Source organism: Erpetoichthys calabaricus, chromosome 1 (assembly GCF_900747795.2).
Source record: "Erpetoichthys calabaricus chromosome 1, fErpCal1.3, whole genome shotgun sequence".
In the NCBI taxonomy this organism is placed as follows: domain Eukaryota; kingdom Metazoa; phylum Chordata; class Cladistia; order Polypteriformes; family Polypteridae; genus Erpetoichthys; species Erpetoichthys calabaricus.
Window position 1 is genome coordinate 91,019,363 of NC_041394.2, and position 72,089 is coordinate 91,091,451.

Here is a 72,089-nt window from a genome sequence, read left to right on the forward strand (position 1 = left end):
CTTCTTGTGATTGAATGAAAGGTTATCATTCCGGCGATACCTGTCGGTACATTGTTTACAAGCGTAATGTATATTTTACCATTAGAAAAAATCAATCTAATGTCTCGTAAAACGGAAAGGACCACAACTCCCAAATCCCATGTTCTTCTTTTAATTGTTTTGTGTGCATTAAAACACTCAAAAACGATTTGATAAATGAACTAAATTCAGTAATGGACAGCAGTACCATAAAATTGAGTTTAGTTTTAAAATGAAACATTCGTTTTAAGTTGATACATTCACTTTGTGTTCAGAAAACATAACATAGTTAAGGTAAATTAAATGCATGTGTAGAATTAAAGTATTTCAATCCCTTTCATTAAACATTAAAATTACATGTTTCTTAAAGTCTTAAATCAATCCATCAAAAACATTGTTCACTGCATATGAATGAAAATTGTGGACTGTGGTGTGATTCAATAAACACATAGACATAGGAGGTTGGTTAATGTGTAGTGGTTCACTTATTACTGCAGAAGGTAATCAAATTTTGTTTTAGTTGATTGTAGTTTTCATGTAATCTTAACATTAATTATATTATTTTATTGGAAACTTAGAAAAAGATAACTTTCTGATGTAGGGGGCAAACATGTATTAAAGTAAAGTAACGTAAATCCCCCTCCCCCCCCCCCCCCCCCCCCCTAACAAATCCGTAGCATTTAGAAAAGAAATCACTTTCTTTTCTGAGTGTTTCTTTATATAAAATATCACGTTTTATGCAAATCTAACATAGTCATGTACAAAAAACTGTTATTTTAAGTTAAATTAGCTTAATTTAACTGTAAAGGAGACTGGGAATACTACGTTTCTAGGATTAGAAAAGTATTAATTTAGAATAAGATCAACATAAAATAAGTGAGTAATAACCACAGTCCCCGAGACTGATTGCGTTTCTTTTGAAAGAAAATAATCTGATTGCTTTGTATCAACACAAAATAATTGTGTTAGTGTCACATAATAAGCTTAAGTCAATATAACTAGAAAAAGGTAAGTAACATCAGAAGGCATAGTTATTTTAAGTAACTTAATTTAAATGCACAAATTGAACATCCCTAATAGTTCATCTTTTTAGTGAAGAGATATTTAAAAATGAACACGGAGCAAGGTGATGGCGTGGCGCCCTGTCCAGGATCATTTCTGCCTTGCACCTGGTGTTTGCTGAGTAAGGCTCCAGGATATGAATGGGTAGTTAAGAACATTATACTAAGTAACAGTGTTAACAAAAGAGGACGTGAAAACACATCTGTGTTTTCAAAAGCTGTTACTGCAATAATCATCATTATGAATTATGAACAAGGTGATTATTTTTCTGGTCACTCAAAATTATTGTGGTATGTTGTTATTACACAGTTCATTTAAATTGACTTTATTTAACATTACCATGTTTTAAGACTTTAAGTATGCTTCTCTAGTAGAACTGAATTTTATTTATTGGGTGTGTAAAAAACATAAATGGATTTCATTGCTTTATACACCAGCATCAATTCCACAAATCATTTTGACTGTATATTGCCAAGCAGCTGCCTTATGCCGACTTTACTTAAAATTAGCATGTTTTTAACTTTTAAAAAATGATTTTAGTTATTATATAGTTATATATTATTATAGTTCCATCCTATGTCTCTGTTTCCAATGCAATTGACATCATTTTGTCAGATATCATAGTAACTCAGTTCATTTATGTTCAGACAGAGCAAATTAATTTCATTGCCATATAACTGTAATTTTCAGGTGAGGGCATGGACATAGTGTGATTTATTTTTATATATTTTCCAAATTGTTTGGGATTTTTACTTTTTTGCACAGCGTCAAACAAAGATTAAGACTTTATACATAAAAATAACTTTTTAACTGCCAAAAATCTGTACTATTATGAAAGTGGCTTTAGGCTAGTGTGTCTTCATTAATTTGGCAAACCCATTACACACTGTACATCACAAGACCATGCATGTGTTCTCCATGTGAAAATTATTACTTATCTTGAGCATAATTGGTTATTTACATGTCCGACCTTGTTGGGTTGGCGTTTGTATATTTTAGAGTATTGCAATATGGATGGCGGCTAGTTCAAGCAAAATAAGAAAAAAAATTATTAAGGATTTACTGGATGGTTTCGTGCTTTATGAAAGGCTAGGGCACAAAGAAATATGTATTTTAGATCTAAACATTTGGTTTAAATTAGGATAATTTAATTCAATCAAGTGGAAATAACTAAAAAATGTATTAAGTAAATCCAACAGTTTATTTTTTCAATAAACTTGTTATAATAACTAAAGATAGATCTCCACGTTTGGTGTCATAATCTCCTTAAGTAGATCTAACAAGTGTAGTTTAGGATTAGGAACAAACTACCTGAAGAAGCAGATATTCAGTTGTCTTAAATGATTCACATCAACTAAAAAATCCTGTTGTGCCTTCAATGCCTATCGACACACGTTGGCCCTGCTAAGGGCAGGACTGAACACCTTTGGGGTTGGAGTTTGTGACTGATTACAGCTTCAACTGGAAAAAGGTGAAGCAGCCTTAAGAAATGAGGTTGCCCAAGAGGTTATCTGCTTTTATGAATTTTATGACACAAAATGTAAGGCTGGAAATGAGTAGAATATGAAGTATTTTGGGAAGATGCAAAATCTGGGCAGCACTGAGGCTTCACTTAAGACATTTCATAATGTGAACTCATCTGGACACTGGTGCCTGTGTCTGCCAAATAGATTACACATGCAAGCAATTTTTATGTGAAGAATTAAACACACAATACAGAGGCAGGATCTAAGATTAGGCGCACAGAGAATGACAATAAAAATAATGCAGTATTATAAGAATATGCATAACTGATAACCAATAATAATAGTATATTAACAAGTGCCACAGCGCTTTGTGTCTAGTCATGTGAAATAGGACTGTTTGTACTTGACGTCGGCAGAATGTCTAAGTTTTGTACTCAATGACAACAGCCAACACACCACTTGTGAATAAACATTAACTTTAAAATATGTGATGATGCATAATTACTTTTAGAGTTCTAGAATCAATGTGCTATGCTTAAATAATGACAAGGCCATGTAAAAAGGTATGTTTCCAGCAGTTTTGTGAATGTCCAGTCTTACTAGCTTGACATATTTGAAGTTTAGTTTTTTACAGACCCTCAAGAAATATTATAACAAGCAAAAAAACAGCAAACCCCTCAAACACACACAAGAACTACAGGAAAGAAGAAAAATGTTTGACTTTGCAAAAGATAATTGAGCAGTCCAAGTCACAGTGAGGCATTGTACAGGTTTGCTGCTGTTGGTATAAAGGAGTCCCCAGTAGCGTTTCTTGACACACTTTTGCTGAATGATTCATTAGCTGAAAGTCCTCAGTGCTAGTGTATCAAGAGGAGAATGCACAGCATTGTTCATAATGGCACGCAGTTTTGTTTTCATTTCACTCCTCTGCTGCTACCTCTGTAGGGTCCAGAGTGCATCCCATAACTGAGTCTTCCCTTTTTATTAGCTTGTTGAATCAGTGGGCCTCTCTTGAAGTGATGTTACCAGCCAAGCACACCAAAGCATAGAAAATCGCACTGGCCATCACAGAGTTATAGAGGATGTGAAGGATGTCCCTTCTCACGTTATCCTGGGATATTTAAATTTTTGTACTGGAAATGCATTTTCAAAATGATGATTAAAGTATTACCCAATCTAAAGCCATGGATGAACAGCCATGTGTGAGCTTTTCTGAAAGAACAAGATATGGGTTTCAGGGCAGGTGATACACCAGCAACAACAACAACAACAACATTTATTTCTAGAGCAAATTTTCATACAAATGATGTAGCTCAAAGTGCTTTACATGATGAATAAAGAGAAAAAAAGACAAAAGAATTAAGAAAATAGAATTAGGGAACACTAATTAACATAGAATAAAAGTAAGGTCCAATGTCCAGGGAGGACAGAAAAAACAAAAAAAAAAATCTGCAGAGGTTCCGAGGGCATGAGACCACCCAGCCCCCTCAAGGCATTCTACCTAACATCAATGACCTCACAATCAGTCCTCATGGTATTCAGGGTTCACATGGAAAACCTTGATGATGACGGTCATTTGAACTTCTGGCTTAATCCATCAATGTAGGGACATCATGGTGCTTTGATCAGGTTGGGCAGGTTGGATCAGCTATGTCCGCACTGTGGGGCACTATTTTCCCAGAGAGGGTTGAGGAGGGACAAAAGACTGTGTTGCCAAAATAGAAATGTATTGCTTACACTATGGGAACCACCGCAACATACTGAAAGACATCTTTCTTGTACTTCTTGTACAGTATCAACAGCTCCTTAGATTTTGAGTCCATAGTATCCCCTAACAAATGTATCCTTAAATATCTAGAAGGAACAGATAATCTACCCCGATTTCATAAAATGCATCAAAAACAATGTAATTCTTTTTAATTGTTTTGACACAAAGCCACACATCATAAACGACCTTATGGTGGGTGATGACAAGACGTACTTCAGTAGAGTCAGAATCACTTCTGAAGATGAACAACTTAACTTCCCCATTGAATTCATTCACTCTTTGACACAGTCTGGACTACAACCTCAAATAGTAACTCTATAAAAAAAAGAATGGTCATCATTGTTCTTAGAAATAGTCAACATCACCAGATGTGTCTTCCCAAATCTTCTTCAAAACGTGATTAAGGTAGAGGTCACAGGGTCTTTCATTATGTTTCATTTTTTTTTGTTAGAGAGTGCAGGCAGGGTGGAATGGGTGGAGAAGAGTGTCAGGAGTAATGTGTGACAGACGGTATCAGCAAGAGTGAAAAGGAAGGTCTACAGGACGTTAGTGAAACCAGCTATGTTATATAGGTTGGAGATGGTGGCACTGACCAGAAAGCAGGAGACAGAGCTGGAGGTAGCAGAGTTAAAGATGCTAAGATTTGCATTGGTTGTGACGAGGATGGATAGGATTAGGAATGAGGACATTACAGGGTCAGCTCAAGTTGGACGGTTGGGAGACAAAGTCAGAGAGAAGAGATTGAGTTGGTTTGGACATGTGCAGAGGAGAGATGCTGGGTATATTGGGAGAAGGATGTTAAGGATAGAGCTGCCAGGGAAGAGAAAAAGAGGACGGCCTAAGAGAAGGTTTATGGTTGTGGTGAGAGGGGACATGCAGGCACACAAAGCAGTACAAGTGAGTCTCAATAGAGCCATCAGAGAGGCCTGGTGCAAATATAAACAGTGCATCAAGAAAAACTTTGTGGATAACAACCTCCGAAGCATGTGGAAGGGAATAAAAAAACTGACAAACTATAAGACTAGCAGTTTGACCACTATCGATGACATAGATCTTCTTAATACTTTGAGCCAGTTTTTTGTGCGCTTTGACATTGAACACAGTGGAGCTTCTCTCTGCACTACTAATATCAGTAAGTGAACAGTCATTGGTCTTACAGGACCACCAGGTGAGATCCACCCTTCAAAAGGTCAATGCTAGCAAAGCTGCTAGTGGAGTGCCTGGAAGGGTACTAAAGGCATGTGCAGCTCAACTGGCAGACATATTAACTGAGATATTTAATCTGACTACAAAAAGCTGTTGTTCCAACATGCCTCAAATCTTCTACAATAGTCCCAGTGCCCAAGAAGTCTGCGGTGAAGTGCCTGAACGACAAACAGCCATTTGCTCTAACACCCATAATCATGAAGTGTTTCAAGAGACTGGTGCTTTCCCATATCAATGTCTTTTATTCCTCTGTATCTGGATAAACACCAGTTTGCTTATCGGTCAAACCATTCTATAGATGATGCCATCTTGATTGCACGTCATATACCTCTATCCCACTTAGAGCAACCAAACACCTATGTGATATAATAATCTGATCTTTAATATCAGCAAGGCAAAGGAAATTATTGTAGACATCAGGAAAGAAAGAACACCTCCGCTTTCATATTCATGGTGATGCAGTGGAATGTGTGAAGAGTCTTAAGTTCCTAGGAGTCTACTGTATAAAACAAAGGATCTCACTTGGTCTCATAACATCTTTTATCTGGTGAGAAAAACTCAACAACGACTGTACTTTCTCGGGAAGCTGAGGCAGACTCATCTACCTCAGCTGCTTTTAATCATTTTCTACCATAGTGCAATAGAATGTATGCTCTTCCACAGCATGATTGTGTAGTATGCCAGCTGCACAATTACAGAACAGAAGGAGCTATACCATGCAGAAAATTATTGGGGCAGACCTCCCAAACATAGGCACCATCTATGCTAGCCAACTTCAGACAAAAGCTTGCAGCATTATGAGAGACACGGCACATCCAGGCCACCATGTCTTTACCCTGCTGCCGTATGGAAAGAGGTTTGGGGCAATCAGATCACACACTAACAGACTGAGAAATAGCTTTTTCCATAGAGACCTCTCCAAACCCAATACTCCTCCAGTTTATAGCAACTGTAATATAAACATAAAATATACAACATTGACACCCACATATAGACACATTTTACCTTCACATTAATCACACATACAAGCAACTTATCCTTAAGCAATATGTATTGACACTTTAAATACATTTTTTTAAGTTGTACATAATGTCATTTTTTATATAGCAACTGAATATATGCTGCTATCTTCGTTACTTTTCATCATTACCTGAATAATTTGAATAATTGTCTTAGTGTAGCATTTTTTTGTTACCTTTTTTACTTGCTGCACATGGAAAGTTGTCATCAGAATTTTGTTGTACGAAAGTACAGTATAATGACAAATAAATAAACTGTAAAGGAACACAGTCTCCCAGGGACGAAAAGCCTGCTTCACCTTTTCTTATATAGTTCCTCTGTGTTCCGAGACCAGTCCAACCTGTCATTGATGCGGACCCCCAAGTACTTGTAACAGTACACCACCTCTACTTCCATCCCCTGAATAATGACCGGACATAGAGGAATTAGTAACTATTTATAAAGTTTGTGTCTTCAAAGTAGGCATACAGATAGTCTGTAATTTGTTGTCAGGCTGGCAGGGGATGCCATGTTCTGAGATGGTCCTGGTGTTAGGATGTTCAAGTTGTAGTGCATTGTTGTACGTTTTAGTAGCTGCATTTGTGTTCATGCTGTAAAGGCCGCACACTGGCTAAAGGGCATAAGTAAGACTGCTGAGCAAATGCAATGTTTGCAATGTACTGTATGATCCTTGGTAAAGTTAACACCTCATTTAAGCTCATTGTTTCTGTTATATTTAACTATTTGAACACTGAAAGCCAATTATTAAGTCTTAGGTAAACATGCTAATATTTTAAATAAGCAAAGGGCCATTGCTGCCAAGCAATTTCAATAAGGCACACTTTGCTGCCATCTAGTGATTAAGTAGTGCTTTTAATTTAGTATTATTTTAGCTGATGTGTACTGTATTATGAAAGTTCATGTGTTCAGAACTACTCACACCTATTATATGTTTACATGGATATAAAGAAATAAAAGGATTCTTTATTACCAGTTCCAAATAATGATAATAATAATAGATTTTAATCATATTTTTTAGTACCAGTTCCAAATAATAATAATAATAATACATTTTATTTATATTCTTTATTACCAGTTCCAAATAATAATAATAATACATTTTATTTATAACACACTTTTCTTAACCCAAAGTGGTGAAATTTATAACAAAAAAGTAGAATAAAAAATATAAACCAAGTAGTAAATTAAAAAATGAAAAACGATATGTAACATATAGTAACATACACAGACAAAGTAGAATAATAAAACAGAATACAACATAAGATTGTGCAAATAAAATCCAAGTAAAAGAAAGACAGGTGTAACAGTTGTTAAAATCCTTAAAAGCTCTGTTGAACAAAAGTGTTTTTAGCAGTTTCTTAAAGCAGTAAAGAGTTTGGGCACATCTGACACCTACTGTCAGGGAGCATGACAAGAAAAAGCTCCCTCCATCATGGAATTAAGTTTGCAAAATGGCTGCTGCAGGGTGAGAGAGCTAGCAGATCAGACAAACAGCACAATGGAATGTAGTAATTACAGTCATATGGAAAAGTTTGGGAACCCCTCTCAGCCTCCATAATAATTTACTCTATTTTCAACAAAAAAAGATAACAGTGGTATGTCTTTCATTTCTTAGGAACATCTGAGTACTGGGGTGTTTTCTGGACAAAGATTTTTAGTGAAGCAGTATTTAGTTTTATGAAATTAAATCAAATGTGAAAAACTGGCTGTGCAAAAATGTGGGTCCCCTTGTAATTTTGCTGATTTGAATGCATGTAACTGCTCAGTACTGATTACTTGCAACACCAAATTGGTTGGATTAGTTTGTTAATCCTTGAACTTCATAGCCACGAGTGTTCAATCATGAGAAAGGTATTCAAGGTGGTCAATTGCAAGTTGTGCTTCCCTTTGACTCTCCTCTGAAGAGTGACAGCATGGGATCCTCAAAGTAACTCTCAAAAGATCTGAAAACAAAGATTGTTCAGTCTTATGGTTTAGGGGAAGGCTACAAAAAGCTATCTCAGAGGTTTAAACTGTCAGTTTCAACTGTAAGGAATGGAATCAGGAAATCGAAGGCCACAGGCACAGTTACTGTTAAACCCAGCAGGTCTGACATGCCAAGAAAAACACAGGAGCGACATATGCGCAGGATTGTGAGAATGTTTACAGACAACCCACAGATCACCTCCAAAGACCTGCAAGAACATCTTGCTGCAGATGGTGTATCTGTACATCGTTCTACAATTCAGCGCAATTTGCACCAAGAACATCTGTATGGCAGGGTGATGAGAAAGAAGCCCTTTATGCACTCATGCCACAAACAGAGTCGCTTGTTGTATGTCAATGCTCGTTTAGACAAGCCAGATTCATTTTAGAATAAAGTGCTTTGGACTGATGAGACAAAAATTGAGTTATTTGGTCATAACAAAAAGCACTTTGCATGGTGGAAGAAGAACACTGCATTTCAAGAAAAACACCTGCTACCTACTGTCAAATTTGTTGGAGGTTCCATCATGATGTGGGGCTGTGTGGCTAGTTCAGGGACTGGGGCCCTTGTTAAAGTCGAAGATCAGATGAATTCAACCCAATATCAACAAATTCTTCAGGATAATGTTCAAGCATCAGTCACAAAGTTGAAATTACGCAGGGGTTGGATATTCCAACAAGACAATGACCCAAAACACAGTTCGAAATCTATAAAGGCATTCATGTAGAGGGAGAAGTACAATGTTCTGGAATGGCCGTCACAGTCCCCTGACTTGAATATCATCAAACATCTATGGGATGATTTGAAGCAGGCTATCCATGCTTAGCAGCCATCAAATTTAACTGATTTGGAGAGATTTTATATGGAAGAATGGTAAAAAATACCTCCATCCATAATCCAGACACTCATCAAAGGCTATAGGAGGTGTCTAGAGGCTGTTATATTTGCAAAAGGAGGCTCAACTAAGTATTGATGTAATATCTCTGTTGGGGTGCCCAAATTTATGCACCTGTCTAATTTTGTTATGATGCATATTGCATATTTTCTGTTAATCCAATAAACTTAATGTCACTGCTGAAATACTACTGTTTCCATAAGGCATGTCATATATTAAAAGGAAGTTGCTATTTTGAAAGCTCAGCCAATGATTAACAAAAATCCAAAGAATTAAGAGGGGTTCCCAAACTTTTTCATATATATATTGTAAGAGTTGGCCGGCAGCTCAACCTGGCCTGGACATCCCGGATATGGAAGGATGGGCGAAGGCAGCTTTTTTAGGGCACTGCCTCCCCCAAGATGCTAGATGGTACCTTCCCTGGAGTGTAACGGTGCCCCAGATTCCCACAGGGCATCCTGAGACTTGGAGTTCACTATCTCAGCCCTGTTGGGTGCTGTGGGTGCCACCAGGGGGTACTGTAAATTTAGAAGAGACAAAGTTTTCTCCCAACAGTGCTGGCAGGCCACGTGTCTGGAAGCCCAGAAGTACTTCCGGGTTGGCCAATATAAAAGGACTGAACAGACCTCACAGAAGCGAGCCAGAGTTGGGTGGAAGGTGGACAATACTTGCTGGGAGGTGTGGAAGAGAAAGAAAGAGAAAGGAAAAATAATAGTATATGTGCTGTGTAATTGTTTATTATTTGTGGCTGTGGTGGTGGAGAGCACTGTGAAGAAAAGAAAAGGAATAAAATGTGTTCTTGGTGTTTTTATCCTGTGTCCTCAGTGGTTGTCTGTTGGGTTCAAGGAGCAATAGTGCCCTCTAGCGTTCACTATGTATATATACAGCATAACCGTCATCAGAGGATAATGATTAGACATACAAGAATCAAAGGCAATATATAGCAAAATAAGGCGGGGGGGGTAGGTTGAGTGTTGTGGGGGGGGCAGGTAATGTCTGTGCACTGTCCGTTTTAATGCTAAAAACAAGAAATCAGCAGCAGAAACACAAAACGCAGTCTCTAGCATTCCATGCAGTTCTTGCCCAGCGGTATACATAGGACAAACATCAAAAAGAAATGCAACACTTATACAGGAGCATTGCAACACCGTCAGAAAGAAGGACTCACGATCACTGATTTATACGCATACAAAATCAACCAGACATACATTTAACTAGGACAATGTACAAGTAAGATTTAAGGCCAGTACTAAAAGTGCCAGATTGATGGCTCAATCAAAACGCCATTAACAGACATTTGGACATAAACCCAGCATATGCAAACTTAAGAAGAACATCCCCATAATAAATAAAACTTTATGACCAATATCCCTCCCAACCCCACCTCATTACCTGCCCCCCCCAACACTCAACCTACCCCCCCCCCCCCCAGCTTATTTTGCTATATATTGCCTTTGATTCTTGTATGTCTAATAATTATCCACTAATGACGGCTCCTGGCAGGAGTTGAAAGCTCAGGAATAAAAACTACTTTATGATATGTGATTCATTTTCTCCCTTCGTGGATCTCCAGCTACTACAAATCCACAAAAGGAGCAAATTAATTTTCTTCTTTTGGCTTCTCCCGTTAGGGGTTACGTAACAGCGGATCTTCTTCCATATCTTTCTGTCCTCTGCATCTTGCTCTGTTACACCCATCACCTGCATGTCCTCTCTCACCACATCCATAAACCTCCTCTTAGGCCTTCCTCTTTTCCTCTTACCTGGCAGCTCTGTCCTTAGCATCCATCTCCCAATATAATTAGCATCTATCCTCTGCACATGTCCGAACCAATGCAATCTTGCCTCTCTGACTTTGTCTCCCAACCGTCCAACTTGAGCTGACCCTCTAATGTACTCATTTCTAATCCTATCCATCCTTGTCACTCCCAGTGCAAATCTTAGCATCTTTAACTCTGTTACCTCCAGCTCTGTCTCCTGCTTTCTGGTCAGTGATACTGTCTCCAGCCCATATAATATAGCTGGTCTCACTACTGTCCTGTAGACCTTCCCTTTCACTATTGCTGATACCCGTCTGCCATAACTTACTCCTAACACTCTTCTCCACCCATTCCACCCTGCCTGCACTCTCTTTTTCACCTCTCTTCCACAATCCCCATTACTCTGTACTGTTGATCCCAAGTATTTAAACTTATCCACCTTCGCCAACTTTACTCCCTGCATCCTCACCATTCCACTGACCTCCCTCTCATTTACACACATGTATTCTGTCTTGTTCCTACTGACCTTCATTCCTCTCCTCTCTACAGCATATCTCCACCTCTCCATGATCTCCTCAACCTGCTCCCTACTATCGCTACAGATCACAATGTCATCAGCAAACATCATTGTTCCCGGGGAGTCCTGTCAATCTGTCCATCACTATTGCAAATAAGAAAGGGCTCAGAGCCGATCCCTGATGTAATCCCACCTCCACATTGAATGCATCTGTCACTCCTACCGCAGACCTCATTACTGTCACACTTCCCTCGTATATATCCTCTACAACTCTTATGTACTTCTCTGCCACTCCTGACTTCCTCATACAATACCACAATTCTTCTCGAGGCACCCTGTCATATACTTTCTCCAGGTCCACAAAGACGCAATGCAACTCCTTCTGGCCTTCTCTAAACTTCTCCATCAATATCCCCAGAGCAAACATTGCATCTGTGGTGCTCTTTCTTGGCATGAAACCATACTGCTGCTCACTAATCATCACCTCCCTTCTTCACCTAGCTTCCACTACTCTTTACCATAACTTCATGCTGTGGTTCATCAATTTAAACCGCCTGTAGTTACTACAGAAAGGGAGCAAATGAATCACTTATCTTAAAATAGTTTTTTATTCCTAAGCTTTTCATTCCAACCAGGATTTATCATCGGAGGAAAATGATTACAAGAGCCCAAGGTAATATATAGAGAATACGGAGGGGAGGATAGGTGGATGTGGTGGTCATAAAGGGTGTTTGTCATAAAGTCTTATTTATTATTTGCCTGCTCTTCTTTTCAAGCCTGCATATGATGGGTTCATGTCCAAATGTGTGTTAATGCTGTTTTCATTGCATACCCAAGTTTCAGCCAGTTCTCTGGGACTTTTAGTATTAGCCCTGAATTTTACTTGCACTGAGTCCCATTTAAGTGTGTGTCCGGTCGAACTTGTATGTGTGTAAATCAGAGATCTACGTTTATCTCCACTTTTAAGACATCTCTGTTTTCCCCTACAGACTGCTCCAATATGTCCATATCTCTGACATTTAAAACACTCACTTGTCCTCTGTAAATATTTCTTTTAAGTTTTTACAAATCTTCCTCTATCAGAATACCTGTTATCACTCCCTGCACTACTCTGCTCCTATCTAAGCTTTTACTTATACTCACCATTTTCTTGCAAATACTTTCAATTTGTAGCACTTTACGTTTCTGTTCCTTTGTTTTAAATACTACCAGCAAGTTCCCATCTCTTAAAATTTTAGCCACTTCCACCTCACTTGTCTTCTTTTTTAATTCTTTAGAGAATGCTATCGGCCTAAGGTTAATATGTTCATCTTCTTTTCTAAACCTAATGATTATTGTACGTTCCTAGCAACTCTGCTCCCTTCATCCAAGCTGTTTTCTTCTAGGCTCCTTTTACTAATTTGACTCATCAACATACTTAAATCACGTTTCCTGATCTCTCTCCCTCTTCCCAAAACTTGAGACCAATTATGAAAGTCCATTACACTCTCTTCCTCATCTCCGTGAGACTCCATACTGAACCAGTCACAAACCAGTTTATGCCAACCACCGCCAGGTTTTCCTCCTGTACTAAAATAAAAACCTCATGGGAATGACCTTTTGAATTGAAGACCCGCCTCTACCCCTCAATCATTGGCTGCGAGTCCTGTCTTCAATTTAACAAGTCATTCCCATGAGGCTTTAGTTTCTTGTTTGTGATGTGTATGCTGATAATTCCAGATGTATGTATTTAACAATGTTTTAGCAAAAAAGGTGCATTTACCACATTTTGAGCATAATATTTGATATGATCTGCCCACTGCTGTCAGGCAATTCAATGCTTGCACCCGATGTACGTTTTTATTTATTTATTTGTTTGTTTGTCAGTTCATTGATTGATTGAGTGGCTGTGTTATCTGTCCTGTGAGTCTGTATCCTTGTTTTTTATGTTTTTGCTGCTGTATGCATCTGAATTTTCCAATGGGATTAACAAAGTTTATTTAATTTAATCTAATAAGATTTGTCCACATCATTTGCTGTTGTACAGCACTGGTTGCATTTGGCTTCTGTTACATTATAAACTTGTTTCTCTGTATTTTGCATGAAAACATGAGATTACATTTTTTTCTCAGCCACCACTACAAATCACATGAGATAAATAACATATAAAAATATAATTTTTTGAGTGGAGTATTCCTTCAACCCCCAATTTTAGAATAATACATGAAACAAAAAGTTCAGAATTAGAAATAAGAAAAATAAGCAGGAATAAAAATAGAGAAATGCAAATTGCTAAATGAAAGCCATGAACAAATAACAATTTTTGTAAGCTAACATAACCTGTATCTATGTGTCTGTCTGTCATCGTCAATGACTTACTTGCTCAATTCAGGGTTAAGAAGTCTGGAGGGCTCTTATGGCCACAGCTCCAGGGGTCTGGCACAAAGGCATTGCAGGGCACATTCTCACATACCAGGCCAAGTAACCAAACATGCATGCATGTCTTTGGAATATGATGAGGTTTAAACCACCTTCTTCAGACACCAAGAGAACATGCAAACACCACACAGACGCTGAGTCCCGTCTCCTCAGCCCAGCACCACCATGTCACCCTCACAACTATCTGTACAATTTTTAAAAAGTGTGAATGACAAGCCTCAAGATACTACTAGTGGAAGAAGTGCCAAAAAAAACATGCTTTTAAACATTGTACTTGAAGCTGGAAACTTTTCATGGAAATTGAGTCTAAGAAATGAGAGTAAATGAAAGGGTTCAATTATTTATTTCTGTACTCCATACTTTCAGGTCAGGAATACAAATTACTAAGGCCTATAACAGACATGACCTGAGCAAGGCTGATACTTGACCAGTGTAATGAATGGCAGCCTGGCATCAGTTTGGGACAAATTGGCAACAGATTACAGGAGCTGACTACTGGATAAGTCCCTAAGCATTATTGCATTAATTTTTCATGAAGTACATTATTTTAGTTATACTGCAATCATTTGTTTTGATAATAAAAATAATATATAGCGATATATGAAAAGGATAAAAGGATGTAAATAAAAACAAAATTGTTTTATTTTATGGAGGTTTTGGCAGAATGATATCTAGAATAATAATAATAATAATGTCCCATCGCTGTAAGCAGGAGGTCCCAAGTTCAATCCTGGGGTACCTTTATGGCTGTGGTTTTCATTCCAGCCACTTTCACAAATAAATGGTTCAGACTTACTTCTAAATAATCATCGACTTGATGAATCAGTCTTGTTCTGCTCATATTTTGCATTCAGAAATATGTGATAGTATATTTACATGTAAACAAAATTCAGAAATCTTAATTTTTGACTTACAGTAATCCCTCCTCCATCGCGGGGGTTGCGTTCCAGAGCCACCCGCGAAATAAGAAAATCCGCGAAGTAGAAACCATATGTTTATATGGTTATTTTTATATTGTCATGCTTGGGTCACAGATTTGCGCAGAAACACAGGAGGTTGTAGAGAGACAGGAACGTTATTCAAACACTGCAAACAAACATTTGTCTCTTTTTCAAAAGTTTAAACTGTGCTCCATGACAAGACACAGATGACAGTTCCGTCTCACAATTAAAAGAATGCAAACATATCTTCCTCTTCAAAGGAGTGCGCGTCAGGAGCAGAGTCTGTCAGAAAGAGAGAGAAAAGCAAACAAATCAATAGGGCTGTTTGGCTTTAAAGTATGCGAAGCACCACGGCACAAAGCTGTTGAAGGTGGCAGCTCACACCCCCTCCGTCAGGAGCAGGGAGAGAGAGAGAGAGAAAAACAAACATGCAAAAATCAATACGTGCCCTTTGTGCTTTTAAGTATGCGAAGCACCGTACAGCATGTCGTTTCAGGAAGCAACTGCACAAAAGATAGCAACGTGAAGATAATCTTTCAGCATTTTTAGACGAGCGTCCTTATCGTCTAGGTGTGCGAACAGCCCCCCTGCTCAATCCCCCTACGTCAGGATCAGAGAAAGTCAGCGCAAGAGAGAGAGAGAGAGAGAGAGAGAGAGAGAAAAGTAAGCCGAGTAGCTTCTCAGCCATCTGCCAATAGCGTCCCTTGTATGAAATCAACTGGGCAAACCAACTGAGGAAGCATGTACCAGAAATTAAAAGACCCATTGTCCGCAGAAATCCGCGAACCAGCAAAAAATCCACGATATATATTTAAATATGCTTACATATAAAATCCGCGATGGAGTGAAGCCGCGAAAGGCGAAGCGCGATATAGCGAGGGATTAAATATTAACTTTCTTTTACCGTATTCTTTTTAATTAACTATTTCCCGTGCCGTTTACTCCCTTAATCCAAATACTGAGAGTGAATGTTGAGCAGTGAAGAGCTGGAAGTGGCAGAGTTGAAGATGGTATGATTTTCACTCAGAGTATTTATTAGAAACTAGCAAAATACCCGCGCTTCGCAGCGGAGAAGTAGTGTGTTAAAGAGGTTATGAAAAAGTAAAGGAAACATTTTAAAAATAACGTAACATGATTGTCAATGTAATTGTGTTGTCATTGTTATGAGTGTTGCTGTCATATATATATACATATACACATATACACACACATATACACACATATACAGATATATTATATATACATATACACATATATTTTTTACATATATATATTTTTTATATATATATATATATATATATATATATATATATATATATATACACATACATACATACATATACACACATAGATGCACTTACAATAACATAGAAATCAATATAAACAACATTAACATCATTATCATATGAGAATATGAAGTAATATATAAGAAGCACATTTCATATAAATATAAATTATTAAACAGTAAAATCTTCTTCAATAATTTGCTACCGTGGCTTTTCGTTGGTCTGTCCAGGATTTTAAATCACATGTAGCTTGCAAACCGTTTCACGTATTGACTTGAAATGTGGTAGACATATAATACGTCACGTCTGCTATCCGCTTTATGGGTGATGAATGTATTACTCTTTTTATGTTTATTTTATTTTAGAATCAACTCCTATCTGCGCACACCAGGGCGGCCGTGGGCAGATGCGTATGGTGTATTCACTCCATGTTATCGTGCATTGCGCTGTCACTGGTATTTTCATAAAAGAATTTGAACAATATATAAGAAGCGTATAAATTATTAAACAGTAAAACATTAACATTTAAGAAGTAAAGTTACATTGAGTACTACTGCAGTGCCTTCGGGTATACCTCATTTTTTCTTTGCCCATTACATGCTTAAATGTATAAATGTTTTGGTGTACCTACCCGAGAACACGCGACATATAACCGACCGTGGGAGAAGCATGGATTTTAAACACGCGTTGAGTTCATCTGCTGGTCTCCCTCGTGGAATAACTGGTAATGTTTGAGTAAAATCTACAGCGAGTAAAACGACATTATCTCCTTTTTTTTTTTACGATCTCTGAGATCTTGCTTTTTTCGGTTCAAGGCTTCATAAGCTCTTTTATGTTCAATGTTGTACTTAATAAGTACTAATTATCCCAAACCATCATCTTTGAATGTTGCAAGACTTTCGCCTTGTATGTAGATCGGGGTAATTACATTCATTGCATTCCTAGTCTGAATCACAATCTGATTGTATGGGTGGTTACCTGGCACTGTAGGGTTGCCATCCGTCCTTTAAAATACGGAATCGTGCCGCGTTTGAGAATGAAATTGCGCGTCCCGTTTTGAATCAATACTGGACGGGATTTATCCCGTATTTTTTTTATCATTTTTTTTTTAAAGCAGCGTCTCATGCAAATTATCCCACACGCATTTTATGAAGATGCCTCCTTTCCTACTTTTGATTTTGTAATACTTGATGTCATCGTTAGTTTGATTGGTGTTTTTAACTGTCCAGTGAGGAGGGCGTGTCTTTTAAGTACAGTCTGCAAAGTGTTGGCACTGAGATGTTGCGTCAGCGCCATAGTTGAAGCCCCTAACGTTGCGGTCAGCAAGTCGGCTAACATCCGCCATGTGCCGTCTTTCAGTTGCGAGAAGCAGATCATAGAATGGTTGAAACTGTTGTCCCTAACGTTGCGCCACGGCGTGTGCTTCGTTTATACCTCGTGTCTTCTCATTAAACTTTTATCTCGCGAATATGTTATTGCAATCCGCAGCGGGAGCGTTTCTATTAACTTAATTTAAACTTACGTTTTACACCGTGCTTTGTTTCCCTTATGAACATGCTTGTATGCTTAACTCGCTCCGTTCTCAATTGTTTAATTAATTTTTTGCTCTTCGCTGTTTGCGGCTGTTCCTCCATTTCCCCCTACTTCGTTCTTTTATCTCGCGAATATGTTATTGCAATCGTTAACGGGAGCGTTTCAATAAACTGATTGAAAATAGTTTTGCATTTACCTTTTTAGTAAAAGGCGAGCTTTTAAGCCTGAGAAATCACCCCGTAAATGCAGACGTTTAATTGGACATGTGTTAATATGTATGGTTACACAGTATTAAAAGACAGTGAACAACGTCAGTTACCTTTCTTCCCGCGTTTGATAAAAGGTGAGCTTTTAAGCCTGAGAAATCACCCCGTAAATGCACACGTTTAATTGCACATGTGTTAATATGTATGCTCACACAGTATTAAAAGACAGTCAAAAATTAACGTAATTTACCTTCGTTCCCGCGTGTGACTCGTGCTGTAAATGTCTTCCTTGTTTTTAGTTCACGTGATTACGTAGGAGGCGTGATGACGCGATACGTGACTCCGCCTCCTCCATTACAGTGTATGGACAAAAAATATGTTCCAGTTATGACCATTACGCTTTGAATTTCGAAATGAAACCTGCCTAACTTTTGTAAGTAAGCTGTAAGGAATGAGCCTGACAAATTTCAGCCTTCCACCTACACGGGAAGTTGGAGAATTAGTGATGAGTCAGTCAGTGAGTGAGTGAGTGAGTCAGTCAGTGAGGACTTTGCCTTTTATTATTATAGATGAGTATATTAGAGGTACAACACAGGTACGACAGTTTGGTGACCAAGTGAGAGAAGCTAGATTGAGATGGTTTGGGCACATGCAGAGGGGACAGGAGGGGTACGTTGGGACTACCAGGCAAGAGGAAAAGAGGATGGCCAAAGAGGAAGTCTATGGATGTGGTGAGGGACAACATGAAAGTAGTCGGTGTGGTAGATAATGATGTAAAAGATAGCAATAGATGAAGATTGATGATCTGCTGTGGCAACCCCTAAATGCCAAAAGAAAAAGAAGAAGAAATGATGAGCAGTGAAAACAATGGTGCAAAAGACCCTGAATGTTAAAAGTAGAGTAGCTACTTCAATGTTACATTCATTTGAGGGTTAATTAATAAGAAAAGGCTTAACTAAGTGGTCCTCAAGTTCAGTCCTGCAGACCACCGTCACTGCAGGTACTCATCCCAACCATCGTCTGCTTAACTAAACTCCTGCCATAATTAATCAAGCTACCGTTTCCCAGTCCCTGCCTTTTTTGTTTCACTCCAAACATGGGTTTGGTAAATTTTTAGGGGAACACAGCAAGCATTTGTGTGTATGATATTAATTATTGTTCTCTTTCATTCTTTTCAAGATGTTGCTCTTTGTTTTGTTCTAATCATTTAAGACCCTTCTTAATTATTAGATCGCAAGTAAGAATAGAATATGACCAATTAAACCTTTCGATCATTTGGAAGTAGAGAAAAGCCAAGCAAAATGACACCTTTTATTGGCTAACTACAATATGCAAGCTTTCGAGGCAACTCAGGCCCCTTCTTCAGGCAAAATGTAATCATTGATCATTTGGAAGTAAGACTGAACTATTTATTTGTAAAAGTGGTCACAGACATACCCCAGGACTGAACTTTGCAACTTGTGTGTGAAACGTCTGAGGACGCAGATCCTGTCATTATCAGCTTTGATTAAGTCGGAAATCACATCGTAGTCGTGAGTGATGAACACTTGAACAGGTGACACGCTAACTGTCAATGGCGCCCCCAAGCAGCCATGAGTCGAGGTAATTCTTGGTAGCGAAAACCAATCAGATCGCTTTCTGCTACCAAGATTCTTTCAAGAATTGAAAGCTCGGGCCAATCGCAGCCCATATCGGCTACCAAGAATTGACCATTCACAACCCGGTTCGGCTACCAAGAATTGGCCAATGACGGCTCGGTCGGCCACCAAGAATTGGCGAATCACGGCTCGTGTTGGCTACCTAAACTCGGAAAGGGCGGGCCAGCCTCTTGTCAGTTAATGTATTCTGCAAAAGCTTGTTCGAGTCGGCACACAGACGCTTTGCGATTTGCGTTTCATTTTGAACTTTCTAAAAATGTTACTCACGAGTGTCGGCTTGTGCAGATATATTTACATTCACGTACACATTTTTTGAATGACTTTTTAAACATTCTTGGTGCAGTTTATTACATTTATTAAATATGTGTGCAAAACGTGTAAAGACAGATATAATAATGTATAAATATAATAAACATTGAATTGTATAATCATAGTTTCATTTTTTGTACTTAAAACTAATTTCACAAATCGTATATATCAATGCTAATACAGAATAATAATAATTATAGTTATACTCTATATTAACATTGATGTTATAAATATGCTTATAAAATAGACCTACACCTTTAATACTCAGACGATTCTAATCGTGCTGTAGAACAGCATATATATATATATATATATATATATATATATATATATATATATATATATATATATATAAGTGGTGTGTATGCTGTTTACTAGAACACATATAGTTATTTTGCGCCAAATATATAAACATTTCCCTTTGCAATATTTCCAAATATTTATTTTTACCTACTTAAATGTCAGCATCAACTAATATATTACTTCCCAAATTTTATAAATACATACAAACACAAGGCTGTGCAGTATTATTTATTCATTCTTATTGTGCTTTCATTTTTATTGTACCCCTCTTGATTATCTGTGCGGCCGTTTGAGATCATGGTAAAGGTGCTATAAAAGTAAGTGAAATGAGTTATTATTTGTTATAATTATGATTCAATAGAATTTGCGGGCAGTTTGTTTAATTGTGATTTTAACTATGCTTGTTGTCCATGTGTTCCTTGACAAATCAATCATTAAACAGTTTTTGTTTAATCAAAAAAGAAAAATAAACAACTAAATCTGCAAAGTAGAATTCAAAGCACCGTTCGTTGAAGAGAAAGTTTTTTTGTAATTATTTTAGAGAGAAGATGATGATTCTTCCATTCAGCAATGTGCGGGATTCGCAACCATATTCCTGCTAAATCGCCTCTTAAGAATCGCAGCTATACCTCCACTAATACGCGCAATCCTCAGCACCCTGATTCTGCTGATCTTCGTGTGATTTTAATGCTCCTGTTTATCGATACACTGACAGATTCATCCACTATGTTAGAGTCTTCGGGACTGCCCTTCTATGCATCTCTCAGCGCAACAATCATGTTTAATACGACACGTCTTTCTCATGTGACATACTTTATTCAGTAAAGAATGTAATTCGATATATCATTATCTTATATTAATTGACTTTTCGAATCAGTAAATTATTTACATTTGTTTAATTGAAATATTTATGATTCGTCACTGTTATATTTGGCGATTTCACCTTTCGTTTACTAAGCAGACGAGGTGGCCGAGTGGTTAAGGCGATGGACTGCTAATCCATTGTGCTCTGCACGCGTGGGTTCGAATCCCATCCTCGTCGAATATTTTTCATGACTGTTTTTTTTAATATAGATAATTTGAAATCAGTTACTTGGATATTTTTAATTGTATTCGTTCAAAGATGAAAATTAAAAAAAAACGTGGCAGTCGATCAACGAACATTCAAGTTAAAGTATGTGAAGTATTATCTAAACGAAGCATGTAAATTTGTCTCAGCGACGACTTGTGTTTTATATAGATAACGCAAATTTCAAATACTCAAAACATTTTGTATTCGAAATTCACTGAACACAGACGTATTTCGAATTTAATTTCTTCTGTACAGTAACGCCACAGTCCACGGGTGATTGGTGAATAAAAAATGATTGTCGGGTGCCCCGCCCAATTGCTTCCATTGGTTCAGCCGCTCGTGCAGCAGTTCGCAGAGACCTGCGCTTGGAGTTTTCGCTGAGGTCGCTCTGGGAAGCGTTCGTCTGAAGAAGGTATCCATCGTAGGATTTGCTCCTCGTGTTTTAATGCTGCTTATTGAACTTATCACCCTTGTTTTTTTTCAGTCGGTATTTTGTTATAAATAAATCAGGCAACTCACGTATTATATGTGCACGTTGTCGTCGATGGCTTAAATGATTAAACCGTAAATGGCGCCACAAGTTAAAGCCGTCTACCCAGTTCTCACGAACCAAAAGACGCCGAGTGGTCAGCAGGCTGAAGCAGTAGACACTTACTACGTGCGTACAGTGTCGTTGTGCATTTGTAGCGAGAACATTACAACGATCGCCACTTTTCTTTTTATTCAATCTTCGCAGCAATTCTGCCATTATTTACAAACAGAACACAAAATACTTAATTTTATTTGGAACACAGGCCAGTAAAAACACTTGTTTTGTTTCACATACGCAGCCAGATTTAGCAACTCAGGTTTTAGTACTTTGTCGATGTGCCTGCCACTTATTGGCTGCAAATATTTTGATAACTTATTAGTCAGGCTAATATTAAAATTATGAATTGGTGTCTCGTAAATTACACCGAGATCTACACTTAGTGTGAAAATGTATGCTTCCTGAGAGAAATAAAATGAACACTAGTGAAACACGCGGACACACAGTCCTAGAATAAAATTAAAAGAAAAGCCAAGTTAAAGGTAAGGAGCAGCTGATACTTTTTATGTTTTCTAAATAGTTGCTTCCATCAGATCCTCTAGAAGTCAAGATGTATTTTGTTACTTCTGCTGGCTCATCTAGCCAGTACAACTTTTCTATTTTGGCAACACATTGTTTCATTTTGAGCTTGTTGTTAATCACATCGCCAAAGTCACTTTGCTCAGTCAATGCAAGGATGTAAAAGCAGTTCTTTCACGTGGTCGGTAGTAGGGGCTTTGCTAGCGTCAGCACTTACTGGGGTCTTGGCCAAAGCACCCTGACAACAGGTGGGTCCACCTTGGAGTCTTCGTGCTGTTAACATCGGGAAGGGGGTTTGCATTATCAGAAAGGAGAAAGCAGGGCTAGCTTAGAGAAGAACAGGGGGTATTGGCATACATGCATATAACAGGAGAGTGGCTCTCGAAGATCAGGGGCTAAAGCCCCAGAAGTCTTCATATCCCCACCAAACCACTGGTCAGAAGTTTCAACTAATTTTTGATCTCGATTGGTGCCATGCATTTGTGTGTTTGATTGCTGCTCAGTTGCTCTGTATCCGGAAATACTTTTTGCTTGGCGTCTTGTCTGCTTTCTTATCCCATACCTGACACTCAGCAGTTGGCACCACTGTTGTTCTTCTTATTATTATGGTGTTGTCAAATAATTGGCCTCTGTGATTTGCATCGTACTCAGCAGATGTCACTTGTCTTGGTTGTGCTGTTATGAACTCACAGCAGGTCACTTTGCCAAGGTTGCTGCTCCAGATTTTTTTTTTTAATTTCCAGAACATCTTATGTGAATTTCATACCAAATGGCATCTAACAGATACATGGGCATTACATGGTGCACTGCAAACATTAACGCGGAGGTCTCCATTGGTTACTTGGATTTAGTACGGATAAGTCATCAAATACTATGTCTTGCAACTCTTTGTTCTACATCAAAACATGCTCCTTTCTTACATTTTTCCTCAGTAATCTTGTCCTTTCAACCATGGCAGCAGCGCTGTGTTACTTTACAAAGTTCTGCAGGTTTGTTTTTGTACATTTGATTGACCAGTAAGGTATAATAGCGATATGCATTATTTTATTCATTTATTTATTTTATTCATCAGCAACACATTTTTTGCATAACTGCACCTCCCACTCTGTGTATTCAATAAAGTTATTTACCTTCTGGAAAGTCCTTTATGGTGAATACTGAAATGCTTATTTGTGGCAAAGTAAAATAAGTCAGATGTCATTTTTGTAATAACTCGTGTCTACGGACCATCGATTTAGTTTGGATATTTTAGGAGAAACTGGTTTACAGCATGTGTTTAATGTAATACTTTACCTTTATTTCTGAATGTACTGTACATAAAAATCTAAATAGCCTTACACAACAAATCTCTACAAATTAGTATTTACAGAATGAACACAAGGCATTTGAGTCCTGAGAATTTCAAAATAAAGCAAAAAAGTGCAAGTGTGAAATCAAGTTCACAACAGCCAGCAAAGTATACAAAAGTGTATTTAAATTAAAAAACAACAATTATTTAAGTTAGCAAGTGATATTTATTAACAAACAAAAAAAAAATTCTACACAGAAATTCAGCGTAAACTTCAGTTCTCCTTTCTGGAAATCTAATTCCCACAATGCTTCAAAAAGTCTAGGAGACCAACACCCCAGCACTACTTTTGGCACCTCCGCCTTCTTCCCGATTAGCTGACGTGGATTTTGCTGCTCCTTCCTCTTCCCCAACTAATCGGATGTTGTAACGCTCCCGGTAGTCATTGAGCTCTTGACCTTTCGTCTGCATTTGGGTGTTTAGAGACTCTACTATTCTAGAAATCTGCAAGATAAAAGAACAAGACAAAAATCAGGACGTTTCTGGAGGCATCCAAGGTCATCAATACATATAAAAATGAAGCTCTGCACAATACTTCAAAACAGACATAATTCAGAAAAGCAACGTACACAAGAAATAAGTTGTGTTTTGTTCATTTCTACTTTGACTTGGTTATAGAGGTGGCAGTAGTGGAGTCAGAGGTGTAACTGCAGTAATTTATGCCATTATTCTTAGCTTAGGTCAGACATTGAAATAATAAAAGCAAAAAAACCTTTATACCCTGAAAAGCAGTGACGCATCACACTAAACAGACTAACAATTGTTCTGTATTATAAACGACATTTTTATGAGAAGTTAATACAATCAAAATGGTGTGCATCATCTATCCCACAAGAAAAAAAACTTCAACAAAAGAAAAAGGTTCTTTATTCATGTTCATTAAAAATTTTATTAAATGTTGTGATGGATGGACAAGTGTCCCAGCTGGGATGGACCCTATTTCCTTACCTGGCCAGGTGACCAGTATAATGGATGGTCAGGAAGAGAGGTGTGACATTGCAGCTCCCGGCAAGAATGCAGACACTGCATTTCTAACCAGTCCCTTTCCCAATAGGGAGGCGAGAAGAAATGTGGGACAGTGACAGACTACCTCCATTGTGCAGGTCATACCCCATACATTGGGTGACAGCATTCCTTGTGGTGAGCCCTTTTATAGGACACTTGTAGGGCAGCATGGGACTTGTGGTCCCATAGAACCACTCTGTTGGGTTTTGTGGGGGCCACCAGGGAAAGATACTGGGAGATGAATGCCAGGTGGAGTTTAAAAGAAAGCCCTACACTTTGTCCAGGGTTTTGGAGTTGGGGAAAAAGAAGACAAAGCTTGCCGGGGAGGACTGGAGGAAAAGGAAGAAAAAGTAGGCTGTATTGGAAAGAAAGCCTATGTAAAGGTACTATTTACTAAAACGGATGATATGAACCCAGGGGGGTATTTTCCATACGTCACTTAAATCATCTGAGATCAGATGCCTCAACTTGGATGAGTTAATGCCGGTGAAACTCATCCGGTATAAGTCGGTTTTTCAAACGCAGCCGTGTATTAGATTAGTTTAGCTGGATCTAATCATCCGAGATGAATGCGCACACCCGTGCTGAATGAAAAGCCCATATATATTGAGTCTAGAAAACATGATCAGCAAGTCTTTGATAGGCTGTAACAAAATGACGAAAGAACGGGTGCATTTTTTTTTCCACACAAGTGGAGCAAGACCTTTTACTCGAAGGACATGAAGAATTTCACGATTTAATATGCACAAGGGATAACTCTGCAAAAACAGCCCAAACCAGAAAAGACGGCTGGCAAAAAGTGGCTGACAAATTAAACGCGTGTGCATTGTACTTACTGAAAGCAGCGTTTCATTTCCTATGTGTCAGATTAATTATTATTTAAAATGTCATAATTCCAGATCAAACGTGAGCACAAGGAGAACATGGGAACAGGTTAAAGTGAAGTACAAGAATATACTTCAAACTGGTAAATATTGGTATATAACTATTTAAAGAATTGTTGACATAAAGAATCATATATAATATAAAAAACATTCATTCTAAAGCTAATAAGAAGGCAGACAAGCAAAAAACAGGTGGAGGTCCATGCGGTCCAGACCTAACCTAGAAGAGTTGGCTCTCCAGCAAAATGCCCATCGTCCCGTTTCTGAGGGCATTCCAGGGGGAAGCTCCTCCTCAGAACCAGTGGCAGGATGCAGTGGTCACTTCATTTCAGGTAAAGGAAGGTCATTGCATGTATTTGTCCTCCATGTGTGCCATAGGTATGTTCCATATAGCCCTCTTTTTTTGTTGGATCAGTTGCAGGGAATATCATATCCCTAGAACCTGTGTCTGACCAACGAGATATTGACGAAGGTCAAATATTTGATGAAGACACTGTCTCTGACTATTTGATTCTGCGTACAATCCAGTGCCCCAATCATATTTGGAAACCCTGGGTAATGAGAATGTTAGGCTGATAGATAGATAGATAGATAGATAGATAGATAGATAGATAGATAGATAGATAGATAGATAGATAGATAGATAGATAGATAGATAGATAGATAGATAGATAGATAGATAGATAGATAGATACTTTATTAATCGTGAGATTCTTTATGAAACTGTGGGTGTTTTAGCCTGTGTATTACCTACCTGCAATGGCATGAAACGCCTCTTTTATTGTCCGCACTCACAGGTGTCCAGGAAACACTATGAAAACCGAAGGAAATATTTCAGAGCCAAACAGACTTTACGAATTGCCTGGCAAACTGCACTTTGTTAGATTTTCCGCATCACCTACAGTATATAAAAAAGTGCCGCTTGTAAAAAACCTTAAAGCAATGCATACTGTCTGTGTGGTTGTGACAGCCCGACTTCGCCTAGTTTGACTTTGAATATAAGGTCCTAATAAATTTTTGAGGTACAATATTCCCCCTCAGCTAAAGCGGTATCTTTTGAAAAGAATTTCCTCCGGGAGCAATAAAGGATCTTGCTGATCGCGCAAAACCCTCTCAATATGAAATTCTCTTCTTATAATTTGCGTACCGATATCAATTGGTCGCTCATTCATGAACGGTGAAGCCCTGACTGGATGACTTCCTCGCATGGACACTGATTAAGTGTGTGAGCTAATCCTTGTTTACATCGAACAAACCTGCTCCGAGCAGGTTTGAGGATTTGGATGTGCTGCTATGACAACACTTCCAGCAAGAGTTTCAAAAAACTGACAGATCCAGGATCAGGCCAAATCGTCAACAATTACATCCGGCTAAACAAGTAATCCTCGTACGAAAAATACCCCCCAGGTCTGCTTAATCTGTAGTTGTGTCAGGGGGCTGGGGCTTAGCTACAGCCCTAGTGTCCACAATGTTAATTTTAACATTACTGTTAAGTCATGACTCTTAGACTGCAGTTTGACTCCTCATTGGGAGGACTCCTGGGTGGAATTTTCAAGTGGGTCTCCTCTAAGGCTTCAGGTTTTCCCTCATGGTCTAAAGTCATACTCACAAAGGATGAAGAGCTCTAATTGGAAGAAACAATGGTATGTACACAAGTATGTCTGGTGATGGACCAGCTGACTACAACCCTTTACTAGATGAAACACAATCAGAAAAGTGATGGATGGCATTCATTTTCCCAGGAAAGGTACCAAGATACTTGCACAGAAAGCTCGTCTTATTTGTGTCATGACACTCTACTGTATGGTTTAAAAAACCTACTCAGTACTCTGTGTCTGGTCCAGAAAATGTACTCAAGCATCACATTTCCATTGTCTCTCATTCTTTATTTTGATACGTTTAGCTTAAAACATTCAGCTTCAAATAAAATTAAACATCATTTAGTACTATAAAATTAGATACCATGGGAGATGTCTGAATAATCTTTCATATTATTGTATTTATGCCCCGAGTGGCTACTTTGTTAGGCGCATCTTGCCTATTGCAAGCTCATCCCATATAAACCCTTAGAACAGGCAAAATTAATCAAGAAATGGACTCGGTAAGATGTTGAGAGTGTGGCACAGGAACGCTGGCTTAAACGGACTCATAATTGTTACTAATTGGATGATGGTTGACCCCTGCCTGATATCTAATGACCTCGAGAACACTAAGTAAGTCTTAATTCATGGTCATTTTCGTTTAGCCAGTTCAGAACTTTCTTAGCCTTGAAAGGCTACTGAAGGGCTGCACTGGATCTGCAATGGTGTTCAGGTGTCCTGTGTTATTTGACTGCTGCTTTGTTTCCAGATCACTGCACCTTCTCTACCAGACTACATTATTGGCACTGTGCAGAATGTAGTAACGGACTCACGAGATTTTCCTATATAATGGTCCTTTCATCTGCATGAATTAGCATAAACAGGAATTTATGAGATTAGGTAATGTTTTTCTAGCTGTCCATTGTTTGTGTTCTTTAGTTAAGTGGAACTAATTTCATTTCTGTGAAATAAGCAGCACTTAATTGAAGGCAGAGATTGACCCATAGGTGCCTGCAACCCTGAAATGGATAAGCAAGTTAGAAAATGGACAAATGGGATTAGCCTAAGGCCGGGTTTATACTTCACGCGACACGACGCACGCTGCAGCGGACGCTCCTGCTACGCAAGCGTTGTAGTGTTTATACTTGCACGCGTACTTTGCGTACATCTGGAGGAATCCAACAGGTGGCAGTGCAAGATATTAACACGGTGAGAATAGGTTCGGCTTCGCTGTGTTGTGAATTGCCTAGAACACCCATTAAATTCCAATGACACCTTACCGCCATATCTGTGAAAAGAATGTTTATTGATTAAATCCAGGGATGTGTTCATTCCAGCAAGCATTGGGCACGAGTTAGAAACAATCCCTGGACGATGCCTCGGCTCATCGCAAGGTGAATACAAGCACACACATACACTACCGTCATTTTAGCGACACCAAATCTCCAAATCTGCATATCTTTGGAAGGAAACTGGAGCACACTGAGGAAACCCAGCAGGAAAACATGTAAACTCCAGGCAGGGAATTTCAGCGACGTGACTCCCTGCAAGACAGCAGCGGTAACGCTCCGCCTCTGTGTCACCCCCATGTGTGTAATTATTAACAGTATTCATTATTTAAACAAAATTACCGATTTATCTGTAAAATGTAATCTACATACTTTAATGCATATCATCATGAAAGTGATATCAAGTGTAAATCTAAGGATTCTAAATGTGCAGAGAGTTGGAATATCATACATTTAATGTGCTCAGTGTGGCGATCTATTGCTGGCGATCCACTGCTGTCAGGACCAGAGGAAGCCCTAGAAAAAAAGACGGCACAGAAGACGGTATGTGAGACTTTTAAAATGTATTGTGTCATTACGATCGGGAATATGCGACGCTTTAATATAAAAGCACCACGGATACATCTGTATGTTGGCATTTTGCTTCACCACATCGAACCATTTATCAAATATCGAAGTGCGCACACCGATCTCGTAGGATCCGCAAAGCGGCTTTCTGTCACATGCAGATAGTAAACAGAGACTCTGACGTCACATTCTTTTATCACACTGCGCCCCCCGACTTCTTGCTGGTATTGCAACTCGTGCATGCATCATGTTAATTTCTGAGGACCTGCTCAGAGGACGCATCAAATGAATGCTGAGAACACGTGGCAGCCATGATGCGGGTGTGTACGCGTTCTGAACGTGAAGTATAAACGAGTCCTAACATGCAGATCTTTAAGATATACCTGTTGAAAAATCCACAGAAATATGAGGAGGATGTGGTGCTAAACACTTTGCCACCGGTGTTCACAAACTAGAACAAAGCATTTGATGCATCTATAGTCTATATCTGTCTATATCTATCTTTAAGGCTTTTAAAATTAACATTTTACACATTAATGTAATATTCAATTACTAAAAACAGTTAGGAATCTTGTTTTAGAAAACCACATCTAGTCATACTAATTTTATTTAAACGGTGTATTAATAGTATTCCTCAGTAGATAGTAGTAATGCACTGGAATTGAATGCCTTTAATTTTAAGACTGCAGGAGATGTAATGCTTATCTCAGCAGCTTTAAGCAAGGCTAGAATCAGTCGTCATCATCAGGGTGCCAGTCCATGTCATGACACGGTCAATCACACAACCTTGTATTCTTGCCCAGCTAGTTTAGACATAACCTGTGTATTTTGTAAAACTCCATACACAAAGTGATCAGACCTGGATTTGAACAATGAAAATCTGAAGCAGCAGTTCTAACCACGGCACCATGCACATTTTAATGGTCAGTCATTTAATGGAAGTAAGTTTTGCACTGTACTTTGTACCAGTAATGACCCTACAAATGTGTACATATATTTTAAATTCATACGAAAAACACATTTTTTATATGTGATATCTATATGCGTTAGTCACTGAAAATGTCATTCATTTTTCAGATTTCATATTATATCCTTATTTCCTTCAAATACTGTTGAAGTCACTACTTCATAAAATCCATCCATCCATTATCCAACCCGCTATATCCTAACTACAGGGTCATGGGGGTCTGCTGGAGCCAATCCCAACCAAGCACACAGTAGGGACAATTTCGGATTGCCAATGCGCCTAACCTGCATGTCTTTGGATGGTGGGAGGAAACTGGAGCACCCGGAGGAAACCCACGCAGACAGAACCTGGGAAGCGAACCCAGGTCTCCTAACTGCGAGGCAGCAGCGCTACCACTGCGCCACCGTGCATCCCACTTCATAAAATACATGAGAAAAATTATTGTCGTACATGCTGTGTATTTGTAAAAGCATGTTTTGCATTAAAATACATCTATGCTGCTAAAGCAGCAACTCACAATTTGGTCAATAAGAAATATGTGATTAGGACTGTAGCATCATCCTGCATTACACATACCCACAGCATTCTGATACCATTTTGCTACATAATTTCATAGGGCCGAATTATAGGCATGTGCAGTGCTATCAGCTGCAAGCCTTCATGCAAGTTTTGATTTCCAGAAAGTTAAAATAGATAGATAGATAGATAGATAGATAGATAGATAGATAGATAGATAGATAGATAGATAGATAGATAGATAGATAGATAGATAGATACTTTATTAATCCCAAGGGGAAATTCACATACTCCAGCAGCAGCATACTGATAAAAAAAACCAATATTAAATTAAAGAGTAATAAAAATGTAGGTAAAAACAGACAATAACTCTGAATAATGTTAACGTTTACACCCCCGGGTGGAATTGAAGAGTCGCATAGTTTGGAGGAGGAACGATCTCCTCAGTCTGTCAGTGGAGCAGGACAGTGACAGCAGTCTGTCACTGAAGCTGCTCCTCTGTCTGGAGATGACACTGTTTAGTGGATGCAGTGGATTCTCCATGATTGACAGGAGCCTGCTCAGTGCCCGTCGCTCTGCCACAGATGTCAAACTATCCAGCTCCATGCCAACAATAGAGCCTGCCTTCCTCACCAGTTTGTCCAGGCGTGAGGCGTCCTTCTTCTTTATGCTGCCTCCCCAGCACACCACCGTGTAGAAGAGGGCGCTCGCCACAACCGTCTGATAGAACATCTGCAGCATCTTATTGCAAATGTTGAAGGATGCCAGCCTTCTAATGAAGTACAGTCAGGTCTGTCCTTTCTTACACAGAGCATCAGTATTGGCAGGTCAGTCTAATTTATCATCCAGCTGCACTCCCAGGTATTATAGGTCTGTACCCTCTGCACACAGTCACCTCTGATGATCACAATATATGCACAACCTAATTTGGCAGTATGGGGCAAAAATGAAGGTGTGCCAATCTGTCACTTGGTACATTGTTTATTCCAATCAACCCATTTAATCAGGCCATGACTAGGCTAGGAATTACATCTGAGCCCCTGAAGCAAGGAGGTAGACATTTTAGCTTCTGCACTGCCATATTACAGAGAAGATTTTGAAACAGAGAGACAAGTAAGGCTAGAATGGATTCAATAAAAAATGCTTTTAGGCTTCTGGACTGCCCACGGTACTCTTGCTAAATATGTACACCCGAAGAACATAATACCACATGTGCCAGTAATGCTGCAAAGATGAAAGCAACAGTGCACTTAGGAAATTACATAGTGTTATAAAATAACAGCACGTCTGCAAAATAACACATAATATACTTCTAAAAACATGAAGTTCTAAACAAAAATGTATTTGAATGGCAGAAATAAGTATGTTTACATGTACACACTTAAGCATATTAAGTTGAATTACCCAGTTAAGGCAGAAAACTGGTTTCTTAAAAAATCTCCATTTACATGGGCAAGTAATCCTTTGTCAAAACTCTGATGTCAATTAAACTGCGCAAAAAAGAATTAAAATGTCATCATTGGCCACCATGAATCTGAAAATAAGCATGACGCCTGCAATCACTTTCTTGTGTTTTATAGCTATGTTTAGTCAAATTGCCATTTTATTTATAGGTTTCTATCAACCAGTCTGCACATAGCACCCTCTTTTCTGCTTGGCTGTGTAATGGAGCCCTGTAAAACACCCGATAAGTGTACTTCTTGCCTTACACCCAATGCTGCTGTAATAATAACACAGGTATTTTAATTTAATTAAAGATAAGTACTGCATTGGGATACTTGTTACTTTAAAAAGTAACCTGATTACGTAACGTGTGTTACTTTTAACGTGTCGCCCTTCTGCTCTCAAGATTGCTTTGCTCAGTTTAGCTCTGTACATTCTGCAGATCAACATAAATGTAGCCATTTCTGAAATATTGAGACAGATTATTTGAGCCAGAAGAAGGAATAATGCGATTGCCCAAACATTTGCCTCTGCAAATTTATCTAATGGATGCTTCTACCCATGGCTGCTGAAAGAGTGTGTACAGCAAATACATGCAAGGTTGACAGAGTGTAACAGATATGTTTAGACTACAAAATCCTTAACAGTAGCCCAGTTTTGGGTTTACATGGCCACATAATCAGGTTATTCAAAGAGAAGAAGGCATTAGTCTATCACAAGTCATACTCATGCATGCACTGATCATTCATACAAGATCGGTTTAGACACACCAATTCACCTATTAAGAATGAGCTATGGATGTAGGAGGAAAATTTCAGAATCAAGGAGAAACCTAAATGGAAAGTGTGGATTATGCAGATTTCACAGTCAGTGATCTCGGTAGTCATAGGTTATCTGCATCCTAAAACAAATGAACTAGTAAAAGTGGTAGTGATTGAAACATTCAGTTTTTAATAGCACTTTTTGATAAACGGATGTAAGAGTTAGGACACCAACATCCTGAAATGAAGAATACAGGCCTAAAGAATAATTTCTGAAATACTCCAGTACTAGGGTGTCGTACCGTGTTAGACATTATGAATGTAGTGAAAAGTCAAGCAAAATGACACCTTTTATTGGCTAACTAAAAAGATTACAATATGCAAGCTTTCGAGGCAACATCTTGCCTGAAGAAGGGGCCAGAGTTGCCTCGAAAGCTTGCATATTGAAATACTCCAGAAATACTTACTGTGATTAGCACATTTTTGGTAATAGAAAAGTTGTTAACTAACTAGGGATACATGATAATATCAGATTTATATCTGTATTGGCAGTTAATGGGTTAAAATAATTTTATCGGCATCGGACCGATGACTAAATTGGACCGATAATTCGAACCGATATTGATGGCGCATTCACTGTGTTCCGGATGTGCCAGACGTTTAGGCGACGCTGGGCTACTGTGTGAAAATGTCTGCGGTGTGGAAGTTTTTCCAGAGTGAGTGAGAGTGACATAAAATATGCCATTTGCAACACATGTTCAACTAATGTTTTGCGCGGAGGGACCAAAGTGCGAAATTTCAATACCACCAACTTAATTAAACACTTGAAGACACGCCATCCTGACAAATATACAGAATTCCTCAGAGCAAAAGAGGAGAATCCTGCGCCACCGCGCACAAAATCAAAAACTGCAGTTGCTCAACGTGTTGATCAGTTACTTGAAAAATCGAAGACATTTGATAAAGATAACCCTAAAGCTCAAACAATTACTGCAAAAGTGATGGAATTTATTGCTCTGGACAATCAGCCATTTTCTGTTGTAGAAGATACGGGATTTCGAAGGCTGCTTGAGCATCTTGAACTCCGTTACCAGATACCCAGTCGCCGTTATTTTTCTGACATAGCGCTTCCAGAGTTACATAATATTGTGGAAAGTCATGTGCACACACTCCTTGCTGAAGATGTCACAGCCATAAGCTTTACCACTGATGTATGGACATCTGATATGAGTGCTATTAGTATACTTAGTTTAACTGCTCAGTGGATCGACCACAAGTTTGAATTGCAGAAAGCAATCTTGCACGCCCAAGAATGCTCCGCATCACACACGGGTGCTGCACTCTCTGTGGCGTTTAAAAGAATGTTTGAAACATGGAAAATACCCAAAGAGAATGTTCATGTAGTATTACGAGACAATGCACGCAACATTGCAAAGGCTATGGAGGAATGCGGGATCCCAAGTTTGCCATGTATGGCTCATACTTTACGGCTTGCCGTGAACGATGGCGTACTATCCCAGCACAGCGTCTCGGATACAATAGCGATCGGCAGAAAAACAGTCGATCACTTTAAGCATTCACAATTATCCAACTCGCTTCTCAAAACTATGCAAACTGAATTTGGTATGCAGCCAAAAATGCTTCAGCAAGATGTTTCGACTAGATGGAGCAGCACATTCTATATGCTGCAAAGCTTGCTGGAGCAGAAAAGAGCCCTTGGGGTTTATGCCTCCGATTTTGAGTTACCTGCAACTCTAACGCCTAATCAGTGGGGTTTGGTCGAGAACATAATCACACTCCTTGCTCCATTTAAACAACTGACAAAAGAAAATTGCCAGTCTGAAGCCTTGACTTCTAACGTTATTCCCTCAGTTAATGCTTTAAAACGACTGTTGACTAAAAGCGCTCATACTGACTTCGGAGTCAAAACCAGTAAAAGCTCTTTCTTGGAGGCTGTAAACAATCGTTTCATTGAGATTTATACAGAATCCATGTACTGTGTTGCCACTATTGTAGACCCGAGATACAAAGACCGTTATTTCGATGCAGATGTAAAATCACTGGCACTCAAAATGTTGCAAGCTCAGATGGAACTTGCATCGAACAAAATGCAAACAACTGAATCACAGATAGATGGTCCACAACAGAAAAGGGCCAAGATAAATGACGAGGTGGCATGCACGCTCTTCGAAATGTACAACGAAATTATTGAAGAAAACACATTGATGCCTCAGGAAAACAGCCAGATGACAACAGAAGTGAGTTAAAAAAAAATTTAAAAAAATAAAAAAAAAGCTCTGTGGAGATCTTTACAACATTGTTTTAAGTAAATAACTAGGGCTGTCGGATCGAATATCACTATTCTAACATAATTCGAATGTATAAAAAATCTTGGAAAGCAAGAAAGAAAAACGGCAATCGAATGTAAAAGAGAGGTTGTTGGTTATACCTCGCACTAACTTTGGCTTCATGTTACTTAAGACGTGCTGGACACTGTTGTGGGATTTTACAGATCTGTTTTTGCATGTAACTTTTTAGGATCAGCCTATACGTGTTTCTAAATTGTTAACCCATATTGTTATTAGTCATTAGTTAAACGGTCGGCATCTTCTGTGTTAAACACACCCATTTTAAAATATATATTATATACCATTTTTATTGTAGGTAGATCATTTCGACCTGGTCATTTTAAAAGTACCTCGCAAGCTGAAAAAGTGTGGGCACCCCTGATCTACTGTGAAAAGCAAAAATATTAATAATAAAATGTTTCAAATAACAGCAAATACAATACAGACATGCATTCAATTCAAATGCCATTTACTTATTTTTATTGTAAGGATTCTAATCTTAATCTGACAGCCCTGGTAAAAGCCAAAATGCAGATCTATCTTTTAGATATGAAAGATGACACAGAATATTATACTGTATACTGTATGTATGCATGCTACTCGGCAGGTGCAGAGATTTCTTTCTGAAGCACCAATCCCGAGGAATGAAAATCCACTGAAATACTGGAACAACAACTGGTGTCGGTTTCCTACCATTGCCAAAGTAGCATGCAAGTTCCTGTCAGCCCCATGTACTAGCGTGGACAGCGAGAGATTATTCAGTTTGGCTTCTAATGTGATCAACGAAAAGAGAAACAGAATTTCCTGCGACAAGGCAGAGATGCTCTTGTTCGTTAAGAAAAACATCCCCATCATGCTTAAAAAATAGAAAAGAATGATAAGCCTCCAGAAAAAAAGTTATTTACTTCTTTACTGTTGTACGTTTTTCTGTTTTTTTAAATTATAGATTGGTTAGATTTATTCCATCAAAAAGAAAGAAAAAAAGTTATGTGGTATTTAATACTGCAGACTATAAAACAAAGGATTTTTAATGATTGTAAATAATCTGTAAATGTTGTTATTCTTAAGTGGTACTGCTTATTTCATTGTCATTGTACATTTTACCATTTTTTTCAGTTTTCATTTTTTCGATTATTGTTGAATTTGTTTCATCAAAAAGAAAGAGAAAAGTGTTATTTAAAGCAACAACCTGCAAAACTGTTTCCCATATAACCAACAGGTAGCCAGCCAAATGTGGCAGATATCATTTGTTTTTAATGATTGAATGTGGTGTGCAAAATTGTTATACAAATAAATGTTCACTTTGTCTGTAATTCTTGTTCAGACAGATCAAGTCTCATTTTTCTCTGTATCTTATAAATATGTACATCGGCATCGGTAGATAAGTACATAGACATTATCGGATATCGGCATTGGCCCAAAATTCCCATATCGGTGCATCCCTATAACAAACTGCCATAATTTTGTCAGTACCTGTTCTTTGTTGTTCTCCAGAGCTGGCAGAACCTCTTTTACTGTCCTCTCAACCAAAACGCCTCCCACCATTCGATAACACTTCCGGGAAGGATCTACTTCTTTTAGAGTTTCTATCACTAAACTAAGGAGAACAAAGACAAAGAGGCAGTCAGAGGGACAGTGAGAGGTTACAGTAAAGTGTTAAATTACAAAAAGGAAAAATAAAATGTGTGGTTATCTTTCCAATGAAATGGTTAAATTATAGTTATACAGTACACTATTTCTTACTCCTATCAAATAAAGTATTTCATACTTGTATTTTTAAAATAATTTTAAAACTTATTCAATGCAAAAATAGGTGTATATATATTTAATGACTGACATTAATATTATAACATTTTATGGAAAAAATCAATGGATAAGGCTGAAAGTGGGAAATACAGTCAAAAAATAAAATCCTTTAGTAAAAAGATTTTATAATTTAAACTTGTTTTTCTCTTTTTAATCACAGGACTCAGGCTCCAGGATAAAAAACACATTTCTGCTACAGTGTAAGAACATTTATACCATGACTACATCTTGATCAAATGCTATTACCTTAACTGCTACCAAAGTTCTATCCTCACTATATCCTGAACAAGTCCAGATCAAGTTTTTGAACTTGTCTCATGGAACCACTGCAGCAGAAAAAAGTGGGTAAATAATGCATTTACTTTTCAAATATGTTGGGAATGTAATTGATTAGCATGTTTACATCAAAGTGCATCACATCTAATGAAGGAATATTTGTACAGATCATAAATACATGCAATATAAATTTATTTGGGTCAATTTGTACTGGTTTGAATATGAATTTAAATCAACAAGCCCACAGCAGAGTTTTAAGTATTGTGTGCTGTTAATTATAAAAAGACATTCAGTATTATGTAAAATTCTCCATCTTTTGATTTTGATTTGATTTGATATACCTTGTTAATCCCCATGGGGAAATTGTTTTATAACATGACCTATGTAATCCATGCCTCTGGATGTTGTGATTGTTATAAAATTATTCATAATTTTAAATCAGAATTAATGATTCCATTGTATGGCCAAGTCAGGTATATGTAGATGAGTTCTACTAACAATTTTTACTGGAAATGCCTACAAGTGATTTTTGATTTACTTTGCTACCAGGACAATTCATTAATGGGAATTCCAACCAGGAATTAAGCTCATACATATGCTTTATTTAAAATAAACCAGCATGCTCTGTAGTCAAGGATGCAATCTAAGATAAATAATTGCTGAATTTTGAGAGACAGAAGGAAAATACCTGTGCTCATTGATTTCCATTTCCAGCTCTGCTGCTTTTGATGCCATACTCCTTTGTTCCTGGCGCAACTTTTGAAAACCAGCCACCACCTAAAATGGGTAAAATGCAAAATTAAAAAGACAACCTCAACAAAACCAAACGTTGAATTACAAACATTACTTCTCTTTTGTGCTGTAAACCATAGAATACACATTCTTTATAAGCTTCTTATCAACTGGAAAAATCAGAAATAGAAATATGAACTAAATAAATTGTTCATGTTCATGAACTAAATCCAAATCATATTATGTGATATCATCTACTGTTCAATTCTGCTCCGTACTTGTAAAATTTTTATTTTTATACTGTATTGAGGATTTGTTCTGTTCTGTGTATTGTATTGTATTGACCCCCTTCTCTTTGACACCCACTGCACACCCAACCTACCTGGAAAGGGGTCTCTCTTTGAACTGCCTGTCCCAAGGTTTCTTCCATTTTTTTCCCTACAAGAGTTTTTTGGGAGTTTTTCCTTGTCTTCTTAGAGAGTCAAGGCTGGGGGGCTGTCAAGAGGCACGGCCTGTTAAAGCCCATTGCCACACTTCTTGTGTGATTTTGGGCTATACAAAAATAAATTGTATTGTATTGTATAAATTGGCAATCAAGCACTTTTGGTAGTTTGTCTTTACACAATTAATCTTGTACAGTAGATACCAGGTGTGCACAACCTAAGTTTATCTTAATCTATTATCTCCTGGCCAATATCCCCAATAGTAGTTTCATGAGCAGCAGGGAGAAACTGGCAGGATGAGCAGCGATAAGAGTATGAACAATATTCTCACAACTGCTCCTCCGTGGGCCTGTACGTACTGTAAATCATGGACTGCTTTCCAGTTTTGTCTGTTATGTTTTAAATTTTCAGCAATAAATTATTGCTCATCAGTTATATCTCTTTAGGCTACAGCATAATATTTGTATATGAGTTATACACTTACATACAGATTCACAACATTTTTTATATAATACTGGCAAAAGATTTGTTTTTCAGTGCTATCCTACCTTTAACTAATATTTGCCAAAAGTTGTAATCCTTCTTTCAACACCTTCCCAGTTTTAGCATCCCTCCTCATTTTTGTATTTTAAGAGATCCAGTGCTTACTGAAATGAAATTATTTTTATGGTGCGGGTTATTAGTAATGAAAAATGAAAGTGACCAGATTCCTCTCAGCTTGAATGGAGGACACAGAAGTTTAGGGCTCCAAATTACCCAAATATTAATATCTGAATACAGTATCCATATTATATACTGAAATATTTGTAAGCACAGCTTAAGATTCTGGATGGTATATGTATATTTAAACTAGATTTTTTTTTTTTTACTTTTGTGTTCACGGTGCATGCATAACGTGTTCTATGTTTATGACTTGTACGCTTGTTGCTTAAAAGTGAAAACAGCAGTTGTCAAATGAATGTTGAAAATTATCAATCACCAACACAAAGCCTGACATCACAATCAGGACAGTTGAAGTATGTTTCTTTAGGCACTTTTCTTGTAATATTTTTTTCTGCTGCCTTTGTATGAGAGAGTAGAATGTCAGTGCCTGATCTTGATGAGCATTTTACCCCTTGAGTTATTGCAGGTTACCACAGCACACAGCTTAGTGACTTCTACATTTCCCCTGACACAAACTACAACTGCTGCATTGTGAACAGTACTTAGGGGCGAATGTCTTTCTCGCCTTTCTACTACATCTCAATCATTTTTTTGTTTTTGCCACACATTTATTTGTACCACAGTGAACCTTCAGGAAACTAAATTCCCCAGGCATATCATGGCAGTTTGGTCATACGGTGCCATATGCATCAGTTTAATGTCCATGTCAACATCTGATAATCAATTCACGTTGCCATCAAAATCACTTGATTCAACTAATGGTTCAGTTCCAGTTTGTTCTAAATCTGGCTTGACAGTTTCTCTTTTACATGCCATTGTATTTGGTTGAAGACTCCACCCAACTCATGAATATTGATGAGTTGCCTTAGCATGGCAAAACGCATAAAAATATTCATGATTTTTTTCAGTATACTGTTGTTTTATCTACTAGATGGCAGCAGAATACTGTTCCAAGAGTTATTCAGCATTTACACTGTAAAGCCGATCATTAAATCACCCTGAGCCTCACTCGGGCTTAAACGTAATTATGTAGTATTCAGAGCCTAAGGCATGCTCAGGGTTAATGCCAAGGAAATTAAATATTTATTTATTCACAAACAATAATAATAATTCAATTTTTCTGTACCATCTCCATGATTTTCTACCACAGTCAGGTGTCTGCAGGGATCAAAATCAATTTAAATCAGAAGTTCAAAATTGAAACAACAAAATAATCCCTGTAATCTTTCATTTCTCTTCATCTCCACTGTATTAAAAACTACATTAACTCACATCCAAACACAGGCAATTTTCTATTACACAATTTTGCCTAATTAAGCAAAGTTTGCCAGTTGCTGAAAATTATTTAACATACACTGAATGAAATACAAAATTTAGAATACCGAGTAATTTATTATTAAAGAAAGGGTTTAGCTTCATAGAGGGCCCCATGGCTGAATGACTAAATTACCAGGAAAGGTTGGAGAAACAAATCTTTATGCAAGGAGCATCTTGTGTTGATAAGAATTATTTATGAATGCTTTGAAATCACTTCAGGTTTTTTTTTTTTTTTTTTGTCCAATGCCACCTGACTCTCAGGTACAAGAAAACAACCCACATAAAATACACAATTCGACTCATCTTGATGTCTAGTTATGCAAAACACTGAGTTTTTTGGGATGCCCCCCTATTACCACAAAAACCCTAATTTTTGGACCATATTTTGTGCAGGAAATTACACCCTTATACTGTATAATAAAGAGTAAACCAATAGGGGTCTTCAGCAAAAATGATCAGGAGGACTTGAAGTTGTGCATGCCACATCCGCCATCGCTAGGGGTTCACCCCCAAATGGAATATGAGCAGTCAAAGTTACTCCTTTTCATAAAACTTAAAAAAAAAAACGGGCACCTGTAGTACAGGCATGCAGAGTGTCGTTTTATGCTATTTCAAGGTTGATGATCACAAGTATGACAATGTTTTTGATATTTGATACTTTACCAATGATCCCAGCCCTCTAAGAACCATTACAAAAGGTTACAAATGACAAATTTCAAACATAAACTCATGTGGTACTGTTTTAGACTATTTCAAGGTCAGTAATTAGGAATAGGATTGTTTATTTTTAATCTTTTACTAGGGATCTTGCTCTCTATGGACCTCAATCAGTGGGTGAAAAACAATACATTTCTATTACAATTGAGAATATTTAGATTTTAAATATGTAAATTGAAGGAAGCATTTTAATATTTCAAGTATCTGGTGTAACTATTCTTGTTTATTATGTATTTCTGTTGCATGTGGTAAATCCTTACATTTCTTATGAACTCCCCAAATTATGGCTGCTTACGCTAATTCAGACTTTTTAGGGTATTAAAATTCAACATTGGTAAAAACAAGACCAGCTGTTCAAAATTTTTCTTTTCATTATCTATCCTTCTAGAATCTCAACATTTTTATATACCATTTACAAACCAACAGCAATTACTTTACTAATAAATCATCTTTTCAAATAGCCCATTTCTTACAGTTCTTAATGCCTTTGGTTCATACTTTCATTTTGGTCTTTACAGATTTAAGAAGATTTAATCTGAGAAACTGTATGTTGAGTGAACATTCATTCCTTTAAGTGCTACAGTTTGAAATTCCTTCTTATATAATGGAGTGACATTCTCCATTTGTAGGAGCTGCCACGATTTTAGCCAGCATTTCCGTTTTGTTTGTAACTAGATGACTTTTAACATTTTAAAGTTTTGACAAGATTGCTTCTACTAGTCGTGTGCTGCTTTGATTTCTGGAGTTCACCAAACTCTGATTTCATTTTTCTATTTTATTTTTGGTAACAGGAAAGACGTTCCAGCCATGAATATCAAAATTGCATATAATGTCAAAGTACTGTACACAGCCAAGTGCTTTTTGTATGATTGTACCGAGCTTTATTTGTTTCTGACTGCTGTACTCATATTTGAATCCTCAGAAGCAAATATTACAATTACCTTTCAAACGTCAAATCTAAGTGCTCCCTCTGTTTTAAGTACACTCGTAAATTATTCAGTTGTTATGCATTTTCCTTGATAGATCTGAAATTCCACCACTGTTATGGACTGGCGATTTCAAACCGTCAGCATGTTTTAAGTTATTTTATTTGAGGATTTATGCAAATTGCGTTTCAGTTAAGCCTTTGTGCATGAAAACACTCCGAAATACTGTAGATGTGCATGGTACTTCTCATCCACTTTTGGAATTACCTTTGGTAATACTAATATTATTGCCATGTTCTATTTTATTTCCTCCTTCCATAAATCCCACTGTAAATCAATGTTTATGGTCTATAAAATCGACGCTGCGTTAAATAAATGTGTAAATGTGATATATGGCTCTAAATTATTTAATTCATGCAGATGTTTTTCTTTCGTATTGCAGTATCAAGATTTTTTCCTCTAACTGGTCGTGCATTTTCGTCCTCTGTGTCATGGATCAGCATCAGAAACTGCACTGTAGAAGTGACAGCTATGCACTGTAGACCACATGATGGCCTTACATATAAAGTATCCTAACGACTGAGTCTTCAGGCAAGTTGTGCAAAATGCCACTGGCCGTTTTCCGTTAGCTACACTTGTATCAACTAGCTGTTGAAATTCCTATTTCACATTTTATCTCGCCTTTCTTTGGTAAAAGGAGCTACCTTCTCCTTTAATTCACAGTAAATAAAAACTGCGATCGCCGAGGTTTAGACACTTAAGAAAGAGGCAGGGCGTTAACGATAAAGACCCCCCCCCGGTCACCCTAATATATATTACAACACAAGCAATGTGTCTATCTCTGTGTAACAGTCTCCGGGTCCTCCTCTAGCTTATATCCGAATTCCTTTCCTTGGTCAGTACCTGTTCTGCTGTAAGTCCAGACTGTTTAGTATTGGCTTTGGTGGCTGCCGCGCCGCTGCTACTGCTCGCTGCCATCTTGGACTGTCCCAGCCTTCTCCGACAGGCCCCCCGTTACAACCGCTGGCTGTTTTACCAACTGCCCGAATGAAAATAAAGGGGGCCTGCTGTTCAGATTATGAAGTATGATCAATAAAGTGCACAAAACTGCGCCGTTATCCTAATTTATAATCTCAAATTATCATTTGTTCTATAATTTTTACCGCATATTTTAGTAATGAAAACGCGAAAAGAATAGGAAATTGTAAAAAGGCAACAGCAGTACTTTTAAGAATTTTACTAAACAGGTTTGAAAAACATGTTTAATAGTGTTAATTATATATATATATATATATATATATATATATATATATATATATATATATATATATATATATATATGGATTGCAGGCAATTGAGTGGCCGTGCTAAAAGTTGAGAGACGCGTTTGACATCATCACAACAGTAGAGGCTTTGCAGTGGAAACTTGATTTTCAGTGTCATGTTCTTTGGGTTCTGTAGCTCCCAATTTACATATAACCTTTAGTATTATTTAATAAGTAATCTCCTGCTCCTTGATCGAAGTTTAAGTATTACACAGTTCTAACATTATTATCTAACTTAGGCATTCATTTTGTATGTTAATGTTTAACAAAGAGCAAGCAAAGGTTGTGAATTTCTTCATTCTCTGATTTTCAAGCAGGGTTCATTACATTTTAACAGACTTTCCAAACCACAGATGTTATTGTATATAAGTAGATGCTGTTTTCGAAACGTTCGTTCAACGACATTTCACCTTAAGGAAATTCAGAAAAGTGTGCTGAGGTAAGATGCACGCTATTTAAAAAGTGTTAGGTGTGCAGTGTAAATAAATTTGCTGTGTACAATTTGTCTAGAGATACATGTGATTTTTAATTAAAAAAAAAAAAAACCCTGCATATATTTGTAAAGTGATTGCGTGTGGTGGGCATCTTCGGAACTGCGTCTTTTTTCAACTGATAGTTTTATATACCCGGTGTACTGTTTGTTTTTAAAATCCACTGGAGTGCTAATCATTGTTTCACGACATTACGGAACTGTGCTCTAGTTCTTTGCCAGTCATTGAACGTTTGCACGTCTTGGTTACTCTCTTTCCTTCCCCTTAAGACTGCCTGCTAATGGTGACAGTAACCTGTGACCGTCTGATGTTAAAAAAAAGATAGATAAATGGATGTCATGGTATGTGCTTCTTTTTTAATTGTCAGTAGCTCTAACATGAAACAAAGTTAGCGTCAATATTAACAGTATGTTTCTTCAATTCTACAGTAAACCTCAACTCCAGGAGTTCTCGGGTTCAGCCCTGGTGTACCACTGTGGCTTTAGGCTTGCATTCTTACCATTTTCACAAATCAATGGGTTACTCTTATGTCTGATTGTATAGCTGAACTCACAAATGATTTTTATACTAAAGTAGTGGCTTTGCTTTACTATTCAGTTTTCAGTGCTCATCCCCAGTCTTCAGTATTTGAATACAGTGAACTCCACAGGGTAAGGTGTTAATTAAAAAGAATGTGGTAAAGGAAAGTAAACATTTATTAGTATGATAAAAATGTGAATCTGTTAATTTTATTTACATTCAAATATGCTAGCACATATTTCTAAATGCAAAATAAGAGTATAAATGGACTAAACAATTTGATTATTTAAAAGTAAGACTGAACCATTTATCTGTGAAACTGGTTGGAATGAGAACCCTCAGCCACAGTGGTACCCCAGGACTGGCTTTAGGAACCCCTGTTTAAGTTAAGTCCTTACTCAACCCTTTTGCTGCAGATTTTAATTCCAAAAAATTTCACAATTAGCCATTTTCATCTTTAACTGATTTCACAGTTTAATTAGGTGTCCTCTTTCCATATCATCTTATGAATTCAGAAAGTGGCAACAGTGTGAGATTTACATTTATAAGAAATTAAAAATTCCTTGCTGTAGCTTTAAGTGCTTAATTCTTTTTTTCTACTTTTCTTTTTAATTAACTTTTTTCTCTTTGCTGTCTTAATTGTATTGGAATATTGAAAATTAATAATCAGTGGAGTGGACACTCAAGACAAATTATGCATAATTTTAAAGGGAAGCAGTTTTGTCATTGTTATACACTTGTGCAACTAATAATAAATAATATCTTAAATATCCTGAACATTAACAAATAATATTAAGGATAAAACAAATTAATGCAACCTGTCTAACACATCATAATGCTTGCCTCATCTAGTAATTATTTGACATAACCAGCTTGAAGTTTCTGGAGTAACATATTAAAGTTAATCAAGTGCAATGTTTCTCATTAGGTACTGAACCCATTTACTCTAGCATAGTAGTTGTCAAACTCTCTGGGACCCAGCAAAGATCCAGCAGACCACCTACAGCCAAAAATCACCTCTTAGCATTACAATTTATTTTACCACAAATATCTTTTTGGAAAAACAAATTAATAATCTGGTTCAGCATTCTTAAATTTACTTTTCATAGTCTCAGATTCTTATGATATACAGTATAATAACCTCTTGGACATGAAAATAGTATAACAGAAAACAACCCGAGAGTAATGATGCATCAGAAACCATGTATGTCAGCAGTCACTTGTAATTAAAGGGCTGTGTTGACCAGAGGCAAGCTCTCCAGGCTGCCATCAATGTGAATTTGAAGAAGAGACCTTGGCAGTTGTAGTGATCGGTTGGATTTGAGAAAGAGACTGAGTTTGAAGAAGTGTCTAGAAAGAAGGAAGGAGACACAGTGTAACTGCAACAAGTTGACAGGAGAGAAGCAAGAAGGAATAGAGTTGAAGTAGATGTTGCTGTTCTACTTAGGAAACTCATGTTGTTCACCATACAACTAACAGGAGGAACTTAATTTAGCAATGTGAAAGTCTGGTGGCAGCAAAATTGTTATACATAAATACATAAGAATATATGTAACAGACTAATATATCAGAGCATTGTAAAATTCACTTTGCTCTGATGACTCCCACTTTGAAGACCGCTTGATTTATGCCTGTGGACCGCAATATTTCTGAAAGCTTCACTTAGATAATCACTACTGTAGGATGGTAGTAGAAAGTAAAAGAAAGTAAAGAGGAGCTTATCAAAGACAACCACTAAGAAATGCATCCTTACTCACAGAGTTCTTGAAATATGGAATTAATCATCCAAACTATATAACTGAGTCAGATGGGTGATCTGAGAACTTTTAAGAAATGTCAAGATGAGATTTCGGGACAACTTGGTTATCAAGCATGTTTGACAGATTGGTGTCCTATAGGTTGAAATATTTCTTTTGAATGGTAACTCTAGCAGAGAAAATACAGACAAGACACTTGGATTGTTTAATGTTTTAAACAAAACTTAAGCTTTTTACTAACTATTTGTATTAAATATCCATATTTTAATGTTTAAAACAAGCAAAGAAAGTTTAAATACAACTGTATAACTACAGCTAAAGTCTCCAAATGCATTTTTATACACTGGTCTACAGAATACAGTGGTTCATTCGTCTTCATGGATTGTCACTATTTCAAGTATAATAGCCTTTTATTCTCCCTGAATGATGTACTTGCATTTCAAACAAAGTACATTATGTAGAAATGGTAAATTTTACAGAAAGTGTAACAATTTTGTTTTATGAGCAATTCATATTTGTGCTGTTCTTTGCATAAACTGTTCATTGTATAGGATGTCTTCATCATTGATGACTACAAGTTCGTGTAATCCAATTGCAGCAGTGTGTCAAGTGACCTCTACAGCTGACAAGAATGTTAACTTCAGTCTTTGTCAGGAGCTGGTACAACAGGCCCAGAAAGAAGGAGCCTGCATGGTTTTCCTTCCTGAGGCCTTTGATTACATTGGAACAAATCGTGAGGAAACTCTGCAGCTCTCTGAGACATTGGAGGGAGACACAATTCAACGTTACTCACAGATGACTAGGTAAGAGTTCAATGATGTTTGTAATTGTAGAGAGTAAAGGTAGACTAGGTAAGTTTCATGAAATTTTCTTACAAACAAAAGTCACAGCAAAAAGGTAATACATCAAATAGCTGAAATGTTTTCTATATTTTTAGAAACGTTTTCTAGAAAGATGCCATTATTTTCATTAGCATACAGGTGCTGGTCATAAAATTAGAATATCATGACAAAGTTGATTTATTTCAGTAATTCCATTCAAAAAGTGAAACTTGTATATTAGATTCATTCATTACACACAGACTGATGTATTTCAAATGTTTATTTCTTTTAATGTTGATGATTATAACTGACAACTAATGAAAGTCCCAAATTCAGTATCTCGGAAAATTAGAATATCAATTAAGACCAATGCAAAAAAAGGATTTTTAGAAATGTTGGCCAACTGAAAGGTATGAACATGAAAAGTATGAGCATGTGCAGCACTCAATATTTAGTTGGGGCTCCTTTGGCCTGGATTACTGCAGCAATGCGGCGTGGCATGGAGTCGATCAGTCTGTAGCACTGCTCAGGTGTTATGAGAGCCCATGTTGCTCTGATAGTGGCCTTCAGCTCTTCTGAATTGTTGGGTCTGGCGTATTGCATCTTCCTCTTCACAATACCCCATAGATTTTCAATGGGGTTAAGGTCACGCGAGTTTGCTGGCCAATCAAGAACAGGGACACCATGGTCCTTAAACCAGGTACTGGTAGCTTTGTCACTGTGTGCAGGTGCCAGGTCCTGTTGGAAAATGAAATCTGCATCTCCATAAAGTTTGTCAGCAGCAGGAAGCATGAAGTGCTCTAAAACTTCCTGGTAGATGGCTGCGTTGACCTTGTACCTCATAAAACACAATGAACCAACACCATCAGATGACATGGCACCCCAAACCATCACTGACTGTGGTAACTTTACACTGGACCTCACGCAACATGGATTCTGTGCCTCTCCTCTCTTCCTCCAAACTCTGGGACATTGATTTCCAAAGGAAATGCAAAATTTACTTTCATCAGAAAGCAGCAGTCCAGCCCTTTTTGTCTGTAGCCCAGGCGAGACGCTTCTGACGCTGTCTCTTGTTCAAGAGTGGCTTGACACAAGGAATGCGACAGCTGAAACCCATGTCTTGCATACGTCTGTGCGTGGTGGTTCTTGAAGCACTGACTCCAGCTGCAGTCCACTCTTTGTGAATCTCCCCCACATTTTTGAATGGGTTTTGTTTCACAATCCTCTCCAGGGTGTGGTTATCCCTATTGCTTGTACACTTTTTCTACCACATCTTGTCCTTCCCTTCGCCTCTCTATTAATGTGCTTGGACACAGAGCTCTGTGAACAGCCAGCCTCTTTAGCAATGACCTTTTGTGTCTTGCCCTCCATGTATAAGGTGTCAATGGTCGTCTTTTGGACAACTGTCAAGTCAGCAGTCTTCCCCATGATTGTGTAGCCTACAGAACTAGACTGAGAGACCATTTAAAGGCTTTTGCAGGTGTTTTGAGTTAATTAGCTGATTAGAGTGTGGCACCAGGTGTCTTCAATATTGAACCTTTTCACAATATTCTAATTTTCCGAGATACTGAATTTGGGACTTTCATTAGTTGTCAGTTATAATCATCAACACTAAAAGAAATAAACATTTGAAATACATCAGTCTGTGTGTAATGAATGAATCTAAAATACAAGTTTCACTTTTTGAATGGAATTACTGAAATAAATCAACTTTGTCATGATATTCTAATTTTATGACCAGCACCTGTATACTGGGGTCATCAATCCCCATATCATTTTGAAAGTGTTGTTTTGTTGTATAGCTTGCTCTCCTCTTTTTTTGCTGTTTTTTATCCATAAACATACTTGCGTTTTTTCACCTGTTTATCTACCCATCTCTCTTTTTTCAAACTTTCTTAATCTATTTTTGGATGAATGAGATTAACCAGCCTATTGCAGGTCATAACACAGTTGTTAGCACTGGGTCAGTTTAGAGTTGACAGTTATTCAGTGTGAAAAACTGTTGTTGTCATCATGCCAAAAGCATTTTGCCTGTAAACTAACAGTTCTTCCAGCAATCATTTTTCCCAGGTATTCAGTCCTACCTTTTATTTAATTTGTGTCTACATGAAGCTCAAAAATGTCAAGCTGTCACCAGGCAGGACTTTAAAATTTATGTTGTTCAGTAATAAAACATGTATAAAGTTATCAATAAAATTTTATTTCCAGTTGTCCTTTTTGAACTTGTTATTACTTGAACACCACCTACATCACTGTGCTGAAGGAGACACAGAAGACATGTTTTGGAGTGTTCAGTTATTTGGTTATTAATCTACTGTTTGTAGGGAAACACCAATAGGAGTATACAGATGAGGGCTTCTTCTGGAAACGGAACCATTTCCGTCTGTACCAGGTGGTACTGATAAGGACCATGTTATCTGGACACGACCAAATAACAATTATCAAACTATTACCTTTTTAAATATTTTCCTAATTCGTTACAATATGTCATTTTGTGCCCCTGAGCTGCAGGCCAGTTTACAAAAATGTGCTAGTAATCCTATCTCTCCATATTACCTAGCAATGCTTGTATGAAGCACTTTCATTTACTAAGAGGACCATTTGGCATGATTTCTGATTCCCAAAGAATCGTCCCTTGATCTGCTGTTGTAGACTTTAACCTAATAAGTTTCACGGCACCATTATTTACTTGCCAATTTTAAATGCACAAGTCTCATGTTTGTATCACAATGTACACTTTATATACTGTAGATAGTTTTAGTTAATGTATTACAATATTACAGTAATTTAAAATGCTAGAAAATTCTTTAGTCCATTTTGCATTAAAATGCAGTACATAGGAGAGTGATATATATTTTCATTTTTATGAGTTTTAGGAGAGCATCAAACATTCAGCAGCATATCTATAGACATATATCTGAGCTGACCTTCTCCATTGCAGTGTGGCTAGGAGTCAGAAACGTTTTCAACAGCTTTTCAGGTGGAAAGCAGGAGCGACTGATGGGTACAATGCCAATCTATTGAAGGGTCATGCTGGCCAAATTTAGAGTAAATAATCTAGTAGAAACTCGCATGAAAAAGAAGCCATGGTAACTTTTAACAAAGGGCATCCCAGCTACAAGCTTCTTCTCAAAACGTTTTTAGTGCTCTCAGGCAAATAATTTTTATAACTGTAACCAATTAGCAGTCCTTTAGTTTCTGGTATGATCTAGGCATTAAAGCCCTTATAGTCAACTTTTTCGTCCTTTGGACATATAACTTGCTGTACTTCTTTGAAGTGTTCATTTTTAAACGTGCATTTGATATACAGGTATAATATGCATCATTGTTGACATCTTGAAACACATTGGATACTCCATCTTCTTAAGTATGACTCTTTTCACTATTTAAAGGGAAAATTTCTTGCTTTATAAATGTTGTGTGTAACCTCTTTTCAGGGACCTAGGAATCTGGGTTTCTCTTGGTGGATTTCATGAACGAGGGCATACATGGGAAACAGATCGAAGAATCTACAACAGTCATGTGATCATCAACTCTGAAGGTAAGTTTTTGTAGCTTTCCCCAGATCAGTGTCTTAATAAACCCTGTCTTTACACTATTCAGGCAATTCCTTCACACTCATGACTTGGTTTTTGCTCTGATACACATTGCCAGCTGTGAGACCTTCTACAGACAACTGTGTGCCTTTACAAATCATGTGTAATAAATTGAATAGACCACAGGTGGACTTCAGGCAAGGTGTGGAAACATCTCAACTATGGCAAATAGAATGGGATGAACCTTAGCCAGATTTGAAGTGTCGTAGTAAAGGGTCTGAATACTTATGTCATTGCAATTCAGTTTTTTATTTTTAATAGATTTACAAAATCTCTTGCAGTCTGTATCTTTTAGAATTGCTATTAATATTTCATATCATCACATATTTGCCTCTAGGTTGTCTTTGGTCTTTTATGTTGGGTAATTTGAGTTCTGTTGTATTTGTGAGTTTGTTATATATGCTTGAATTTTAAAAATGCTTTCAAGCTAGTAAAAAAATGAAACTTGCTTATTTTGTTTTAGGACATAAACAGATAGTGGTATTAACACCAGAAGTCATTGAACCCAGTGGAAAATGTGGTGTGTTACTAAAATGAAATTTTTTTTTTCTTCAGGGAGCATCATGGCAGTGTACCGAAAGTGTCATCTATTTGATGTGGAACTACCTGAGAAAAAAGTGTCACTGAGAGAAAGTGCCTTCACTATTCCAGGGCCAAAAATACTTGAACCCCTACAGTCACCAATTGGCAAGGTAAAATTTATTAAGAATGAGTTTTAATAGTCTTAGTATTACATCTTTCAGCAAAAATAGGGGAAGATCAAGAGTATCCATCCATCCGTTCATTCATATACAGAACTTGTAGGACAGTAATTACTGCTGCTACTCCATAGATGCAAAGGCCTACTTTCAGATTCTGTCCCAATGTCTGCATGCAGTGTGCACTTTTACTTTATGTCCATATCTGTTTTTTCTTGGTACCATGTTTGTTTAGCTGTTGACTCTAAAATGGCCTTTTTGTGAATGTGGGTTTGTGTACAAGTGTACCCAGGGATGGAATTATATTTGACTTAGAGGTGTTTTCAGCCTTGAGCGTGATGTAGCCAAGATAGGTTTGGGTAATTAAGTTTATTGGTTTCATGTGTAGTTAAAAATAATTAGTTCTGGAAGACAAATTATTTTGCTGCTCTGATTTTTTTTACAATGTGTACAAGCGATGTGCTGAATGAACACATACTGTTCAAAACAAAACCGATTCATATTCTCCTGTTAAGGTTAAATTGGTATTTGCCACTGTTGCCATCAAGCTTTTGGAAGTATTTTGCCTGTAAATTAACAGTTCTTCCAGCAATCATTTTTCCCAGGTATTCAGTCCTACCTTTTATTTAATTTGTGTCTACATGAAGCTCAAAAATGTCAAGCTGTCACCAGGCAGGCAGCTTTTTGAATTAAATAAGTTATAAAAATGAAGAGATATAACTGTATAAGATTCCCAACAAAATGCTTTTTTTTGTGTAAGCATTTTTGGTCAATGACTTATTCATGCATAGTGATTGCAAATATTATGATTGTTTTATAGAAGCTGAAAGTAAGACCTCAAGGTTTAGTTGTGCTTTCCAATTTCAGTTAAGAAGGGTTAAAAAATAAAATACTTAATCGTTTTTATTTTTGACAAAGGTAAAGGATAGAAGTGTGTAATCTGAAATAAACACACAAAATATGCAAGTTATGTTTTAAAGGTACACTAGAGTTTTCTATCTTATGCATACATCTTAACACAGAATTACAGTGGCAACTTGATCCCATTGTTGCATTTCACAGAAATTTTAGTTTATTTTAAGTTTTATTGCAATGGATGAACATTTTTTTTTGTCTTTTCAAGCTAAGACCCATCCAGTCACAAGCTGGATTTCTTCATGAGTTTGTATAACCAAGAATCTTGCCTGGTATAGTAATTCACAGGCACACTTTTTTCAAGTCAAAGTAAAGATTACCTAGAAAAAGCAAGTGTACAATGCCTTACAAATAAAATATGTGAACTGAAGCAAAGAAAAACTAAGAAAATAGGAAAAAACAAAACTTTGTTTCTGCTATATCCAATAAAACTGAAATAGCTAGTGATTAAATAAAAAGAAATAATTTTAAATAGTTTTATTTATATTATACAAACTAACTAGTTTTTCAACAACTTATAAATATTTTCAAAAGTCAAAGCTTTGTGCAGCTAAGACCATATCCTTCAGCATTTCAGAATTAACAGACTTGAAAGTGCTTTGTTTAAAATACAGTCATCTTCAGATGGTAACTTAAGTTAAGGATAGCTAACTATTGTATTCTGATCCACACACTAAGAAACATAATGTTCTTTTTTACTTAATTAGTACAGGTATTTTGATTCCTAGTAGTGATAGAAGTACCTATTTATTTAGGACACCAAAATCAGATTGACTTGAAATCTTTAAACGTTTAGTGTTTTACAATTAATGTCATCTAGTATAGCTAGAAAGTTTGTGATGCTCCAGGGCTAAGTTTGATACTAGTCTACCTACAGAATAAGTTGGTAGGCTATCTTCTGAACAGGATAGAACCAACCACTTATAGCCATGTGTTTTTGTAAGTTGGAGGTGGAGTTCATTTGCTCTATCCTAAAACATTTATCATTTTTTCTCATTCCCCTTTTTCAGTCCACTAAATTGGAGGCCAGGGGTTACTCCACCAATTTCTTTGCAATTCGCTCTTCCGTAAAAATAGCTAGCATGTATTTGATCAACTTGCTGTCTGTTAATAGGTCAACTGTGACTGATAGCCAGTTATTACCAATGAAATCACATAATTAGTTATCAGAAAGCAATAGGCTTAGCTATTGGCTATCAATACTAGAAGGCTAAACTGACTGATAGCTGAAAATAATCAAAGAAATCCGCAGAAAAAGCAAGCTGACCATAAGGAGGAAGTTACAACAATAAGTTAATTGGAACAGTAACAATGGTGACACAAATGTAATGGATAAAATCACATTTTTTCTTCAAGTAAAAATAAATAGTATCATTAATAAAAAGCTACTCTAAAAATTAATACATACATACAAAGTAATACATTACTACCACTAGCTATACATCAAATTGAATGATTCCTGATCAGTTCCAATGCTTTTGCCACTAGTCTGGCTGAAGAGACACTGATGACCAATTTTTACAACTCACAGTCCTGCTATAAAGATAAATACCACCAGATTTAATTAGTTGAAAATTGTACATGATTCATCGACTCCATCAAACTCTGACCGACCAAACAAAGTGTGTGGCTTCTGTTTTTTTAGCACTGGCTTTTTAAAACCAGATGCAGTGTAGTTGTTGGAATGGCCTTCAGAAACTGTTACTATAAAGTGAAAATATAGTATTTAGTAATGGTCATCTCAACCTCCCATTTGATGTATTTCAGAGAGTAATCAGTTAAGCCTTTATCTTTCATTAGTTCAAGAATTTTATGTTTTCTTTTTCTTTTTCCTAGCTTGGTTTGGCTATTTGCTATGATGTGCGGTTTCCAGAGCTTTCATTGGCACTTATGCGACAGGGGGCCGAGATTTTAACGTATCCTTCAGCTTTTACAGTAGCAACTGGAACTGCTCATTGGGAGGTCAGTAAAATAATTTCACGTAATGTCTTTAAATTTCTGTTTTGTTCTATACACTAAATGAAATTTCTTTCTGAGGCCGTTTTGTTAATACTTTTAATTTTTTTCTTGTTAGGAACGTTGTAAAATTTTCATGGTGTATTTATCACTAGTTTGTTAGTGTTTTTTTAATATCAGACTAACAGCTATTATCCTTCAAATTCACTTCCTCCTCTTTTCATGGTTAGGCCTTTCAGGGGGGGACAGATATTCTTGTTATCCACCCTTTCTATGGATTATGTATCTTTGTTATTTAAGCTCATATTGATTTATTTTTTGTTACTTATTCATTATTATTCTTACCTAATTAAAATTATATTTTCTTGTTACTATTTCTTTTACATCTTGTAAAGCACTTAAAAATATGCCATAGAAATAAATGTTTTTGTTATATCACTTTCAGTCATATAGCCATTGGGCTTCCTTTTGGCCTAAACCATTCCACCTCCACTCAACTGTATTTTTTTTCTTGACTGCGTCACTTATTTCCTCCCTGTCCATCTTATCTCTCTTGTGACATTTTGTCTTCCTCACTCTTTTTGTGCTTCTCCATACCTACCTGATTCTCATCTTGAACCTTTCCAACTTTGTGTAACATTCCATTTTTATCAGCCTTCTCTCACTCCTATGCACCATGCCAGATTATGCAGTACTTTCCTACTTTCTACTGTTTTATTTATGTTAATTAATAGGCAGAGTAAGAGACACTCCCACAACTTGTATAGTAAGTGCCTTGCATTTGGTACCACCACCAAGTTTAAACATTTGTCACAATTTACCTGACAAGCAGAACCCCGTTGGTTTCTTGAAAATAATTCCAAAATCACACCATTACACAACATCTTGCAGCAACCCATGCATCGAAGAGAGTTCTTCTCAATTCCTTTTGCCGCACTTTTTGCATAATCATAGTACCAATTTTTAGCTCTTTACCGCCAAAGTACAGGGTAATTCTAATGAGGCCCCAAGTTATAATGTATTACTGTCTTAATAATGAAACAATCCAAACGAAATAAAAATCGCAGCATTCCTGGATAAATATATGAATGAGTGAGGCATTGCGTTCTTTTTGACTTATTGTGAATGAACTGGATGACTGTAAAATCAGTGAAGGTTATTTCCAGCAAGATGAGACAACCTGGCACACATCAGCTTGCAGCATGACACAAATTGAATCTGTTTTTGGCAATCGGGTCTTTTCAAAGGAACAATGGCCACCTTGTTCCCCAGATCTGTCACTTCCAGATTTCTTCCTTTGGTGAGCACTTGAATGGAAAAGTGTACAAGAACAAGCCTCATACACAATTACAGCAAAACATTGAACAGGAAATTGCTTCCATCACACCTACAATGCTTGCGGATACCTTTGCCAATATGGAGCACCATCTTGATCTGTGTTTGCAAAAAGAAGGCAATCATTTCCAACACCAATTATGATTGGATCTCTTACACATATATCAAGGTATGCACTGTATTTACTTAGTTTCTGTTGCTTCATTATTATGTGAGTGACACTCAGGGCCCTCTCCCTGTACTTTGGTGGCCATTCTAGGGTTCATCTTCAGATTTGTAGCAGCTGTCCATTTCAGTGTTATAATAGTAATTAGAATTACAGACATTCTTGTGATTAAGGAAAAAAGCAAAACTTGAGAAACAAAAATGTTTCCTATTTCATGCTGTACAACTTTCACTTTAACATCATAATTCTACAAATACACCAATCTGAAAAAATACAACTTTCTTGCACTTTTCTAAAAAAAAAAAAAAAAGAAAAAAAAAAGAAAGAAAGAATGAAAAAGTGTCATTTTTCCAAGACTAAGATCACTTGAGGAAAATGCTGAAATCATCCGATATAAGTAACGGTCTTGAAGATGGAGTGAGTAATTGTAATCTGAACAAAATCTCAGTAATAAGAGCAAAAAGTAGAATGTTTAAGGCATAAACTGTGTTAATAATTAGTAATTGTATAGGATTTATCTTTAACTGATTTTAAAATTTGTTGAAATACATCATTATATTTAAGACAAACATTATACCTAATATAAAAATATATGAAAGTTGTAAGCATTACTTTTTGACTGTACTTGAAAACTAAATATGGAGAAGTACTGGTAGATGACCAGCTTAGTTAACTGTGACAGCACCACAGAGAAGAGGTGCTGATTATGGAAATGAGATATGTAACTTGGCTAAATCATAACATTTCATTAAGTATTTCTGTTTCTTGAGACAGTAGTAAAATTCATTATTTCAGATTATTTCATTATATTTACATCGGTTTTGACATTGATCCTATACTGCTATTGACAGAAACAATGTGTCTAAACAGAAGTCAGACCAAAAATGTAATTTTTGTTAACTGAGCTTGATCTTTATCTGTGCTATTCTCTGGTATGGTCAGACCAGGTAGGTTTAGATTTTTGATTTTAAAAAGACCTGAAAATTGCATTTGTATTGCTAAAATATAAATACTATTCAGTAACTGTATATCTATTGAAGAGTGTTATTTAACACATTTTAATGTTTTTTTATTGATTCATTTTTTGGGATTTTAGCTTTGGATTTGAGGCTTCTTTATTGTCTTTTGTTTACTTTGCTTTATTTGTTTTGTACTTGGGTAGGTTCTACTTCGTGCTCGTGCGATTGAGACACAGACTTTTGTAATTGCTGCAGCTCAAGTAGGCAGGCACAATTCTAGCCGTACCTCCTACGGCCATTCTCTAATTGTGGATCCTTGGGGTGACATCATTGGACGCTGTGGAGGAGATAAACCAGGCTATGCATTGGCAGAAATTGACTTGAACAAGCTGAGAAGAGTGCGGACAGACATGCCTGTCCAGAAACACAGGCGGGAGAATGAACTGTACCTCAATGACTGGAAGCAACACTTATGAAGTAATATGTAACATTGTGTTGTCATTAAATGACATAATCAAATGCAATTTTCGGAATTACTCAGAAGACTACCACGGTTAACTTTCAAATGTCAACTTTACTCAATTGAATTTTTCTGGAAAAAGGTCATTTATCGTGTTAAGAAAATTTAATGCAAGCAAAGAGCATTGTCTCCACATATAATGCAATATAGCAGGTGTAAGCCTATAACTCAACTGTGCCTCCATTTTGCTTTCTCATACTTTCAGTTGGTCATCAACTAATATATTTCACTTATTTCTGCTGTGTATGTTCAACTCCGTAAAGAAATCGACTTACCAGTACATGTTTCAAATGATCCATCAGATAAATCCTTTGTATTTATGGGTATTGATATAAAGAGTAAATATTAGTAATTTACAGCAGCACTTGTGATATCTCTAAAGATAGGTTTGAATTCTCTTAAATATGTTAAATTATTTCTTGATGAGTCTTACCAGTGTTGTGTGACAAAGATGGAAAATCACTCTGTTACTGTTTTTGGTGTTTCTGAGTAAATGCTCTCCTTGACATTCCAGTGTGTCTTAGACTTGGTTTTGCTTTCATTTTTTCATTTGAGACATAGTGTTTTTGAGAATAAAGACTTACCAGATCTGTGAGAAACCTTATAATGGTAGATGGACATGACAAAAAATTGTTTCTGCAGTGACTTTCTGAGTTCCTAATTCCTCTTGCTTATGTGACTCACCATGTTCAGGTAAGGGAAATGTAGTTTTGTGTAGAAGTTTACATTATTATGCTTAATGCCTTTAGAATACTGTACTGATTTTATCTTACCACATTGTTTAAATGCAAGATGTTATCAGGATAAGTCCTCAACCCATCCCAGGTCTCTTTCATCCACATAACCACAGTCCCATTTAGCACAGTGGCCCAATTTAGAGTTTGCCAATTACTGCAGTACACACCTTTGAGATGTGAAAGGCATCCAAAATAATCCAAAGAATCTCCATACGGAAACAGGAAGAGCTCACACGTACATAATTGTTGAGTCAGGAAACTCATAGTATAGAATATTTCTATTTTAATCTCATCTTCTATTTCTGAAATCAACAACATTTAAAATAGTAAAGATAACACATGGGGTGCCCAGTGATTTTGAAAGTAGACATCTTAAGCAGTTTGACAAACTAAGTATCTTTATATCTGAATCTCTGAAATCCAAAGGGAACATTCAGTTGGATGAGAGGTTAATGGTCATATTTACAAAACACCAAGGAGGAACACCTACATTATGAGAGTTGTCGGTGACTATTTTTTCTCATAAACAGGATGCAGTCTGATGTGGAAGTCTGTACTTAAGTTACTAAGGATGCAGTGTGTGTATGTGATAAACTTAATTTGAACTTTGTATTATGTTAGTGTTGCTCTCTCAGTTCCAGTTTGCTGTTTTCAACTTGTTGGTCCAGTTCTCTCCTGCGTGGGCTTTTTTTTAGGTATTTCATATTTCTCCCACATTCCAAAGTTGTGTATGTTAAGATTGGCAAGTGAGGGTAAATGTGTGTAAATGTGCTCTACAAAGTTCTGACATTCCTTTCAGGGTTGGTTCTTGCCATGCATATAATGTTGTCAGAATAGGCTCTGCCTCCTCCTGAATCTGTAATAGAGAAATTGAACGAAAAAAAAACACAGTTGATAAGTAGTAGATATAGTTTCAATTTACCTCTACAGGTTTGTAGACTTATCATTTTAAATGACAAACTTAAAATAAAGCCGCATTGCTGATCCTCTGTAGTTCCCTTCAACTTTACGAAAGTATTACTCTTCCTGTCCTGCACTAAAGGAATTATCAGTTAAACAGTATATTTTTATATTAATATTAAAGTACTCATGCCCTGTGTCTGCTTCTGTAGTTTGTGTATGGTAGTGCTGAAGATAATGTATGTGTCACTTGTCTTGAATCTGTTTAATGTCATGTCTAAGTAATGTGCTTGTATTGTTAGCATTACTTAAGGGTTTAATGAGATTTTATTGTCTTGAAATAATTAGTACAGGATAGCACAGTAGTAGAATAAATAATGTTACTGCTGCACTGTTCCGGAGACTTGACATAGATTCCCAGCTAAATCATTGTACGTGTGGAGTTTGCTTGTCCTTCCCATATCCAGATTAATTCTCCTTAGGTACTCCATGGATTCAAGGATTGTATTTTACTGCCTGTTTACACAACCAGTGTTTAAGACATTTTTTCATCTTAAAAGTATATAAAATAAAACACAACTTAAAAGACAATAGTTAGCATAAAACATGTAACAAGATAACAGTTACAAAAAGAAATGAATCAATAAAGATTGCTACATATTTAATTAAAGCAATCTGTATTATTAATCTTTATAGTAATCCCTCCTCGATCGCGGGGGTTGCGTTCCAGAACCCCCCGCGAAATGTGAAAATCCGCAAAGTAGATACCATATGTTTATATGGTTATTTTTATATTGTCATGCTTGGGTCACAGATTTGCACAGAAACACAGGAGGTTGTAGAGAGACAGGGTCTTTATTCAAACACTGCAAACAAACATTTGTCTCTTTTTCAAAAGTTTAAACTGTGCTCCATGACAAGACAGAGATGACAGTTCCGTCTCACGATTAAAAGAATGCAAACATATCTTCCTCTTCAAAGGAGTGCGCGTCAGGAGCAGAGAATGTCAGAGAGAGAGAGAAAAAAGCAAACAATCAGAAATCAATAGGGCTGTTTGGGCTTTTAAGTATGCGAAGCACCGCTGGACAACGCAGCTGCTAGGAAGGGAGCAATGTGAAGGTAGCCTTTCAGCATTTTTTTAGAGGAGCGTCCGTATCGTCTAGTGATGCGAACAGCCCCCCTGCTCACACCCCCCCCCCCCCGTCAGGAGCACAGATTGTCAGAGCAAGAGAGAGAGAGAGAGAAGCAAACAATCAAAAATCAATACGTGCTGTTTGATCTTTTAAGTATGCGAAGCACCGTGCAGGAAGCATATCGCTTGACCAAGCAGCCACATTTAAGCCCAGCAAGGAAGAGAGCAATGTGAAGGTAATCTTTCAGTGTTTTTTGAGGAGTGGCCGTATCTTCTACGGGTGCGAACAGCCCCCGTGCTCACAATATATTTGAGGAGTTTTATTTAATAGGTAATACGCGCTCTGGTTGGGTAGCTTCTCAGCCATCTGCCAATAGCGTCCCTTGTATGAAATCAACTGTGCAAACCAACTGAGGAAGCATGTACCAGAAATTAAAAGACCCATTGTCCTCAGAAATCCGCGAACCAGCAAAAAATCCGCGATATATATTTAAATATGCTTACATATAAAATCCGCGATAGAGTGATGCCGCGAAAGTCGAAGCACGACATAGCGAGGGATTACTGTATAATGTTTATTATGTAGAAGTACTTACAGTGCGATAAAGCAGAATGTAATAAGCATACATATGAAATGGTATGCCTAATTTATGAATAATTTTATCAAAAAATGGAGTATATACAGTATTATAAGAAGAATCAAAATAGCCTAAAACAGAGCCTTCAGGGTACACCTGTGCAGAGAGGTAGGTACAGTTGGAGATTTGAAAAATCTTAATTATTGTAAACTGACCAAATTCATTTTTTTTTCATAAGAATAAACAAGAATGGGCGGCACGGTGGCGCAGTGGTAGCGCTGCTGCCTCGCAGTTAGGAGACCTGAGTTCACTTCCCGGGTCCGAGTTTGCATGTTCTCCCCATGTCTGTATGGCTTTCCTCCGGGTGCTCTGGTTTCCTCCCACAGTCCAAAGACATGCAGGTTAGGTGGATTGGTGATCCTAAATTGTCCCTGGTGTGTATGTGTGTGTGTGTGTGTGCGCGCGCACGCACCCTTCCCGGGGTTTGTTTCCTGCCTTGCGCCCTGTGTTGGTTGGGATTGGCTCCAGCAGACCCCCATGACCCTGTAGTTAGGATATTGCGGGTTGGATAATGGATGGATGGATAAACAAGAATAGTTACATCTTATATTTGAAATATTAAAATGTCTAAATATTCTCATTTGTAATAGAAATTTATTTTTCATCCTCTGATAAAGGTTCATAGTGGGGTAGATCCCTAGTAAAGGATTAAAAATAACACAATATTCAGAATCACTGAACTTGAAATAGTCTAAAACGATATGCCACATACTTATGTTTGAAAGTTCTCATTTGTAACCTTCTTGCAGTGACTGTGAAAAGAATCAACTATCAAAAATATTATAATTTAAATAGTATAAAATGACACTCCACATGCCTTCATCAATGGTCCTTTTTTTAAATTTTGTGAAAAAAAGGAACTTTCACTTCTTGTGTCCCATTAGGGGCGTGGACCCCTGGGGTCGACTGATGTGACATGCACAACTTCAAGTCCTTCTGATCACTTTTACTGAAGACACCTTTTGGTTTATACTTTATAATAAGAGTGTAATTTCCCTCACAAAATAAGCTCCAAAAATGGCCTTAAAATTTGTGTTTTTTGGGGTCTAGAGGACTAAACATAGGGGGACACCCCAAAATGCTTGATGTCTTGCTTAACTAGACATCGAAACAAGTCAAATAGTATATCATAATATGAGGTTTTTCTTTTACCAGTGACTCAGGAGGCACTGGACCAAAAAAAAAAAGATTTAAAAGCAAATAATTTACTTCTTGGACTAAAGCAGTTTTGGCACTGTCTGCTTTCCAAAATCTGGACTGGAGTTGCTCAAAAAGATCAATAGTTGACTACCCAAACCCAGACAAGGAACTGAAACACTTGAAGAAACAGTGGCATTTTACGTTAAATCTGCTTTATAGTTCAAGTCATTATTAGCACATGTACAGAGAAATTCTTACTTGCATGTCAAATATCCAGCTTTTGCATCATGGCTAGGGTTTATTATTTCCTTACACACATCTAACTGTGTGCCTTTAAAGCATCTTGGGATGAGGTCGACTACAGTATGTAAAGAGGATATATAAAGTAAAGGTCGTTGTTTGCCATCAGATGGACAAACATATTATAATTCAGATTCCAGAGAGCAACACCCTCATTGCCATTAAAATAGCTAGTGGACCTGTAAATATTGCAGGAACCATTTTCTACTTATGTCTTTTTAGTTTCTAGACTAACTTGTACACATACAGTACCATAGAAAGGACACTGGGAAGGCACAAGAGCACCTTCAGGACAGCTGGATGTTAATGCTACTTTAATGCTTTAATTTTATTATTTCATACCTGTGTATAAATTAAAAATTCACTAGAATAACATTGTTTATATTAAGATGTTTAGTTTTGGGTAATTTAAGTAATTTATGGGATTTGCTAATTATTTCCTGTTGTGTATCAATGGTGTATTCATGTAGGCCACAATTAGTGCAAACTGCATTATTCCATTGAGTTTTGAAAGGGAGAACGAATGCATTAGCCGGTAAATTTAGACACAAATAAACAAACAGATGAGTAAGAACTAAAATAAATACTGAATTAGCAAGCTGTCTTTTACTGGAATCACAGACAATTAACACATTTTAAGAGTTTCTTTGGAGGTTTTATTAGAGCCTACCTCCTACATATTACATTGGAAATAATTTATGAAAGGAAAATTTAACCTAAGCAGAAAGTGAAAGAATAAGCAAGAACGATAGAGTGGTTTGTGTAGCAGTGTTCTGAAAAACACTATGCATTAGCTGATCTTGGATAGGTGGATAAGGAAGTTTTGAATGTGAGAAATTATGAAAAATAATCATAGTGACTGATGAAGTCTTGCTGGAATGTGAAAACCAGTCGTGATAGAAAACGGCCCTTATGGCAACACAATTCACCCAAAATAACGCCAAGGAGGACAAAAGTAGTTTTTTTTTACTGTTAAACATGTAATTGACAAGTAAACACAAGATGAGCAAAAAGTACAAGTAAACCTAAGATAGTCAGAACCCTGCTAGAACACATCTTGACCCCTGTCTAACCGGTGGAATGGGTCATTCACTTGCCTACCTCTCCATAAATGACAGTTAACATTAACTTCAACTCCATGATTACCTCCACCTTACATGTACCAGAAAGCTCTCCTACTTAAGTTCCATCTCTGTCTCTCTCCGTCTCCTTTTTAAAGTCAGGGTATGTCTTCTCCCAACAATGAGTAGCCAACCCAACTCATCTCTTGACACTAAACTGAATGCCTTAAACTCCCTTTTGGAGTCGCTTCTGACCTAGCTTATGAAGTGAGAGATCGGGAAGTAGCTTTATGAAGTCTCTGGTTCACTGAGCTCTTGAGGACACTGCACTATCTGGACCTCCATTGCCATAAAGAAGCCAAGTTTTTATCCAGGGGCTGGGTTATCTTACTTCTTTTAAATTGTATATGTAACTGATTTTGATGATTATATTACAATACATACATTATACAGTTAGGTCCATAAATATTTGGACAGAGACAACTTTTTTCTAATTTTGGTTCTGTACATTACCACAATGAATTTTAAATGAAACAACTCCGATGCAGTTGAAGTGCAGACTTTCAGCTTTAATTCAGTGGGGTGAACAAAACGATTGCATAAAAATGTGAGGCAACTAAAGCATTTTTTTAACACAATCTCTTCATTTCAGGGGCTCAAAAGTAATTGGACAATTGACTCAAAGGCTATTTCATGGGCAGGTGTGGGCAAGTCCATCAATATGTCATTATCAATTAAACAGATAAAAGGCCTGGAGTTGATTTGAGGTGTGGTGCTTGCATGTGGAAGATTTTGCTGTGAACAGATAACATGCAGTCAAAGGAGCTCCACATGCAGGTGAAAGAAGCCATCCTTAAGCTGCGAAAACAGAAAAAACCCATCTGAGAAATTGCGAAAATATTACGAGTGGCAAAATCTACAGTTTGGTACATCGTGAGAAAGAAAGCAAGCACTGGTGAACTCAGCGACGCAAAAAGACCTGAACGTCCACGGAAGACAACAGTGGTGGATGATCGCAGAATCATTTCCGTGGTGAAGAGAAACCCCTTCACAACAGCCAACCAAGTGAACAACACTCTCCAGGGGGTAGGCGTATCGATATCCAAGTCTACCATAAAGAAAAGACTGCATGAAAGTAAATACAGAGGGTGCACTGCAAAGTGCAAGTCACTCATAGGCCTCAAGAATAGAAAGGCTAGATTGGACTTTGCTAAAGAACATCTAAAAAAGCCAGCACAGTTCTGGAAAAACATTCTTTGGACAGATGAGACCAAGATCAACCTCTACCAGAATGATGGCAAGAAAAAAGTATGGAGACGGCATGGAACAGCTCATCATCCAAAGCATACCACATCATCTGTAAAACATGGTGGAAGCAGTGTGATAGCTTGGGCGTGCATGGCTGCCAGTGGCACTGGGACACTAGTGTTTATTGATGATGTGACACAGGACAGAAGCAGCCAAATGAATTCTGAGGTGTTCAGAGACATACTGCTCAAATCCAACTAAATGCAGTCAAATTGATTGGGCGGCGTTTCATGATACAGATGGACAATGACCCAAAACATACAGCCAAAGCAACCCAGGAGTTTATTAAAGCAGAGAAGTGTAAAATTCTTGAATGGTCAAGTCAGTCACCTGATCTTAACCCAACTGAGCATGCATTACACTTGTTGAAGACTAAACTTCTGACAGAAAGGCCCACAAACAAACAGCAACTGAAAGCCGCTGCAGTAAAAGCCTGGCAGAGCAGTAAAAAGAAGGAAACCCAGCATCTGGTGATGTCCATGAGTTCAAGACTTCAGACTGTCAACCAAGTATTAGAAATGAACTTTTTATTTCCAGTTATTTAATTTGTCCAATTACATTTGAGCCCCTAAAATGAAGGGATTGTGTTAAAAAAATGCTTTAGTTGCCTCACATTTTTATGCAAACGTTTTGTTCACCCCATTGAATTAAAGCTGAAAGTCTGCACTTCAAGTGCATCTGAGTTGTTTCATTTAAAATTCATTGTGGTACTGTACAGAACCAAAATTAGAAAGAAAGTTGTCTCTGTCCAAATATTTATGGACCTAAGTGTAAGTCAGCAAAACATACACTACTACATCTTATGTTAAACAGATCAGATAATCCCCACCCTTAGCTATCCAGAGAGGTGAATAAAGAAAACGTAATTTAACCTTTTCATCTACAGATATCAAAGTACTCACTGGACTACCTGGTTTAAGATGGCTACAGAGACTTCCTCCTCAGGGACCATGTGCTACCACCTAATTGGGGTCCTGCCAGGCCTCCCATATCCTATGTTGCCTTCTGTGACCTGGGAGGTATTATGCCCTCTTAACAATGTCCTGTGGTCTCGCCCTCTTTTTATCTATCAAGCCAGGCTTCCCTTATATTGATTTATGTGGCAGCAGTCTAGTATTCCAGAAGATCCTAAACTGTTTGTTCTTAGGTTGCCTTCCCTAGTATCCCACCTTATTTTCCTTTCAGTGCCTTTCTTTTTAACACTGACCGTGTCATCACTGCCAGGGCGACTTTTCACTCTGTTAAGATCCTGCTGGGCCGTGTCCTTGTCCTCTGCCAAGCTTTCTTGCCTGGCAACCCATCACGCTATAAACATTTGCTCAGGTGCCTAGAAGACGAATGAACGTCCACACCTCAATCCTGTTTCTTCATTATCTTGACCAGTTGGACGTAACACATTTAGTTTGTTACATAAAATGGGTTTATGAAAGAAATGCATGTAAAACCAAGTGAAATAATTTGAATATAGAGTAGTTAAAAAAAGTATTCTGTAACCATAGATTTTTTCAAGGACTGTATTACCTAAAGTATTGAAAATTAACATATTTATTTGGGCTGTTTTATCATTGATTAACACAAAAAACAGACAGCGTCCTTTAAAATTAAGATAAAGCAAGTTTCCACCCTTTCCTCAGTTTAATACATGGCATTGTTTCCTTGTCTAAACGTTACAGCCCTGAACCTTGTAGTAGTCTCTCATCTTTGCACTCCTGACTTCTCCAATTTTAACTCATTCTTATTTATAGAATTATTCAACCTCTCCCAGAGAGAATGAAGTCTGTTAGTCAGCAGCAAAGTTTGACTCAAATGGACTATTGTCCATTCTTGGCTTTTAGAACACCGGCATTTTAATTTTTAAACCATTCCAGTGTAACTTGGCTTTCGTGTTTTGGGAAGACACATTAAGTAATGCCTTGCTACAAATGGCTTCTAAAGGGCAGAATTCCAATTTTCATACCAGTAAAACGTTATCTTTAAAACCAAGGTCAGAACGTGATTTACCAACATTTTCCCAGGGTCCTTAGTTTAGTCGGAATGCAGTAAGTTGCAAAAGACCAGGAGAATGGAATGTGAGAAAGAAAATAAAAAACAATGATTTGTCTCTAAATAAAAAGAAAATGCTGAGGATTTCAAAGTGATACATGAATTCATTTAGATGTTCTCAACTTTAAAATATAATTTACCATCAGGCAGTAGCAGGTGTGCTAATGAAGCATAATTTCATGTAATGTTCCAGATGAGAATGTAGATCTAATGAATTCTAAAGAATCCTGTTGTTTCCTAACAGAAATTGAAACTTGGCTTTAATTTTAATAAAACAATGGAGAGAGAGATGCAAACAAGTAACAACAAAAAGTGTGTACTTCAAAATTCTAACGTTTTTAAAACTCTTACGTGGGACAAGAGGTTGACTGTCATCATAAGGAGAGTGCAGCAGAGAAAGCACACTTGAAATAGCTCAACATCCCTCATATGCTCCTGGTTTTGACACTTTTCATATTTAAATTGTTTGGCTCTAGATCTGTACATAACCAAGAACAAATTGCACTGCTTTATCATTTTTATGAAAGTGTCACAAGCTGTCATTTATGCTCTACTGAACACTCGCACAACTAGAGAACAATGAAACAAGCAGAGAAACAATTGACAACTTCCCTTTCAGCTAATAAAAGTACATCCATCCGAAACACTGAACAGCTTCTTTCCTGGTTTATTTCTGCATGTTAACATTTGTTTCCTGAGTTGAGTCATTCCAACTACAATCTATTAAGTACAAATCATCCCAGATATTATGAATTGAGCTTGTTTCCTGATGTTTCTCCATGCTTTAGATAACCTGACCACCTTAATCTAAATTCTAATAAACAATAGTACAGCCAAACAATGCTATAATATACATAAAACATCTGGCCCTGTCCCAATTTGTTATGTTTAACGTTTAGAATGTTTGAAAAGGCAATTATTTGTATATCTTTCAATTATATAAAAAAATCTTTCAACGTGACAAGACTTTTTAGGAGACGAGACGTGACTTTTTGGAAAAGATTTTTCTCAGTCTTGTAGATGCTTTTGTCAGACACACTTCCTGTGCTCTCAGCTCTTATAAATGTTAACGTTTTCCTCACTTTAAGTTCCCAATTAAAGAAGATGTATTATGTCCAAATCTTATCGAAGAATTTCATCACGAAGGGTTATCAACAGAAACAATGAATATACGGGCAGTCCCTGCACCGAGAAATAAGGAAGCCAAACGAATTTACGTCAAAAATGTCGATCGGTAACACAGCACATTGGTTAAATGCGTATCAATAGACTATGCTGAAACAGTTGGTGGTGATTGTGTGGAAGATGAAGACATCAACTTACAATATCATGAAAAATATCTACAATCGTTAACACCATCCGATCTTCCACCGCACGAATTACTGCAGAACGAAAGATATCCAGGAAAGGTAATGTAGTACATCTCCCGCGGATAACTTTAGACAGCAAAGGAGATCTTGATATGCCATTTGTATTAAAACATTAACAGTTTCCCGTTAGAATAGCTTTTGCAAAGACAGTTAACAAACCTCAGAACCAAACATTCGAAAAAGTCATTTTATGTAATAGAGAGAAAGAAATGAAATGCAATCTCAGGCAGTTATACGTTGCGTGGATGCAAACATAACACTTCACATGAAAATTAAAATCTGTTTAATCTTGTGGTTGGCCAGCAATCTGCTAACATCCGCCACGGTGCCCTCAGTTTGTGAGGAGCAGATCATAGAATGGTTGAAATAGTTTACTGTCAAATAAATGCAAAGAGTACACGACACGTGTTTCGCCCTCATTCTGGGCTCATCAGGTGTACACACTCCACTGCACTCCCTCTCGGGAATCGAACCTTGGACGTCAGCGCCAGAGGCGATGCCCCTAACGTTGCGCCACGGCGGATGTTAGCAGATTGCTGGCCAACCACAACCGTTACCTGGTAGGTAACCACCCATACAATCAGATTGTGACACAGACTACGAATGCCGTGAATATATATACAGTATATATATATATATATATATATATATATATATATATATATATATATATATATATATATATATATAAATGGCTCTTCACTGAGTGTTAAAATAATGAAAATGGATACTGTCAATCAAATCCCACAATGAAATGTATAATTTGTTTCCTTATCTATTGTATTTTGAATAGAAAGAGAATAAAAGTAAGCCACATTTACTTCATTTCAGTTTTTATTTTTAAATTTTGATACTTTGGGCCGTCATTAGGCTTACATTGACTGAGTACGTATTCAGAGGAGAGCATGTAGGTGATGAGCAGAAGGCTGTTCTTTATTACTTGCCAAGCCAACGGTACTTCAGATTGGGAAAAGCAAGTACACTGAATGGAGCAATTGGAGAGGCAGGATAAAAAATATATATATATAGCTATATAAACTGTTTATAGTCTGGTGGCCAGACTGTGAGAGAACCAGCAAGAATAGCTGGAGCACCAGACAGTTTACCAGGTTTAATTGAGCCACAGAAAAATAAGCAAAAATTACATTTAGCTCTTTTGTGCTAACAAGTAGTAGCGAAATAACGGGCAAACTGGCCGATTTAAGAGAGCAAATAACACAATCTGTTAAAGGGAGCTTCGTCTCCTTTGCCTTTTGGTTCCAGAATGAGCTGCCATCCTGTGTTTTATTCCTGTATTCATCTCATGATGTGACTGCTGCATAACAGGTATTGTCAAGTAAAAAACTCGAATGAGAGGTTTAAAAGGCAAACAGTGCCTAAAAGGACCGGTCAGGGCAGAGCTCCGTCTCAGATTTGACAACGGTATTTTTAAAGTAAAAATATGGAACAGGCTCTGCAATAAAATGTGATTAAAACCTCACCATCTCTTAGATTTTTATTGACATCACTGTATCAGAAAAATATTGTTGTAACATCTCCCTGTGGGTTTTCTGTTTGTTTTCAGATTGCTCGGATTGCTGAGCTTCATCTTTCTACTTCAAAATGTAGTTACGCTTAAGTCACTAAGCCAGATATCTGCTACTGACTACAAAAAGGGCAGCCCATCCAGAAAATAGAACTGAGGCACAGGAGAAAGAACGGAGTCAAAACAAAGCAAGGGTCAAAAAGAAAAATAAAAAATCAAAGTTAAAAGGCAGAGTTTTGTCTAAATTACCAGTAATCAAAATATCAAGTGAAGTCAGTCACTGGGCTTGGTCCAGTCTCGGATAGACTGGTGCACCAATGACATCACAGTGGGTGCTGCTCCAGGGCATCATGGCAGAATCTTCTTGGAAACAGAAGACACAAATGCCATAAAATGGTATCAGAAAAGATGGTAAAAATGAATCAACTTCAAAAAAGGAGGCTCTAGGCAATATTCTCATTGCACGCTTGGATTCCATGGATTTTAAAACCACCAAAACAACACCAAGGTGAATTTTCAAGCCTTGGGAAAACCCAAAAAAATTTAAAACAAACTCATCATAACAATTTCAAAATAAAATAAAAACTTAAGCATGAGTCAAAAATATAAAATCAAACTTTTCTGAAAAGCTTTTACTAGCAGTTTAATTTAGTTCAGTCCCTTGGGAGAGGAAACCCATAGTGTTATGTATCTGTAATTAGGAGGGTGGCAGCTATGAGCATTTAGCGACATCACTAGTGGAATGGTGCCATGTCATGCAACATCTTAGGCCCATGAAAAACATGTTGCAAAATGTAAACATTGAAACAAGTGTAATAGACCAAAAGCAATAATAAACACGCAACATGCCATTATTCTGTCATGACCAATAGGCATTTAAAAATAATATGTAAGGCACAAACATATAATCGAGTCACTGCAAATTGTTGTGCTTCAAAAGAACCAAAATGGCATAAGGCCTTTAAAGAAAACAGTCCCAAAATCACTCCAAAATGCCCACTAGAGGGGGGAACCATCAAACCCTGGCTAATCACAAAAAGGGAACATGTAGAATCTTTATAAATAAAAAAAAAAATTACAAAATAGGCAGTCCCATAGTAAACAATGTCCCAATAAATCCAAAAGAATAGTAAAAAAAACCAAAACAGAGCAAAAGGTCGAAATCCAGAATAATAAAGCATAAGCATAACAATAGACACTAGAACTCACCAATACCAAGAGCATATTCAATGAACCGCAAGGGACTCTGCATTATCTCGGCCTTCATAGGGCTAAGGGCAGTCACTTGATGTTGGCGAACAGGTGTCACACCTCTTGGGGAGAACCCCCAAAAACAGATGAAACACAACACAAACATGGATACATAGACATAAAAGTATGCATAAAATTAAAAGAAAATAATTAACAAATGTAAATTAACACATTAACACAAAACAACTTAAGCAAAAATGAACACAAATGAACCATGGGTGAAACATAAAACAGTTGACCTGACAGAGGGAGACACAAAATGTGTACTATGTCATGGAAAAAGAAAACTAACCAGCCATAGCACTAACCCGTAAAAATGAAATCATTAAATGAGCGCACAAGATCTTGCTTCACAAATCTTACCCTGCACAGAGAGTGAGCATTTAACTCCAGTGATCAGTACAGACCAGCAAAGTAATAAAAAATAATAAAGATGGTTTAAAAATAAACATGCCCAGAGGTGACAAAAGCAAGTACAGTATCAAAAAAGTAACGCAAATAGGTAATACAGTAAGTACAAAAGTATGTAAAGGAGACAAGAGTCTTGTAATTCCAATTACTAAATTATTAATATAGAAAATCGTTAGTTTTGAATTAATTTATGTGCACAGCTGATTGAAGTCTTTTGTTTTGCTTTTCACTAATGAATACTAAAGCAGTTTTCACCAGTGAAAAGGAAGTTTTTTGCTAATATTTAAAGTGAAAATATATGAAAACAATATACAGTATGCTGTGTCAAAAAAAATTATTTAATTTTATGTTCAGTCAGGCTGTTTTAGGCTATCTGTGGCTTTTAGGGGCAGGGCAGTAGAGATGTTACCAGACTCCACTTGGTATGCCTTGGCCATTTAGTGCTCTAGTGTTATACCAGCGTCTTGCTGTTGGCAGCTATCCAAGTTTCTGGATAAAATGCTAAGTATTTCACAGTATTTAGAAGTGTTTTTTTTTTCTTTTTTTAACATTTTAAGGCAAAGGCTTTTGATGCTTTTAGACTATTGATTTTTGGTTTTGTTTTGGCTTAGATGTTTCATTATCTTATGTCTCCCAGTTTTTACCTTTAATGCTCCTCTTTGACTTTTCCAGGGGCCTCATGTATAACGCCATGCGTAGAACTCACACTATAACATGGCATAAGTACAAAAGCGGGAATGTGCGTACGCACAGAAAAATCCAGATGCAGGAATCTGTACGTACGCAAACTTCCACATTCCCGATCAGCGTGAGAAGTAACGCACGTGCACGCGCCTGCTGTCCCGCCCCAACTCCTCCCAGAATTAGGCCTCTTTGAATATGAAAATCAATATAAATAGCCCTTAAGCTCAGCCTTCTGTGAAAAGACTATGGAAAAAGCATTGGGGAAAATATAAGAATTTCAGCGAATACCAAGTGGAGGCAAAAGAAAAACGTACTATTTGTTGGTTTAAACAGTGGTATAAACAAGAAAAGGAAGTTGATCGAGTGACAGAAAGTGTTGGAGAAACTCGAAAGTTCAAGTTCACAAAGTCGCACAGTGCCCAAAATAAAAA

General features: G+C 37.2%; 2 protein-coding genes and 1 non-coding gene across 3 annotated transcripts; 2 read left to right on the top strand and 1 right to left on the bottom strand.

Annotated features, from left to right (window-relative positions):
* The first annotated feature begins 21,292 nt into the window (after positions 1-21,292).
* On the top strand, positions 21,293-21,374 carry trnas-gcu (transfer RNA serine (anticodon GCU)). The gene has a single exon. It is a non-coding gene; the product is annotated as a tRNA-Ser (tRNA).
* Positions 21,375-24,003: 2,629 nt separating this feature from the next.
* Positions 24,004-43,126, bottom strand: pfdn2 (prefoldin subunit 2). Its single transcript, XM_028803280.2, has 4 exons — positions 43,004-43,126; positions 37,991-38,079; positions 36,694-36,817; positions 24,004-24,304 (listed from the first exon to the last, which is right to left on the bottom strand). Exons 1-4 carry the CDS (start codon positions 43,076-43,078, stop codon positions 24,122-24,124), a joined length of 471 nt encoding a protein of 156 aa, XP_028659113.2. The 5' UTR covers positions 43,079-43,126; the 3' UTR covers positions 24,004-24,121.
* A 415-nt stretch (positions 43,127-43,541) lies between these two features.
* nit1 (nitrilase 1) lies at positions 43,542-57,669 on the top strand. The gene is made up of 6 exons (XM_028803297.2): positions 43,542-43,864; positions 46,744-46,995; positions 50,451-50,554; positions 51,165-51,301; positions 54,059-54,184; positions 56,842-57,669. Exons 1-6 carry the CDS (start codon positions 43,779-43,781, stop codon positions 57,112-57,114), a joined length of 978 nt encoding a protein of 325 aa, XP_028659130.1. The 5' UTR covers positions 43,542-43,778; the 3' UTR covers positions 57,115-57,669.
* Positions 57,670-72,089: the final 14,420 nt, after the last annotated feature.

What these genes read in the sequence shown, in the direction of transcription:
- pfdn2 (XM_028803280.2), bottom strand. Translation starts at nt 43,078, where the DNA reads ATGGCAGCGAGCAGTAGCAGCGGCGCGGCAGCCACCAAAGCCAATACT. An exon ending in CTGGACTTACAGCAGAACAG is followed by an intron (nt 38,080 to 43,003) that starts GTACTGACCAAG and finishes TACCCATTTTAG; the next exon opens with GTGGTGGCTGGTTTTCAAAA. An exon ending in ATGGAAATCAATGAGCACAG is followed by an intron (nt 36,818 to 37,990) that starts GTATTTTCCTTC and finishes TGTTCTCCTTAG; the next exon opens with TTTAGTGATAGAAACTCTAA.
- nit1 (XM_028803297.2), top strand. Translation starts at nt 43,779, where the DNA reads ATGTTATTGTATATAAGTAGATGCTGTTTTCGAAACGTTCGTTCAACG. An exon ending in CGTTACTCACAGATGACTAG is followed by an intron (nt 46,996 to 50,450) that starts GTAAGAGTTCAA and finishes ACCTCTTTTCAG; the next exon opens with GGACCTAGGAATCTGGGTTT. An exon ending in TGTGATCATCAACTCTGAAG is followed by an intron (nt 50,555 to 51,164) that starts GTAAGTTTTTGT and finishes TTTTTTCTTCAG; the next exon opens with GGAGCATCATGGCAGTGTAC.